The sequence below is a fragment of the Theobroma cacao genome, chromosome 4 (genome assembly GCF_000208745.1).
Source record: "Theobroma cacao cultivar B97-61/B2 chromosome 4, Criollo_cocoa_genome_V2, whole genome shotgun sequence".
NCBI lineage: Eukaryota > Viridiplantae > Streptophyta > Magnoliopsida > Malvales > Malvaceae > Theobroma > Theobroma cacao.
In genome coordinates, this window is record NC_030853.1 from 25,206,975 (window position 1) to 25,266,794 (window position 59,820).

The window sequence follows — 59,820 nt, forward strand, 5'->3', positions numbered from 1 at the left end:
ATAGCCATCGCTCCATAATTCATTTTTGAAACAAAACTATTGCTTGAATAGCCATCATGTTCCTTGAGTTGATTTGCACTTGATCCTTTAGAAGAAGCAAGTTGTATGGAAGAAATTTCTTCAGAACTCGAGGAAAAAGCATCATATAAAGGGTTTTGGTTGAGGACTGGGAAAGTCTGCTCATACAATTTAGTAAGAGCTTCTGTTTTTTCTTCGAATACCATATGGATGTGTTAAAACATCCGTACTTGATGATGAGGTTGGAAAGACTACAGGATTTGCTCGAGCAGGCTTGACAATAGGTTTATTGACGAGATTCTTGTTAAAAGCCATTTCAATTTGGAAATATTTGGAGATTTCTTTGAAGAAAGAAGATGAGAGGCAAAGATTGTCCCACCGGGCGTGCTAGAAATTTGTACATGCAAATTTCTGGTAAAAATTTTTGACTTGAAAAATTATGACACAAATACAAATATTTGATGTGAGTTATAATCTCCGAAAATTTCTCTGATTAATTTTTTCACTTCATCTTCAAAAGTTACGAACTCGGACTTAGTCTTGATCACGAACTTTACTTAATCTTCGCTTCAAGAGTCTTCACAACTTGATCTTGATCACGAACTTTGCTTGATGACTTGATCACAAACTTCGCTTAAGGACTTGATCACGAACTTCGCTTCATACCTTGGTCACGAACTTCTCTGTCACTTGACATCTTGATCACGAACTTCCTTGCTACTTGATATCTTCACTTCAGAAATCTTCTACTCTTCTCAATCTCCAAAATGCTCTCAACCTTTGAATGCCCCTAAATGAATGATAATGGCTTGAGACGCCCTTATTTATAATGTTAGATGAGAGGCTTTGATGCAAATGTAGTCTCTTTAAATTATCTCTAAATCATTTTAATTCAATTAAAGATAAATTTTGATAACTCACTTAAAGCTTTTGATTGGTCGAACTTTGAATCCTTGAATTTTGATTAGTCGAAGTTAGGCATTATCTCTAAATTATCTTAATTTATTTAGAAATAAATTACATAATCAAATTTGATTTTTATCTCTAAATTATCATAATTATTAAAGATAAATTAAATGACCAATAATTAAATTTTGATTGGTCAAAAATATGAATATTATCTCTAAATTACCTTGATTTATTTAGAGAGAAATTGGATGACCAATAACTAAATTTTGATTGGAATATATAAAATATAGGCGAATTGGTTCCACTATGTATTTTTTAAATAAATCCAACTAATAAATTAATTACATGGTTATGACATCATCAAGTCTACATGGAGACACGTAATTGGATCAAATTTTTCCCTTCTACATATATATATATATATATATATATATATATATATATATATATAATTCTTCAATTGTAAAGAGGATCTAAAGAGAAAACAGAAGATGTACAATTTCAAGTATTTAACAACGGCATTAATTGTGTAAAGACATTTTCAAATTTTAAAGGACCTCAATTTCACCATGATTCGATGTCATCTTTCAAGAAGAGAAGAAAAAGTAAATAAGAAACAAGGCATTATTAAAGATGGAGACTAATATGTGGCAATATTATAAAAGACAGATACAAGCGTTCAAATCAAAATAATTTATAATATTAAAAAGAGAGTTTCACTATGATCAAAATATAACTATTTCGGTCAAGTAACTCGCACACAGTAATTTTTCTCACAATTCTTTTAAAACATTTTTAATATGGTCCCCACCACTTCTCTATACCATATAATGTTTTTATTTAAATTTTCTTTGTACATATAATATTAAGTGAAAAGTTACCTTCATGTAAATTTTGTATCATCTGTTTTAAAATGAAATCTCAAAACTTTCAAATTAAAATATCAACTTACCGATTGTGCCGCTTCCTCTTAGAGACTTGAATATAATCTTTTGACTAAAGCCGTATGATTAATTACATATTATAATAGCAAAAAAAAAAAAAGTGTAACTTACCTCTTGTAGTTGATAAAAGGCTATGAATGCAATGTGATAAGGCTATTGGTCGACCACTCAAGTTAAAAGGCAGTAAAATAATGGAACCCCATTCTGCTTTCTCTTTCCACCAAGCAAATGCGAGGACACTCTTTATTACCTACTACAAGGCTTTTCCAAAGGCAGAGTTACAACCAAAAGAAACGAAAGTGAAAGAATTTTTGTTTAAAACAAAAAAAGCACTGGCGTGCTTTGTATAGGAAATTAAAAAGTATATATATATATATATATATCTACCTATCTATATCTATATAGATTGGAAGAAAAATATTTCTCTCCTTTCTTTTAATTAAAATAGAAAAGAATAAATTACACCAATTACTACTCACAATCGTAAATTTTTTTTTTTTACTTTTTTATGCCTCTTTTCATGTCCTATGTATAAATTTTTGGTAATTGTCTACTTGATGTTTGTAGTGTAAAATATATTATTTTGTATCTAAATAAACAGTAAAATTAAACACTATCGATGAAAAATAAAGTAAAATAATTTCATCCCATCATTTATCTTATCATTTTTTCCTCTTTTAATCACTTATATTTTCACGATATTTCTCTCATCTTAAAATTTAAATGCCGGACTAAGCAGTGTTTTATNTTTCTTCCTTGAACTTTGGGTTTTAGCTATAAATCTTTTTTTCCCCTAATTTTTGTATGGACGGCTGCATTTTGATTGAAGGAGGGAAGAATGAATAGACAGGGGCGGAGGGTAATGTATCTTTGGGGGTCATTTTTATTTATTATATATATATTTTAAATGATTTCTTTAAAATAATTTTCTTATTTAATAATTAATACAAATAAAAATAATAATAACTTGACCTTACAAACCTTACTCAATTTTATTTTAATTCTTAAATTTCTCCTCACCTCTTTCTCTCTCTTTCTTTTTTTTTTTCTATTCTCTTTTGTTTTTTTATTTTTATTTTATTCTCTTATTTGTAACTCAATACTAAAACACACTTTATTCTTCAAAAGAGATTTATGAGCTTGTAAACTTGGATAAAGAAAAACTGAACCACTCATCACCATTATATGAAATTAAAAGGAAATAAAGTTTTTCTTCATCTTTTTCTTTCTATTTTTATATTTTTTAACTATTTATATATATTTAATCATTGTATGAAATCATGTATATTTAACTTTTTAAAATTTTATATATTATAATTTTATATTTAATATTTTAAATTTAAATAAAAATAAAATAAAAAATTAAATATTGACTGCATTCATTTTTTTTAAGTTTAGTTAAAGAATGAGTACTTAAAAACAATTGATAAATTTTTTAAAATAAAAAGATGTAAGTCGTCCAAATAATTTTCTTACACTTAAGCCATTAAGCCATCTAAACTCAATTTTAAAAAAATTATTGATTAAGTTCAACACTTTAATTTTAAAAATTTTTAACTTTTATTCCTCTTCTTCTTTAACCCTCTTAATAAAAATTGACTAATTTCGTGTTTGGGGACAGTAGAAAAGAACAATGATGGGAGAGGATTGGGATTTTGCATTCCCTGAGACTGTTGCCGTCTGCAAATGCTTACATGTGTTTTCGACTTGCTGCCAGACGAGGTTCTAGGAATGTACAGGGGAGTTTTGACACTTTGATTCATTGTGCTGTGTTTTTCTAGAGTTTTTGTCAATGTTTTTTTGTGTTTGTAATTTAATACGACGTGTCGTTTAAGTTTTAATTGAGTTAGAAAACGTTACCTGCTACTGTTAAATCTTTATCGACAGTTTTTCATAAAAAAAATAACAACATTATATTTAAATAAATTTTTAAATTATGTAAAAAATTTAAATAAATTTTTATCTTTTATTACGTTTAATTAAATCTCTATACTTTTGTTTTGGTAACTAAACCTTTACGATTAATAATTAATTAATTAATATTAATTAAAATATCACTTATCATTTTAACTATAACTTTTGCAACAATTCAAACACAAATCCATTAACATATAATGATTGCTAATTCCAACTAGAGATATACTTTTAATAAAAAGTTGAAATTAAGATGATGGATTTTTTTATTGTTGTTGTTAAGGTAACATAAGTCATGAATTTATTTGACAAGTGATATTTTAACTAATAATAATTAATTAATTAATTAATGAAAATTGATCAATTATTAATTGTAAAGATTTATTTTATTCAAAATAAAAGTTTAGAAATTTAATTAAACATCATAAAAGGAAAGAGATTTAATTAAGTTTTTTATATAATTCAGGAACTTATTTAGATATTTAATTAAAGTAAAGTAAAATTGAAGCAAAGAAAAATGAAAAACTTACATGAAGGCTAAGGAAATGGAAAATGCCTACTTAAAAAGGAAGAAATAGTAAATCGGAAAAGGACTGTACCCAAAAAGAAAAATAACAAGAGATTGAAAAGGACGGTAAAAAGCTATGAGAGACATTAAAAGTAAAATCTAATATTGTTACTTTAACTTATTCGGTTACTCTATCATGCTTCATCTAATTAAAAGTTATAAGATACATGGTATAATAATATAAACATGACAGGAAAGGGGCACAGGATGGGGCATATGATTTTCATTCAGACCCCAAATTAGTTAAATGCCCAATATGTGGTTCTTCAAATTATATTAATTACTAATCACATGCATTACATGAGATAAAGAAACATTAAACCATTGAAGTTTGGGGTTTAAATAAAACCCCTTAGCAAACCTACTGCTTCATTTTATAACATCCTAAGGAGTAATAAATATTCGCAGGATTAAAGGAAAGAGGGGGTCAATGCCAATTTTCCCAGCTGGACCACAGGTCTGGAAATGGAAATTGAGCTTCCCTGGGCTCAGCCGATTGGTTGTGCGGTTGGGATGCGATGTGGCTTGGTGTAGCCAACAGCGGAATCCAACTGGGATCAAATGAGGTGATTGGCTGCGCCATTCCCTGCTGCTGCTCGCCACTGGATATATGAAATCTCGTGTTTGAGTTTGACCCAAAATAATTTTCATAATCATTGTTAATTAGGGGTAAAGGCGGCAGCGATGGTTGCGGCTGCAGCTGCTGCTCCTCAAAAGCAAACTGATCCAACTGCATGGGATTTATGGAACTACTACAGCCTCCTGCAGCCTCTAAACTCATTGGACAAGATCTGTTTCTGATATTTTCCATGTCTTCTTCAAGCCGTTCTTTTCCTTTGTACTTAATCTTACAGAGTCTCCAGTCCTACATAAAAAAAGAACAAGAAAAGAAGAAGAAAGTCAAGGTAGAATCATACGAATTACTATTCTAAAATGCTAAACAGTGCAAAGTGAGATGCAAAACCATAATGATACGGCACTGACAATTTCCAAACACCAAATCTTTTGTACCCTATAAATCTTGTACACGTGCAACTAAAGCAAGGCAAGAGTATCATCTCATTCCTCGACAAATGCTAACCGTATCTCATACCTTGTCTTGTCTCGTTATTTCCACACAGTGCATATTCATTGAATTTTCCTACCTCACTGCACTTATCTTTGGAGAGTAAAAAGGGTAAGTAATCAAATAGAAAACACATATGTAGTCAACAACAGTTCCCTCTCGTTAATCAGAGCTTCTGTTATTTGTTTTTTTTTTTCTTACAAAAATAAGAAAAATACAAACTGCATTTAGATAGAAAAACAAACAAATTTTACATACCAGCTTTTTTTCTTTTTTTTTTTTGAAAGATATACATACCAGCCTTTAATAGAGGAAAACAAACCAATAGTTACAACAATAAGTTAAGTTTTAGTAGCCCTATATAATTAAAAAAAAAACCAACATTAAATTGAAGCAAACTTATACATGGATTAAATTTGAATTTTTGACCTAAAATGGTTTGAGTATCTCATTTTTATTGTTAAAGTTAAATCTTAGTTGACAGCTAATTAGTTTTTGGTTAAATATTTAGTATATGTATTCTTTACTTAAAGAATTGGATATGAATTCTCTTTTTCTTAGAAAAAAAATATGAAATCCTCATTGGCCAAGGTCACTGTAGTTCATACAACAAAAAGAATACTGCCTATGCCTAAAATAATGGAGCTACAGTCAGCCATCAAAAATAACGAAAATGTACATCTTGTTCACTCCCTAACTGATCCCTTGCTTACAGCTACAACCCTGTTCATACAGGCAATAGACACAGGACTTAACTACCAATCTTCTCCTTATATTTTTTATGGTTAAAATTATGGGAGTGAGAGCTGATAGTGAAAATTTTAGCACAAACGAGTATAGTACTGTTATTCTAAACTATATATGGTATATGGTTTGACTAGAAATTATCATAATATTGAAGAACATTAAAACTGAGAGTAATTATATATGATAGTATAAGTTATTGGAGAGATGAAAAGGATTAAACTTATGAACTACTTGCTAGCTAGTTACTATATATGCTGTAGAGATATTATTGAGCTGATAATCTAACTATATTTAGAAGTTCAGGACCCCAATTATTTACGTGCCATTTGGCTCCCCACAGCCTAACGTCGCTTTGCTATATAAAGGTAGTAACCTCGTATAGCTATAAGCTCGCATGTGTAGACTAGACAATCCTTAGAGTAGCATCAGAAGAAAAGAGGGAAGTCTATGGATTTCTAAAGAAGTCGGATTTTGGACAATGGTATCTCAGGAAATTAAATCAAAAGCCTAGATTACAAATGTTTCCTCTTTTCTCCCCAGGCTGTAAAAAGGCAGATTTGCTCTTGCTGTCACCATATTATAAAGAACAAGTTTGTTTAATAATTTGTGTAGCGTCATACTCTCACAAATGCTTGGGGGGAAAATACGCAGCAATTAATTAATTAGCTGATATGAAAAAGGACAGTGGGTGCATGTATGGTTTCAAGGTATGCTTTGTGCATCAAACTTTTGGAAGGAGGACACAAACCGTTGGAATAGAGTCTAGGGCATATTCATGCATGATCCAGTCAGTCTTGATCGCATCTTTGCGCTTTCTTTCGTGATCCCTAAACCTGTGAAATGATAAGGGCCTTTTGTAACCCACCACCAGTCCATTTGCAGAAATTGTCTTGACATGACTGGTGGCCTTCCACCATCCTCGACCCGACACCTCTCTGGATTCTGTCTCCCTCTTACAGTAGTAATACCTTTCGTTATTGTTTAAGGCCGCATTTTGAATCCCTGCACAAAGTATAATTAAAGAAAGGATGACTAGGCATATATAATATTAGTTTCCATTTACTGGTTTTTACTGTAGCAACGTTATATATAGTACAGATTGTGGGATTTTGGGAGCCATGACAAGGGAAGGGAGTCAGTTCAGTACAGGCTACAGACGATGAGATGAGATAATTAAGTTGATGGATGAAACATGGGAAGCATGATTGTTGTTGTGATCTAATAGATGAAATGTTCCATGAAACACGCGATTCTGTTCCTTTGCACGCTCAGACATGAATCCTAGGACACCAAAATTCATAGCTTTACGCATTAATATTTCATTTTTTTATGCTAATAAGTCTCGACGTGCAGCTAAACAAGAAACATATATAGAGAAACCAGACAAAAAAAGATTTATGGTTTGCATTTGATGTTATGAGAAAATTAATATATGAGTAAAGGAGAAGAAAAGAATGCAGACATTGAAGATCTTGCGGCTCTAATTCATAAATATTTCTTTCCACAATGAAATCAAAAAGCATCGTTTTATTTCCAGATACTTTTTGTATCAGGATTTCGATAAGCTCTTCATCCGTGGGACAGAATCTAAATCCAGCTTGAAACATCTTCTCTTCTTCAAAGTAAAAATTGAAACCTGCAATTTAATTTATCACTGTTTTCTGTCTAAGAAAAAAAACTTTTATCATTAACTCAAAACAAACCAGAGATATCTCATTTCTCTGAGATGGTGCTCTTTATAAAGAGAGAAGGAAGTGGAGAATTAAGAAAATGCAAAGAAGACAAAAAAACTCAAGTTTAGAGAAGACTAACATATATTTTTGGTTCATTTTGGAGGAAATTACCATTAGGATATATTTGTTAATATTAATTAAATTGACTCAAGTCATCTAGATGCATGGAAACTACAAATATTGAGCTCAGATATGCGTAGTCATTCAGACGCCAATGATGTGTCACAAGTTAGGAACGTGGGAGTGATGATGATGCTAAGAATACATTGCATTTGTCAAGCTGTATGCGCATTGCTTTTGTCAAGTTGTCAAAATTTCTTTATTAACATATGCTCCTTCCCCTCACATGTACGACTAGGAAAGATGGCCTCTATGGAACGGTCTGGTTAAAGAGGTTACCGGGATGAATTTTCAGTCACGGAAATGAGTCTTATGAACTGAAGTTTAAAGATTAAAGGAGAAGGAAGTCACTTGATTTGAGAGCCTTTGGATTACAAGATTTTTGTCAGGGTAAATATCCAGTCACTTGGAACGGTAAGGGAGGAGCTTCACGAATTTAAACTTCATCAAAAGGGACTTGGATGATCTTGTTTTTTAGCATTTTGTGGGTTGGGTTGCATTACTTTTGTCAAGCATGTACCAATCCAGGTTGTATGCAAATGCTTTAGCCACCTCTAAAGCTTTCAACGTTGTGGTTTGCTGTGACAAGTCTTTGATGTACAGGAACAAAGCCTTATGGCAGCAAGTTGTAACCATCTTAATGAAATATATACATATTAAGCCTTTCAAAAAAAATGTTATTACTTATTGTAGTACTGATATGAATGGGATAGTCTTTGGTTTTGAACAGGGAGCGCTCTTCCTTTTGGATGGATTTGTGCTTGTATGCCGCAACTTGTGAGTGTTGTTCCATAAATTCACCTCTTTTATAAAGCTCTTGGTGAAATTTTCACCAAAAGAAATGAATTCCAGTTATGACCTTTCAAAAAAAAAAAAAAACATGAATCGGATAGTAATAAAATTATTGCAATGTTTGTTTTTATTTACTTATTTTGCTTCTAAAGTTACTAAAAATGATAAATTGATAATAGAAATTCTGATAATAAAATCCATTTGCAGAAATAAGTTACTTAGAAGGAGAACTCATAATTAGCTTGGGAAAGCTGGGAAATAACTCTTGATGACAAAGTGGTTATTATATACAGTAAGCTGATGATCAAACGGGGACTGAGTTGAAAGCCAAATCACTGGATCGATGAACCAGCTGATGAGTAACCGAGAACAAAGTGGAATTAATGTCAACAGGGTAGTTCAAAACAAAGGAAAGCTCTCATCAACTTATTGAATTCTCAAGGCTCGAAGTTGATTTTTGTGGCCTGCATGATTCTGTCTTGTGTTGATTCGTTTAGGCCTACTTACGACTTTCAGTATTTTTCTGTTTGCATATGTGCATTAGGAAATTAACTCAAGCTTTTGTGTACAGTACAGGTCTTAGTTGAGAGTAGGTGCCAACTTCTTATTGAGCATCTGAAATCTTTTGTAACTGTAGAGAGTTTTTCTTATCACAAAGCTAGATTTCATATGCCACTAGAAGTCTTCCATCATGGTTCAAGACTTGTGATGGTACACTAGCTGGAGGGGCCTTAATAAAATTTCACTTTTCAAAGAAAAAGTTGATGTGCTTAGAGTAGAAGAATTAGATCGATCAGACAACTATGGGCAGCTCACATCATGGAGCACGCCTGTACGACTGATTATGGGTCATGGCTTGTGTCCAAGCGAAACATTTGTCGTTGCGCTTAATTACAAATCCACAATTGATTATGAATCAAGCTTTATCAAGTCTCAAATGGATAAGCAGCCTTTGTTCATGATGAAGTCGTGGCTCTCAAACTTTCTTAATAGGATGACTAAATTTTCTTAATAAGACTTAAAGAGTACAACAAAAGGAAATATTAACTAAAAGTTGCAGAGACTTAAGCATCAAAAAGATTTGGAATCGCCTTTTTGGTAAGAAGTAGTAAGGAGACAAATCACTTTTTGTTTTTTTCCATTGTTACTGAATCCGATAATCAATCTTTTGATTAGAGTGGAGAATCTGGGAATATCCTGTCTGGATTTTTGCTGCATATTTAACCGACAGCACGCGCTTGCAACTGGCCATGAATCCTTAAATGTCTCCTTATCTACGCAACTGTTTAGTTCTATTGCCTAACAGCTACCAACCTGTTCTTCTCTTTGGATTCTTCCAATTTCAATCTTTTTTTTTTCCATTTTCAGCATTCAATTTTTTTTTTTACCCTTATTTGAAGTCTACCTCTAATATTTAGTTACCAAAAAAAAAGGCTATATTAAAAATATTTAATAATATTATTAAATTTTTTTAAGATCTCCATTATTTTTTAATACATATTTAATCATCATTCACATCACATGTATTATTTTCACAATTAATTAGTTGATGTTGTAGGCCTGAATGGTGACGATCCCGATGAATTCTTTTACTATTATTTTTCTTTTGAGATCTTTTTAGAAGCTGCAGGTGGCTGTAGCAGTTCCCTAAATCCCATGCAGTTGGATCAGTTTGCCTTTAAGGAGCAGCAGCAGCAGCAGCCATTGCTGCCGCCATTAAACCTTATTAACAATGATTATGAAAATTATTTTGGGTCAAACTCAAACACGAGATTTGAAATATCGATTGGTGAGCAGCAGCAGGGAATGGCGCAGCCGATCTCCTCATTTGGTCAAGTTGGATGCCTCTGATGGTTACACCAAGCCACCACTCTGCTTTCCGACAACACAACCAATCGGCTGAGCCCACGGAAGCACAATTTCCATTTCCAGAGCTGTGGTCCAGCCGGGAGAATTGGCATGGACCCCCTCTTTCTTTTGAGATGTTATAGGAATGAAGCAGCTGGTTTAGCTCAGGGGTCTTATTCAAACCCCAAACTTAAATGGTTTAGTGTTCATTTCCCTCATGTGAGAAGTAATTAATATAATTTGAAGATCCACATATTGGGCATTTAACTAATATGGGGTCCAAAATAATTATGCGATCAAAAGACACCTTCATTTATGCAATCAATTTTCAAAATTATAAAAAATCTAGATTGTTTGGAAAATGGTAAGGTACTGTTGGAACATTTTCAACAATAATAATGGAGGAATGAAAGGAAGAAATTCCTTTGAATAACTATGATTGTTCAAGAGTTATCTTTGTTCAAATAATTATGTTAAAAAAATAATTATATTTGTTGGAAAATAGACAATTGTGTCTATTGGAAACAAACAATTGTGTCTATCAAGAAAAGGAACCTTTGCCTATAAATAGCACTTTCTAGTTTCTTGAAAATGAATGGAAAAAGGTAAGAGAGAAATAATTTCTATCATTCTCTTTTGTTTTTAAATTCTTTTTAGATTGCTGTTATAGTGTTTTGCTATAGCCAGACTCTAATAGGAGTTTAATAATCTTGTCATAGCCGAATGAGTGCTCCGTGGATTAATTTCTTTAATGCAAAACACAGTCAATCACTGCGCTTCACTATTTTTTCAAAGTTTATATACTGGTAACTCTTTTGTATACTATAAGTAGGAGTGAATAAAACCTTAAATAAAGTGACATTGTTACACATCTTAAAGTCATTTCTTGATTTTCTAATTTTGTGTTCTAACACATATATCTACCTTTTGCATGTGTAGTAACACAAAGAGACAAAAAGAAAATTAAAATGCTAATTAAAAATAATAATACATGTAATTATCAACAGATCAAATCAATGCATGTATCTAAATGAATTCTGAGTTAGGTAAGTGCTTAACTCTACTTGAGTCATTTGCATCTCCTATGTGTTGCAAAGTGAAGGAGTTCTAGAATATGGAAGATTGTTAAATATCTTTCACTATCTCGCTATTCAAAATCAACCGAAGATGGTGGATCTGCAAGTCATCAAGATAATAATTGTATATATATGTATATATATATATATAAAATATATATATATAATTCCTCAGTTGTAGGGAGGATCTAAAGAGAAAGCAGAAGATGTATCAACTTCAAGTATTCAACGACAAGAATGTCCATGTCCTTTCAAGTTTAATTGTGTAGACACATTCTATCTCCAAACTCCAAAGGACCCACAATTTAACTGTAATTCGATGTCATCTTTCAAGAAGAGAATCAAAAGCAAATGATAGCATACGACATTATTAAGAATGGAAAGTAATATGCGATGATATTATTAAAAAAATATATACATTCAAATCAAAATAAATCGCAACATCAAAAGGAGAGTTTCATTATGATTGAAATGTAGCTCATTTACAATCATCTTCCTCGAAATTCTCTTAAAACATTTTTAATCTGACCCCACCACTTGTTGAGACTATATAATTTTTTAATTTATCTTTTTCTTTATGCATATAATGTTACGTGTTGAAAGTTATTTTTTGGTGAATTGTGAACCATTTATTTCAAAATGAAATCTAGAAACTTTTAAATTAAAATACTAATTTAAAAATCATCCCACTTTCTTTTAAAGACTTAAATATAATCTTTTGATTAAAGTTGTATGGTTAATTACATATAATAATAGTAAAAAACGTGTAACTTATCTCTTGTAGTTGATAAGTTTATGGATCAACCACTCAAAGTGAAAGGGCAGTAAAAATGTAGTGGAAACCCATGCCCCTTTCTCTTTCCACCAAGCAATTGGAATGCGAGGGCACTCATTATTTTACCTCTACTAGTAGGCTTTTCCAAAAAGATTTGAAAATGAAAGGATTTTTGTTAAAATATAAAAATATAAAGCACAAGGATGCTTTGTACAGTAAACTAAAACTTATATATCTATAGATAGATATATAAAGAAATTGTTTCTCTCATTTCTTTTAAGTAGACTAGAAAAAATAAATTACATCAATTGTTACTCATAATCATAAAACCTTTTACTTTGGTCACTCGGATTTTGAAAAGTACATTTGCTAACTACTATTTCTTCTCCTGAGAATGTTAATGATCAAAATGTAATTTTTACAACAAAAAGTGCTCAAATAATTTTTTTATAAATTTTAAATTTATTATTATTAGGGTTTAGGGTATTAACCAACTACTTCACATCTATACATAATATGAAATTTCATTGAAGGTAAGAGGGAGGTGAGGTGGGATTAGGGTTGAGTTTCAAAGGAAAACCCAATAAGCTGACTCATGAACATTTCTACTTAGATGTAAACCAAAAATATTGCTACAAGAAGAGATAATTAGAGAAATGAATCCCTCAATAATATTAGCTAGTGAATCTTAAACTTAATCTCAACTTGTGAGTGATGATGATGATGCTGTTGCAGAAATGTAATTAGAAGGTGCAGGCTTGCAATGGTGATGTGTAGATAATTGTAAGTACCAAAACTGATAAAAAGCAAATCCAATATAAAATTGTATTACTATAATGACTAAAAATAGTATATTAGACATAAAGCTAAATCATTCACATGTATGATTTTCACAATTAATGTGTTGATCTTACATGCATGAACGGGGATGACGACGACGAGTTCTTTTTCCTTTGAGATGTTTTTAGAAGCTGCAGGCGGCCTTAGTAGTTCCATAAATCCCATGCAGTTGGATCAGTTTGCTTTTAAGGAGCAGCAGCTGCAACCGCAGCCACAGCCACAGCCATTGCTGCCGCCATTAAGCCTTATTGTCAAACTCAAACACGAGATTTGAAATATCGATTGGTGAGCAGCGGCAGGGAATGGCGCAGCCAATCTCCTCATTTGATCCAAGTTGGATGCCGCTGATGGCTACACCAAGCCACATTGCATCCCAACAACACAACCAATAGGCTAAGCCCAGGGAAGCTCAGTCTCCATTTCCAGACCTGTGGTCCAGCTGGGAGAATTGGCGTTGACGCCCTCTTTCCTCCAAATATTCATTGCTCAAGCAGCTGGTTTGCGAAGGGCAAACTTAAATGGTTTAATGTTTCTTTTCCTCATGTAATGCATGTGACTAGTACTTAATATAGTTTGAAGACCCCATAGATTGGGCATTTCACTAATTTGGGGCTCTAAATAATTATGACTCTATATCTGCAACAAAGCTTTTCTTCTCTTTCTCTAATTGCAAATATCTATCTATCCTCTGCATGTGTAGTAACATAGAGAGAAAATAGAAAATTAAAATGCAAATTAAAAATAAAAATACATGTAATTATCAACAGATCAATGCATATATCCGAATGAGTTCGAGTTGGGGAGGTGCTTGACTCCACCTGAGTCATTTGCATCCCCTATTTGCTTCAGAGTGAAAGAGTTCTGGTAGATGGAAGATCGTTACATATCTTTCACTATCATGCTAATCAAAATCAAGTGGATATCTGCAGGTCACCAAGATACATACATAATTCCTCAGTTGTACAGAGGATCTAAAGAGAAAACAAAAGATGCATCAACTTCAAGTATTCAATGATAAAAATATTCTCATGTCCTTTCAAGTTTATTTGTGTATATACTTTTTGTTTCTAAATTTCAAAAGATCCATGATTTCATCGTAATTCGATACCGTATTGAGAAGAGAAGTAAAAACAAAAGCAAAAGCAAAATCAAATGAGAAACGAGACATTATTTTAGATGAAAAGTAATATACAATGATATTATTTATAAAAGATACACGTATAAATCAAAATAATTCGTAATATCAAAAAGAGAGTTTTATTATGATCGAAATATAATTATTTCAATCAAATGACTTGTTTATTGATTTTTCACACAAATTAGTCTCACCACTACTCGATATTATATAATTTTTTAATTTAATATTTTCTTTATACATATAATGTTTAACGTGTAAAGTTATCTTTTCGTGAATTTTGTACCGTATATTTCAAAATGAAATCTCTAAACTTTTAAATTAAAACATTAATTTAAAAATAATCTCACTTTCCCGTGAAGACTTGAACATCTTTTAATTAAAGTCGTATGATTAATTACATATAATAATAGTAAAAAAACCTGTAACTTATCTCTTGTAGTCCATGAATTTATGGATCGACCACTCAAAGTGAAAAGGCAGTAAAAATATAGTGGAACCCCATTCCCCTTTCTCTTTCCACGAAGCAAATGAAATGCGAGGGCACTCATTATTTTGCCTCTACTAGAAGGCTTTTCCAAAAAGATACGAGAGTGAAAGAGTTTTTGTTAAAGATAAAAAAGGCACAAGGATGCTTTGTATAGTAAAACTAAAAATTATAAATCTGTATATAGATATATAAAGAAATTGTTTCTCTCTTTTCTTTTAAGTAGAATAGAAACGAATAAATTACATCAATTGTTACTCACAATCACAAAACCTTTTACTTTGGTCACTAAGATTTTGAAAAGTACATTTACTAACCAATATATTTCTCCTCCTGAGAAGGTTAAATTTACTATGTTAATGATCAAAATGTAATTTTTACAACAAAAAATGTTCAAATAATTTTTTTATAGATTATAAATTTATTATTATTATTATTAGGGTTTAGGGTATTAGCCAACTACTTCACATCTATACATAACATAAACGTTAATTAAAGGTAAGAAGGAGGTGAGGAGGGATTAGGCCCAGTAAGCTGACTCATGAACGTTTCTACTTTGATGTGAACCAAAAATATTGCTATTGGAAGAGTTAATTAGAAAAATGAATCCCTCAATAATATTAGCTAGTGAATCTTAATCTCAACTTGTGAGTGATGATGATGATGCACTTGTAGAAATGTAATTAGAAGGTGCAGGCTTGCAATGGTGATATGCAGATAAGTGTAAGTACCAAAACTGACAAAAAGCAAACCCACTATAAAGTTTCATTACTATAATGACTAAAAATAGTATATTAGACATAAAGCTAAACGAGCCTTCAAGGAATTGTTACATATATCTTTCCTATTACGTAATGTCAGCTCCTTGTTCCACGTCATAAGCCACAAATGGCATTCACCCTTTCACATGAGAATAAAGGAATATTCATCTGTTTCTTCCCAATTCAAGTAATCCTAGATTAAAGAAAGAGATAAGTATTGGGACCATTTCTAAGAGTCAAGAAAAAGCAGCATCAAGCATAAGAAAGTAAGCATTTTACTAACTCTGCACCCTGCAGCATACTAGAGTATAACCACCAAGTGGTTGAATAACCATTTTAGGGTTTCCTTGTTTTTTTCAACATATGGAAGAGATCAACTCACAAAGCTATCATTGGAACAAAAACTGTACACAGCAGACGACAAAATCTGCAATCTAACTGCTGCATTTGAATTTGAGGTCATCAAAGTCCTCATAATGAAGTATAGATGCTGTATACAATCTCTCTGCATTTCATCTAATTTTCCCTTTACTATCTGGGTCTGAATCAATTTCCAAAATTGTCACTGCTAAGTCTTTGCTTGTTGCAGTTCATAGAACATATAATCTTGACTGCTTTACAGTACACTTGAATCAGGCTCAATAGTTGATCGTAATCCCCCACGAACCATCATTTGTGAATAAAATTCAGCATGCTCCTGTCAGTTAAGGTAAATCAAAGATCATTATTCATCCCTATATAAACTGGCATCCAAGTCAACTCACTACAATTCAAACACTTGAAAAGCAACATATAGTGTTGGTAAGCACACTATTGAAGTCATTGCAGTTTATACATCTTGTACGTTCAAGCATGTCAAATCTCACCCTACAAATCACAGTCTAATGGAAGAAAAGGTTCTAAATATGTTAATCCCTGTATGGAAAATTAGGACTTAACTACAATAGACAAAATTTAAGATCTCAGCATTGATTTAAAAAACTTATATAACTGTATATTTTCAATATTGTTTTTTGGCCTTCTTAACTGTGTTTTATCTGTATCCAACTGTATGATGGACAAAACCAGATTATGCTATGCTTAAGTTATTGACCATATATATATACCAAAAAACAACATAGTCATCATGCTGCCAAGCAAACTAAGAAATCTAAGTCATCACAGCTCCTCAACATACCTACTACCATTTAAGCCTTCAGAAAACTGTTCCATAAATCAGTTTACTCATTTTAACAGCATGATGACTTGCAGGAAGAGAGCTCACATGGAAATTAATTATATTTACAACATAATAATGATTCATATGTTGAACAAGGACGTTATTGATTCTTACACATTGCAATTAGCTTTCATAGGTATGTCAATCAGAAAGCTCAGTCAAAGTACTGATACAGATGCATCAACCAGTAAATAATTATTCATAAATTTTCAAAACCACCTCTGACGGCCTTCTGCAAACATAAATAGAGGACTTTATCATGTTACAAGAATCTTAGTTATAGAGAATATCACTTTCATTTCAATAACACTAGACATCCAACAAAATGGTTATTGATTAAATGATCGATGTGTCACAGTGGCGCACATAAATGCAACTTAGGAAACCTCTAGCTAGTGGATCACTTAGATCCCTGAGATTGCATATTTCTCTAAGACCATAGTGGTTTCATTGAGCCTTTCACTATTAGCATAACAAACGGAGGGACAAGCAATTTTTAAACTTGATAATAACAAGACAGCCACTTCATTATGAAAATCATATATGCAACAACAAAAAGTCACATAAGAGACAAGACCAAATAAGTAACTACCAAAATCAACTTCAAATGGTCATTGAATATCCATGTCACATTCATGTTTAAAGCGCATAAAGAACATTTGTACTTAAAATGTTCATTGAACATCCATGTCATATTCATGTTCAAAGAACATAAAGAACATTTGTACAAGGAAATATAAGGGTAAGGGCATATGTCTTTTTGTGTGAAGATGCATATGAGCATATGGAAGATTACTAGCTTAGTGCATTTTTTAATTGAATATTTATGGTAAAATCTCCTTAAAGTAAAGAACTGGCATATCCTTATGAGAGTGATCAACTTTATATGACTATATTCCACAATGGTGCTTCTAAAAGCAGAATTTAAACACATCTAAAATAAACAAAATGATTTAGTATAGGGGGGCAACATAGCTGCCCTAAGACTAGCAAAATATATCAGGACTTTAAGGCAACAGTAAGCTAGATACTTGCATCCTTAACGCTTAATCAAAAGCTTGATATGTTCATTCAAATAACGGAGCAAATGCAAAAACAAAACATACAAGTCTATGAACGTAGACCTAGACAAAGTAAACTTAAACATACAAGTAGTAGGCTTAAATGAATATCAATTATTATTGACAAAAAGAAAATAAAATAAACCAAGAAAAAGGAAAGAATGAATATAAATAATGCACAGAACAATATAAAAAACAAGCCAAAAATCCACATCATAGAAATAAAGTTCATAACACCAAAGAAAAAACATACCTTAACTGTGACGATTACAACTGCCACTCCATTCTCTCGCGATACATGAAACAGTTTTCTTGCACCATCAGGTGTAACAGATGGAACAATTTGGGGCAAAACCTTTGCAACTGGAAGAGAATCACAAGAATAAGACAAATTATCACAAGTCTTGCCCCATTTGTTAAAAATGCAAAAGCAAACACAAACTGATGGCAATGTCATGATCAATTTTCAAATAAGACCAATCTTTTAACTGCTTAGTTTGTTTGATAGAGAGGTGAAACATGTGGTTTGTATAAAAGCTGCTTAACAATGAAACTTTAGATATTAACTTCTAGACTACATCAACTAATTTCATTTTTACACATGCTTAAAATTAAACAAATAAAATTACCCAAGTTTTCCGAATGGCGAGTATCATCAATCAGCAGAACTCTATAACTGTCTCCTCTCCCAGTGCCTTTCTGATCCCTCAGGCGCCCAATATCACCACCTGCGATCATAAGAAATAAAATTACTAAGCAAATGAATTATCCATCGAGGGACTGAAATGAAGACATCCCTTGCACTATGGACTGAAATGAAGGCATCCCTGACATGCGAAAGCAATGAAACAAAATATGCCATTCACTCTAAAACATGAGTTTCCTACCCGGGATCAACACAAATGATACAACTGGCTAATATTTTGTCGAAAGATAGAAACAAGGGACTAATTGGATAAGTCTTTGGTTGTTTCTTGTTTGTCTAAATAATAGCTACATCCTTTGAGGAAAAAAAAAAGTACTTTTACATACGAACAAAGCCATCCTTTATTAATATAAAAACCAGAAAAAGATTAAACTTTCATGCTTTGTATTAAAAAAATGATGAAAAACATAAGCGAGCAACAAAAATGGAACCGCGTCATCGTAAAGGGAAACATCACAGACTCGTTCATTTCATTTGCTCCAAATGAGAAGATTCTAAAAGTTGAACTCCACAATTTTCCATTTCTTTCCGATCTTGTCAATCGTCTGTTTCTTACTAGCAATTGTGTTGAAGGTTAGTACTTAAATTAGAGTAAAACCATTGTTTTTTATTCAAAAGAAACGAACATTTACATTAATAATTCTTACAATTAATTAAAATGAAAAAAAAAAGTAGAGAAAACAAAATCCCAAATTAAGATTTCCTATGTCCATCTTCTTTTAACCAGAAGAAACGAAACCGTTGACAGGAAAATCAAAAGCAAGAAAAAAAAATCGAATCTTACCTTCAAGAACTTGAGTAGAAGGGTCGAACTGGGACTGGTCCAAGCTGGGTCGTTCCAATACACCAGCACCACCACTCTTGAAAGAGCCAAACTTCGCTTTCACACCCAAAAATTTCGAACCTAATTTTCCTCCTGGGTTTTGCTTCCCAACCCCGGATTTCCTCCAAGTAGGAGCTGACGGAAGATGCTGAAGCTTCACCAGAGTGAACGACGACGTGGTTGCTGTCACTGCAACAACCGCCATAACGGGAATTTGCCTGCTTCTTTTGTAACTTCCTTTCTCTTTTGCTAAAACGGCTCTTAACAAATTGCAGTTATTACTTCGGTGAAGCAAATGGAATAGGAAATCGGAAATTCTGTGCTTTAACTGCTCATAACTCTCTCCTATTTCCCTTTTTTTTTTTCTCCTTATTTATTTTAATTTACTTTTATTAATGTTGGGTCCCACCAGATCGCGGCGTGATTGGAAACGAGCGGATGGGATTCGCTGATGCAAAATTTTTTGTTTCTGGAAGTTTCTGGGGTCTCTGGTTTAGCGTGATAATTTTTTTTTCTCTTTTTCTTATTTTTTGTATTTGTGGTGAAAAATTTATAAAGAAGAGAAGATAAAAATAAAAAAGCATGGCAAACAGTCGGACACTTGTGACATAGATTTATGTTTCGTGGCCTTAGTTAGTGTAAGCGTCGCGGATCGTCGAAAATAGATTAACATGTCTATCGGGTTGAAGCTTCGGAATTGTGCTTTAAGTGTTATTAAATTTTAAAATATAACTAAATGTTCAGTAGAGTGAGACACTTGCAAAAGATTTTAAGATTAAGATAACTTCAATATATATTGTGTCATAAAATTTATATTAGTAAAAAATATATAAATTTTAGATTTAAAAAAAAATAATATTTATTAAATATATTTTTTGAATTAAAAATATAAATCTATAATAAGTGGTATCAGGCTCAATATTTTATTCTATTTCACACCAAACATCACCAAGACAGAGTAAATAAATCACTTCAAAAAATAAATAAACAAGATGCTTTCAAATATCATAAATCAAGCGTATCAGGTTTTCAGATGCTTTACAAGCAATGACATTGCACCATCAAGTTAGCTTTTTATGAAAAGGATATTAGCTCGATGACGGTATCATAACAAATTCAAATCTTTATTAATGTAGGATTCTCATGAGTGATACAAATGTACCTTTTCAATTGTCAAACATATATATATTATTAGAGTACACATTATTAAAGAAATGTCATGAATTTTATATTGAAAATATAATTTGAAACCTTGTCCATAGATATGGACCCATAAAATTAGGTTGAAAATACAAATACAGAGTCTTTTACATGATGACTTAGATAATTTTCAATTCAAAAATATTCTCATAGGATATGATAGTTTAATTAAATGAATAAGATATTAATTAAAAATGAAATTAATCTTCTTAAAATATCAATATAAATGTGTAAAAATAATAAAAATCATAATATATAATGTAAAATAGTTAAAACCATAATATATGATGTAAAATAGTTGAAAATCGATATTATTGTCTTAAAACTTCAACTATATGACAATTGTGAATGTAAAAAAAGAACAATAATAAGGGTAACATGATGTTATTACACATTAAAAATATTTCAATATCAATTTGTTTCCTTTAAATTCCTTTTTTTGAAAATCATTAATTGTAAAAGGTCGTTAAAAAGTTTTAATCTAGACAAGGAAGAATAGGTAAAATAACATTCTATTTTATATAAAATAGGTAAAATGTGGCAGAATTATGCTAAAATTTTTTATTTTGAAAATTTTATTTGTAAAAATAGGTAAAAAACGTATAAAATATATTGTATATTATTGTATTAATAAAAATAAATCAGATTAAATGTAAAGTGAAAGTTCTAATAAATATAAGTATTAGTAAGATAATATATTATTTTTTACTTTACATTGAAATTAAGTGGCTAATTGAAAAATATACTTAAATTTAAAAAGATGAGGATTTCTTTTGATTGGTTAGATACATGAATATGTTATTTTTTATATTTAAATTTGACAAATATTATTATTAAATTAGGAAAATCCAAGAGGCGTTGGCGCCCTTTTCGCGTGAACATGAAAGGATCAAAGAAACGACGTCGCATTGCATCACAATAAATTAGTAAATGGCCTTCCGTTACTTATAAAGGCAAACGCTTTCTTTGCTTTCCCCGGACTCTAAAAAAGGACAACAGTGGTAAGTGAGAGAGCTCACTCACTACATTAACTCTCAATTTCAACCAAAAAAACAAAGAAAATCAAAAGCCCCAAAATCTGTTTTCATCTCTCTCCCTCCCTCTCTCTTTTATTTTTTAAAGAAAAAAATTGGTACATTCTCTATTTTCTCTATTTTTAATCATTATTTTCCATTTTTACTGGTGATTTCTTGCTTATTAAGAGCATTTTTTTGGGGTAAAAACAAACAAACATCTAAATTGTTAGGAAGTTTTGGGTTTTGTGAAAAAGAATTGTAAATTTTTCTTGGATTGCTTTAATGTGTTTTTTTTTTTCTTTTGCTTAAAGTTTTCCTTGGGGGTTAAATATTTTATATATTTGGAAAAGGGAAATTATTCTAGACATAAAAGATTTGATATTTGTTGCCATGATTAGTTTTTCAAGTTCAGAGGTAACATTCAAAATTTGGGTTTTCTTTTTTTTTTAAAAAAAAAAAAGAATTTATGATTTTTCTTGGACATTTTTTGTTGCTTTAATTTGTTTCACACATGCACTTATTGGTTTTCAATTTGTACTGTTGGATAAGCCTTAGGGAAGGAATCAGGGGTCTTAATTTTGTTATGTGATTTTTCTTGTTGATGTTTGAGCATGTTAGTGACTTAGAAATCTTCAGAATACCTTAAGAATTGAACCTTATTTGTAAATAATATGCGTTTTAGCATAGTGTTTGCTTACTTGGACTGCTATTAAATGTGTAATTCAATAGGTTTCTTTTGATGAATAAACCCTAAAGAGACTAACGTGTTGATTTCCAGAAATTTTCTTTGCTGGTGTATAGATATAATTATTCGAGGAGAGTAGTGCTTAGGCAGGCTAGAGAGCATGGACACCTCAAATGTGTGTCCAACCGAGGATGCTATTCAAGCATTTTTGGACTACTTGGTTGAGCCTATGCTACCTAGTAAATATTCTTTATGGGAAACTCCAACACTAGATAAACAGCAGGCAGTCGCAAAACAGGTGCCTTTCCTTCGCATCCAAATACTATATTTTTGTTTTGTTATGCACATCCATAATCTATTACATACTCTGCATGGCAGGGGATTCATGTTTTTTGATAAGATAAATTGCTTTAGCTAATCAGTGATGGAGAATTTTTATGCTTCTCCTCTATTACGTCCTTTTCGCATTAGTGAATTCTGGACACAGATTAAGTGAAGAAGAATGAGGAGAATGCAATTCAGTTGGTGCAAAATTTGGGGTTCTAATACTATTAGATTGAAATGGGAGTATGACTTAGTAGACTATGTGTGTTTTTCTTAATATATGCACTTTTAATGCTTTGTTTACGTTCAATGTGCATTCATCTTAAATTTTACAAGGAGAGGAGGTGTGAAAAGGTTCAAGAATTGCCTGGTGGTGATTTGTTAAAAATGAGCTTGTACCATGCAGGAATGACTAGAAGTAGTTATTTAAAAAGGTTTAGTCAGGAGCTGATGTCTATGCTAGAGGGTTGTAGAAATGCACAAGCACCCCCTTTCAAGAATAGATGCATATATGTGTGGTCAGTATAATCCAACTCTTATATTTGTTCTTTTTCTTTTGTAATTCTCCTTTAGGTGCGTGCTGTTGTGTTGCTTTACAATTATTATCACCGGAAAAGACATCTGCACTTGGAGTATCTTGGTTTTGAGCCATTTTGTAAGTTGGCTTTAGTCGCGAAACCAAATCTGAAGTCATATATGAATCTCATGCTAAGGTCTGATGATACTGAATTGAGTGACCTTGGGAAGCAGATTTCCTTGACAGAGAAAGCCATCAAGGATGCATGTGATATATCTACAAGTTTAGATGCATCAAGGGAGGTTCCAAGCACAAAGGGATGGCCAGTTTCAAAAGTTGCTATATTTTTAATTGACCTGAGGAAAGAGAATTGTGCCTTGCAGAATGGTAGCATTGCTGAGGGTGTATGGTCAGTGATTGAAAAAGATGTGCCTGTGTTCTGTTGCAGTTCAGATGGTTCTACTGAGGCAAAACATATGAATAAAAACCCAACAGAAAAAAAGCATATGAACAAAAGAAAAAGAACCCCTAATAAACCTTTGCAAGATGAATTGGGTGCTGATGAAAGTTGCTTCCAGCAAGTTGCTTTCTCAGCTGTCAAGGAAGCAACAAATAATGGTAAACTACCAACACTTTACACGTTAATTGTTGAATAATTTGTTAAATATGGATTCCAGGCAGTTAGTAGTAAAGAATCTCATTGTTATCCTTTTAGTGTAGCAAATATTAAAAGCTTAAAATATTGAATTTAAAGCAGTTGCTTCAATTAAAGTCTTGAAGAATTAGCATTTAGCAGTATCAACTTTGAGTTGACTATTGTCTTGTTTGCATCTTGTTTGACAGAATAATCATGTTCCTTGTTGGAAAAGATCAATGGTTGCCAAAATTTTTTTTCAATTTGAAGAATCCTTGTTTTCTCCTAACAAACCAAGTTAGATGTTGGCTTATACACATTTGACATGATATGTTTAAATTATTTAGCAATACAATTACAATCATAAAAGTATTATTAGGAAAAATGATATAACCATTAAATCAGCAGCTTGGATTTTAAGGTAAAAGATGTTGCTTGAAAACCTCAAAGGATTAGGATTAGGCTGTATTAAACTGAATTAATTTCATTTATGCTGTTTATATCGAGGAATGTAGTGAAGGACTGATTCAAGAAACTAACAGTTAGGTCTATACTGGCCTAGGGTTGGAAAAGCAGGTTTTAGGTTTGTTAGTATAGAGAATGGAGTTCAGCGTTAATATTTAATTGCTGTTTAAACTGGAAGAATTTAATAACAAAAAATTGGATGGGATTGAATGAAGTTGTTTGTCGGAAATTGGGAGTAGTGGCAAGATTACAATACAGCAGGTTCATTGGTGCTATTCCCTTTTTGTCAGCAAGAACTACCCAGATACTGTAATAATGGAAAGTTGAAAGAAGAAAAAGTATGCAGGGAGAAAACAATGTGTCTATATATATTATATGTATGTATGTATATGCTAATTCTAAATTGGAGCTGCTTTCCTGAAATCATCTGATAAAGGAATAAAGCCCTATTTATTTAAATTAAAGAGTTAAAATAATCCTAATAACTAACTACACCCAGGATAAGACCTAGTGGACCAAAAGCAAACGTTATCAAAGTAACACTAGATTTGAAAGTTGATAAGCTGAAAAATAATTGCACTAGTGACCTAGCAAATTCCAATTATGCTTCCTAGGATCAGAAAGGCTTCTTTGTTCTTGAAGAATTTATGATTTTGGCTAAATTTGTGTATCACTAGTAGCCTGATGCCTCGACTATGATGTCCTTTTAATGTACACTTACACTAGCCAAAGAACCCACAAACCAATACAAACACATGCATACATCTTCACACACATAGACCATGTATTTTATGATCAGCTGCATCATTGAGTTCGTTGGACTGGGAAATAGCTGTTACATAAATTATTATCCTTTTTTTTTCTAATATGGTTTTAATTGTTGGACGATTTGCGGATAAGTTGGTAATTAACAACTTATGCATGGAACAGGCATCAGTCAAAGTGACCTCACCATCATAGAGAGCCATATTGTATATTCTTTGAGTAAAGAGAAGACAGCCACTCGCTTTTACATAATGCAGTGCGTTCATGCAGAAAAAGACTGTTCTCTTTGGATACCAATTAAGGATGTTATTAACAGGTTTGATTTTAGTGAATGCCATTTATTTTTATCTTTATTTGCTTGTCATGTGATCTCTGTTTTCTGGTATTTCCTCTCTGGGTGGTGTCAAAGGGATGTTTTGAAGATATTAATTGGGTTAGTGTTATTCTCTTTCCAAATGATATGTGTTTGGTTTGGTATTGTACATGAGCATATTGTAGAGTTCACCTATCTGTTTTTAATTTCTAGAGTCCAGACTGGTTAGTGAATGCTTATTTAGGTAACAAGATTTCATGCTTGAGAGTGATATTAATTACATCAATAGAGTGATGCACTTATTATAGAGATGAAGATGGTAGGCTGAATGCACTTTATTGTCACATGCTTTCACTGCAATTGTCTTCCAGTCGTAAGTTACATCATTGTGAAAGTTTTCAATATCATGAGGTATCATTGTAGGAACTGGGATAATGCACATTTGCACGGTTGTGATAGGAACTGATACCAGTTGGACATTTGTATGATTGTGGCAGGACTTGATACCATGGACCATTTTATGTATCAAGTCTTTTCTTTTGAATGATGATTAAGTAAGGCTTCACTTGGTCATTGCTTTTACAACTTGTTTTTGCTCCCAAAAGCAATAAGTAAAGTGCGTTTGCATCTGTAAGCAAAAAAAAAAAAAACTTTTTGGAAGATTAAAAACCTATCATTTGACTTTCACGTGTAAAGAATGTGTACTTTTACTTCTATGTAGAACTATATGTTCAAATTAGTTTGGTCACTTACTCATCTTTATCAAATATAATTTTGCCTTTTACTACTATTTGCTTTTGCTTTATGATAACTTTTTTGAACACAAAACGTAAGTAATATCAACTAAAATGGATCCTAAGTGTATGCCAACAGAATTTTTAGAAATAATACAAAATGTTAAAAACTGATAAATCAAGTAATAGAAATGGTTAGATAATGTAGGAGAGTGACAGTTTGTAAGTACCTACTTGCAGAGGAGGGAAAAATTGGGGTACCACTTAATTTAGTAAAATAACAGATCAAGCTGGTAAGAGACTAACTCTGTAAAGTAGAGTTGTATAAATAATGTAAAATAGAGCTGATAGAACATGGATGAATTGGCTACCATTTTATTTCTTTGTTTCATATTTACCTTTTTGAATAAAAAATTAACACTGTAAATTTGCTGATTAAGCTTCTTGCATTATTAGCTTGCAGGGTCCTTTAGTCAAAAAGAATTCCTCCCACTGGATGCACTCTTCTGCTGTTGAATACTTCCACCTGCTTCCTTTTGTACGGATCATTTCTCAATGGTTCTTGAGGTTTGTGATATTTATTTAATGTAGGCTAAATTACATCCCCTTGCATAGTGGGAAAAGGCTTAGATTGTTGTTTTTGTATGATAAGTTGAATTCTCATACAGGTTGCTCCGAAATTGTGGAGACAACTACTATATACATCCATTAAATGTCATCTGGGAGTTGTTATTAAATGATAAATTTGCTCTATATTGTAGGTTAGTGCTTCTGTCTGTTAGAGGACAGATAAAATCATATTTGTAAATGTGGAAAAACCAATATCTGTTTCAATCTAGGAAAATGCAAATGTTTGTCTACTTAGAAATATTACGTATGATGCCAAGTGTGTCATGCACAATTTGCTATGCGATACAAAGTTCATTGAACTGTTAGATTGGGGGATGCTTGATGTTTGGATTTAATCATAAGGACAAACACAAAAAATAAGGATGGGAAACATTGTTTTTGAGATGTTTGGTTGATCTGTAATTAGAGGAAAAATATTGAAGATTAGTATATATGCTGTAATACACTATTATCTGCATGCTTTTAATTTAGAAGTTATGATTTCTCTGCATAAAGCTCTTGCAAGTTCGATTTGGATTTCGTGGAGTTCTCATCACTCACCTGAGCACTAGATCTTAATATTTGGGAGTATAGGATTTGTCATCATCTTGAACGTTTCACTTTACCACATGTACCATTATATTGATACTAGAGTTTAAATATTTGGCTAAGCTTTTCTGAAGAAATATTTATATCCCTATCAAACTCTGTTTTCCCTAACAGGAAAATAATTGTTTTAGAAGTATGCCCTCGGTTTGGCCCCCGATCAGGCTTACCCTCCTTAGGTGCTTCGCATTTGTTTTAGTATATGCTTGGAAGATTATTCGTTCACACTGTGATATGGGACACTGAGCTTGTTTGGCTTTTAAAGTTACTTGCAAGGTTCTTTGAGGTTTAAAAAGATAATAAAAAATGGTTAAAATGCATTCTGGAATCAAGGTCAAGGGAGAAATTGGGGGTCTAGCTAGTTGTTAGGTGCTGTCCAGGTTTTACAAACAGTGCCTGAACAGTGTTTGAATTTAGGGTTGAATTCTATAGGTGAATTATTGTAGGTAGGACTGGGGTCATGAGAAGTAGTATTTATGGTTTTACTGCAAAATCAACTTATTTCAGTTCTGAATTTTAGTTAAGACTCAACAAAATTGAATAGAAGGAGAAGAAGAAAGTTCCAAGCTGCACAAGTAGGTTTCCTTGGGCATTACACCTTTGGTTGACTGCTTCATGCATTCACAAAGGGTACTAATTCTGAAATCCTTGAAAATAGGTTTCTATTAGTGAAAGCATTACCTTGTTTGAGATCCAAAATAGAAACTAACAAAATTGACTTAAAACCATCTCCTAAGCTGCAAAGGAGAACCCAATAACATAAGAAATGCCTAAAATAAGACCCTTGGACTCAAAATCTTGTGTTTATAGCAACTCTGAAGTTACCAGAGTAGTCCCTAACACTTGAAACTGAAGAAAAAGGACCTATGAGATCAAACCTGCAATGTTTAACTTGAAGAAATATAAATTACATGACAATTTTAACTAATAAAGCCTCCTTGAGCTCCCAACCTTAGCCTACCTTCGGTGGCTGCTATCACTGGACTTGAGTTCACTTACCACCCAAGTTTCCTATTTAAATGGATATTTGTATGGATTACTTCTGCCATATCTCACTAATGTTATTTATGTTTGTGTGCCTGTGTATGTATGCATGTGTCTTCCTTTTTTACTTTTTCTGATTATCCCTTTACAATTTCTGTTGCGGGGATGTTCTTCCAAACAGTTCACAGGATCAGGAGTCAGTACTGGAAGTGGTAAATGAATATGGCCCTGAAATGACAGAAAAACCTTGTGAGCCAGAAGCTGTTAATAACAGAAATAGAAATATGATTAGTGGTGGAGTAGTAGAGGCTCTCAGTAACAGCACCAATGCTGAATCAGAAAATCAGAATGAGAAGAATGAGCTTTGTACAGATGGCATCTTGGATGCTATTGATGGGCCTTGGAATATGGATGTCAACGACAATTTTGTGGTTTACTCTGAACAAACATTAACATGCAAAAATCTTGCTGAGAAAGTCCAACATGATGCTCAGCTAAAGATGAATTCTTTTGCAGAGAGCGATTCCGATGGTGCAACTAATGTTGCTAAGGTGTGGGCTAATAACTGCTTTTGATTTGTCAACAATTGAAAAATGCTAATTAGATTAGAGAATTTTTGTTCGATAACAAAGGAACTAGATACTGTATTTCTTTGCAGTCAACATGATTCACTATGAATATTTTATATAATATCAACTTCTGGAATTTTTTTCAGCCCTTAGTACCGGAAATTTTTTCAGCACTTAGTACTGGAAATTTTTTCAGCACATGGTACATAACAATGTTGAGTTAACAATTGAAAAATGTTCATTAGGTTTGAGAATTTTTATTATTAACAAGGTACACTAAGGATGTTTTTTATTTCAGCACTCATCACTTAACCATGCTGAGTGGATCTACTGATGCATGCCAAAATAACTATATAAATTAAAAAGAGTATTAGTTTGTCAGTTTTTGAAGGGGGTTTGTTGGGCATACACATGGAGACCAGACCAGTATCTCTGTACCACATTGGCAGAAATCTCACCCCCTATTTGGTTCCTTGTAAGCCCCTTTGTAAAACAACTTTTTAGTTTAAGAAGAAGCCTATGCTATGGGTCAAACAGTCCAAGGAAGCTAGGCTTTTGTTTATCATTCAGTTATTTGTTGGTGCTTTGTTTAACCTTTTAAGCTTCACTATTCTTTTCTTGTCTACTTTTTAGTTATTGTATCAAATGTAATCCTGAAATTTGGGTGCAGTTTGAGGTGGTTGATTCGATATTTCAAAGCATTTGTCATTCTAGAAAAGCAGCATGCAAATATATGCCTTCTTGTCAGGATGGGATGCCTACAGGCAATCATGCTCCAGTTATTCATGAGTCCAACTCCGAATATTCTGCCAAACTACAAAATATTGTAGCCTCAAAGGAACACATCTTGTCAGAAACTGCTTGGAGAGTTCTACATAGAAAAAGGGATAAACTGGTATGATTTTTTTTTTATTATTTTTTTCATTTGTCAAATGGTGCTTAAAATGCATGCCTTCTTTGACTAATCAATCACACAAAGACAGTTGAACTTGTAGTAGTATGCTGACCACATTTATTCTGTAGATGATATTGGTAATATCTAGTCAGATAACCTGTGTATAGGCAGCAGTCTTTAAACATCTGAATACAATCACCTATAATTTATCCTTGAAAGTCCCATTTTGAAGTGATTCATTCTCCTTTATCTCATATTTGTTTCATCCTTAGGTTCGTCAGCTACGCAATATTGGAGATGAGATTGCTCAGTGTGATAAACAGATCCAAACTATTTTGAGTGGTATTTTTTTCCATTGCTCTTGTTTTATGCTTCATCTTCTTTAATCGATGATATGCTCTGTTCTTTCCTATTTTTCTTTTATAGTTCTGTATTTTTGATTAACGGTTAGTGTGCCACTGTGCTATAACACACTAAAATGGATCCAATTTTTGTGTAGTCACAATCAACCAGAGTCATCTGCTTGTGTATATATATTTTTTTTGAAGGGCATGAACATTTCACTGAAAGAGCTGGCAAGGGGGTTGCCAGAAAAAAGCAGAGAGGGTAGAGAAAAATCCCTTCAGCTGCTAATCCCCTGTTACAAAGAGACCTTATGGGCCACACAATTCAGCCACAAAAAAGCAACAAGTCCCCATTACAAGGGTCCTAAATGGCAACACAGTTCAGCCACAGAACACAAGAAAAAAAAATGCAAAGGGGCAGAAAATATTCATGCCAACCTGTACATGCAGAAATACCCCAAAATCAGAGAAAGACGGGTAGTTTTTGCTTTTGGTTTTGCCCTTTTTTTTTTCTTTTGAGAAGGGTGTGAATGTTGGGTGAACTGAGTGGGTGGGTGGCCTTGAGAATGACAGTCTGAATTATGCGTATTGAGTCAAAGTAGTAGCCACATGGATTTTCTGGTGACCAGGAATTCAGTTCGCTTTTCCAATGTGAAGTTCCGGTCATTTTCATTGAAATACAACAAATGGTAATCACATTTTGGATTCTTATTTTAGATTTTTACCTTTCCTAATCCTAATATGCTGTTTTAGCTATTGCTAAATGCGCAGCAACTAAATGGGTGATTATATATACAAGGCTTACTGTGCCGATAGACTGTTTAACTCTCTTTACTATGCTACGAGTTAAAGTCAAGCATTATGTACTTTCTGAGATGTAAATTACATTTGCTAGAGGGGCTTCTGAAATTTAGTTGATGATTGTTTTCTCCAGGACTCACCTTCTTTTGCTTGTCTCCTTTTTTTTTTTTAATTTCTTTCTTTTCTTCTTGTCTTTATTTTATTGCCATTCTGGACTCACCTTATTTAAGTTCCATTACTTTCTCTTGTCGGTAGACCATTACTTTCTAAGTCATAAACAGCATAATTAAAGTTAATAAACAAAGTTTCAGACAATTACTTACTTGGAATGTGTTAAATACAATCTATACGGAGATTCCATTACTCTTATGAGGTTCATTTAGCTTTTAGGGTTTACCTGAAGTCACAAATCCTGTTCAGCAAAGTATGTTAAAAATAGCATGAGCTTTAATGCATTATGGAGTTCTAATTGCTTTAGGAGATAAATTCCAGTTCAATCACTTAACTTAATAAGTCAGTTGTGCAGAGCAAGTCATTGAGTGCAAGTTCTTTTATTTAAACCAGAAGAGGTGCACATGCTTACTAATTTCATAGTCTTTATTGATTGATCCTTTGCTATCTCAATGGAACTGTTAAGGCAAGATCAAAGGTTACAGGTTAGAAAGTTGCAGGTCCCTTTACTCTATGACTTGGGTTAAACAACTCAGGGTTTGGAGTAAATTTAAATAGCTCAAAGCTGATTTGTTAATATTTCTTTCCAACTTTGTATAGGTGGAGAAGATGATTTGGAATTAAAGATAGACTTGATCATAGAAGGTTGTAATGATGTTTGTCTAAGGAGTGCTAGCCAAGGGAGGACATCCCATGATTATGAGGACCAATGTTCAACTCATTACATTAAAAGAAACAGATTGTCAGAGGAAGCTCTCAGCACCCAAAATCCATGTCAGGCAAGCTTAGCCAAAAGACTTCTTCTTTTCTTTCCATTTGTAGTTCAAATATCATTTTACGGTCCATTTGGTAAGTGGAAAAAAACTTCGTTGGGGAAAATTTATTTGTGTAAAATATTTTATAGGAAAATTTAATGTTTTCTGTTATATGGATAAACTGTCTAAAACATTTTTTGTCTTTTGGATCATCTTGTAAAAAATATTTTCCACCATGACTCTAATTTTAAAAATTTTATACAAAGGGTACCTTCTAAGAAACCATGGATTGTTAGACCTAAATCATTATTAGGATTTTTAAATCTAAATAATTCTCAACGTTCTTTAGATCTAAACCTTTTTTTAGTTCTCCGGAGATGTGGTCAACGGGGGTTTTTCCCGTTGAACCGTAGACTGTTTTACATCTGGAATAAGTTTCAGTTTTCCAAACAAGTATAAGTCCTGAAAACTCTTTTTGGAAAATATTTTACGTCAAAACAAACGAAGCCTTATTCTAGAAAGTGATTGCTTTAACACAAAATGTCTGAATACCAGTAAATATAGGCACCCGTTCACCTGGAGATCTATTGTGTGCTTTATTACAGAAGTTATAATACCTCTTTCCATAATCATTGTCTCCATAAAAAATGACACAAGCTTCAAAATAAACTTAGAAGTTAAAGTTGTCTTCCAAAAACTCTCCTTTAGCAAGCAGAGTATAAGAATGCGCAAATCTCAATGTGATCTTTTGAAAGGTAAATTGGAAAGTAAAATACCTAAAAGTATAGCTCTTGATAAGTGGTAAGACATTGATTATGGGAATCCAAAAATTAAAGAAGTGGTAATTCCTTAGGGGATGGGGTAGTATCTTAGTATTGACCATTTTTATATTTTTGAAGCCCTTAAAGTAGTAGCTTAAGCCGTAATTCCAAATTGGAATTTTTATGCTTTTCCCTTGTTTAGCATATAATGATTAAAATTTTTCTCATCCAGCAGGAGTTGGATGGTATATGCAACAAGAACAATTGGATGTTACCAACTTATCATGTATTTCCATCAGATGGTAAGATCTTTCACTTCAAGGTACATTCAGAAATATGTTATACAATTTAATACGGTATAAATGCTATAGCTGCTCCTGTCTCTCGATCTGTAAATGATGAGATTTTTGAGGAACGATTGTTCTGTGATAGGCTTTTGATTGCTTCCTTCATGTTCGAGTCATGTTTCTCTAACTGTGAGATGTCTTTAACAAATTACCTTATTATCTAGTGTATGGCCATTAATTGCTTTGGAATGAAGTGTTAATAAAACAAGAAAAATGCAAGAACTAATGAGTCTATTTTGAATTTTGAAGGTGGATATCAAGCCAAAGTAACTGTAAAAGGGGTGAATATTGAGTCTTCAAGTGTGGGCGATGCTTGTCCTAAACCCTCAGAAGCAAGAGGATCAGCTGCAGCAGAGATGTTGGCCAAGCTGAATAGCATGCTAACTCCAGCCCCTTAGTTCTAGGCTGAAGGTAGATGGGGCAAGGACTGATGATGGTTTTTGTTTGTTCCCATCTAATTAACTGTTTAGAGGACATCTACAGTCCACCTAGGGTTAATCGAATTAAACTGCTTATATAGTCTAGTATTTTCAGTTCTATAGTTGGTGTGCCTTGAGTGGAGCACTTACCGGGTAAATCGTTGGCTAATGCAGATTGGTATTGGCTCAACCTCTTAGTAAACGATGCAGCTCTTATTTTTGCTTGAGTCGAACATCTTACTTTAGTTTCATTCTGCGGGAGAATAGAGAAAAATATAAATATCTATTTTTAGTACGAAAAAATATCTGATACACGTCATCAAATCTTAACACTTTATTTATAAATGATCATTTTTTTTAAAAAAAACTAAAAAGTTAATATTAAAATTTATATTTTATTAATTTTTTATTTCTTTTAAAATAATACTTCATTGACGATGAAACGTGAATTTAATAACATGACAGTGTATAAAAACTATGACAGCACATTTCTGAAATTGCTTATCTATCAAGAGTTGCATGTACGAGTATCCCACTGCCTGGAAATTTGAGCTCTGGATAGACATCGAAAAGTGGGAGAGAGCCTCCTACGACGTGCATATTTACCCCTATGAAAGAATATGCTTCATCTCAGCCTTATATCGTGGAGGGGCTGGACTATAAAAGACCTAAATAATATTGGGGGGTATGCTGTATTTCTTAACATGGTACTACTACGTAACCTGAATTTGGAGCCTTCCAAAATGAAGATGGAAATTGAATCATGGCTTGTATTCCTAACAAGCATGTCTGCTTGAGCGCACACCATATACCACACGCACCCAAAGAGACACACACAGATTGCCTTCACTCAATAATATGAATTGAAAAAGAAAAGAAAATCCCGACTTTACAGCTACCTAAAGGGTTTCCTTTTTGTTTCCTTCTCTTCCTTTTTTTTTNTTCTTCTTCCTTTTTTTTTTTTGGTTTTTTTTGTTTTGTTTTTCTTTCTCTGTGAGGAGAGGCATTTGAGATCAGAAATTGGCCTCATCCTCAGCAAATTTCAATAAGAACTTCAAAATTGAAGGCTTGGGATCATCTTCAACTCCTTTGTCCCTGGTTTCAAAAATCCCTTTCATAATACGAGTGTACAGCCTTTCCAGCTGAGGAATACTGTAGCTTTTGGTTCGCTCCACAAACAGTTGCTTGGCAGATTCCACTTGGTTTGAAATCTCGTCATCTGCCATTCTAATGTCCTCGGATCCACTCCCATTTATCAGATCAGAAGCTTCTGTACAACTTTCTTGCTGGTTGCCATCACCACAAGTAGATTCAGGCCTCTCACAGTTTATCTCGTTTGCCTCCAGGGCTTCAGATGACTTGGTTTGTACTGAATCTATGATCCTTGATTTTTCCTCTACTGCAGCACAAATGAACAGATAATTTGATAAGTCATGACCATTGTAACACTTCTAACTAAATTATGAAAGAATAATCATCAGTAAGATAATTGTTATAGAAAGTGCAGAAACTATAGGGTGATCAAAGAAACTACAAAACAATGATAATTTGCTTCTTTTCTTTATTCTGGTAAGGATACTGTGGTTTTGAACCCGCATAAAATATCAAAATGCGGTATGGTGGGCTGGAGGTAGACAGAGGGATTCATTCCATAATTGATTCCCATCTCATACTAGTAATCAATATTAAGCCTGATACAAACTCCTGTTTTAAATTCAAAGGCATGAAGAACATTTTTAAACCATCTGCAGCTCTGGTACTTTGAAGGAGGCCATCTCCAAGCATGACTGGCTACTGCATATACCTTTGTAAGTAAACACAATGATTTTCACAATATACTCTACCCTGTTTCTTAACTCATTGGCTCCCACCCTTTGGTGGGTGATAAATCACATATTCTACACTTCTTAGGATTAGGATTTGGAACATAATCAAAACCATGATTTGCAATGAGATTTCTAAAATAAATATGACGGAAACTTATTGCTTACAATGAATGACCAAAATCAGAAAAGCGAAAACCTTCTACTTTTAAGATACTCCACGTTATGGGGCAAATATTAGCACTAGAAAGAAACCACCAACCAAAATCTAAGTACCAGATTCTTTTACCCTAGAAATGGTATTATATATGGATACTAATTATTAATCAAAAAACACTGACACAGCTGCTTTAAGAGCCTGCCAACTGTTACCTTCTGGTTCTTAAGTGATTCCAAGATATGATTTAAATGAATGAGTGATAACGTTGAATGCTTAGAACTTTTGAAAGGGAAAAGCCCCTTCATAATATAAATGTAACCATATGCCTATCCTGGTATTGGATGCCAATTGAGAAAACTAAATCCAAATCTTAGTAACAAAATATGTGAACTTATCCTAAACCCACCTGATCATGCACCTAGTGAGAGTCAGCTAAATCTATGTATACACACATAAGAGACATCCAAATACCTGCAAGGACAGTATCAACATTCTTCTTTGGCCTTTTCAAAGCCTCATAACTTTGAAGATTGACCTCTGGCTGGACATTCCGAAGTCGGGCACTTGCTCGAGTGACAGTTCCAAGCTGCACAACAGGTAGCAAGGGGAGAGTAGACACCCCTATATCATCTGGCATATGTGCTGGACCCCCTTGGACAGCTATTTTGTCACAATAAGCAACCAGTGCAGGGTCCATCTGTGACAGCATCCCATGTACCTGATAGAAAAGAAATTAAGATTATGAAAAGAAAAAAAAGTAAGCCCCAGAGTAATGAGAAGAATATTTGGAGCAAAAGAACGAGTAAACGTACTGCATCCCGTAGTTCATAAGCTCTACTAACAATCCTAGCACCATTATAATCATCTCCGTTATAAGCCTGAAATTCAAGAAAGCAAAGCAAATCAGGCACAGGAAACCTTATGGGAACAGAGCAAGACAAAAAGGAAGATAATGCAGATAATATTTATTACTAAGTCTTTCAATATGTTTCCAGAACTTGGCACAAAGAACTGAAACATATAATACATGACAAGTGTACAATGGAAAAAGACAAAAGCATCCACAGGGCTAAAAAATCCAAAGCATGCAATACAAAGACATGCCCTGTGCATGAATTTTGTCAGTAAGTCACCTTCCACTAATTTGTCACATCCCCACCTAGTGGAAAAATATATCAATGAAGTACACATTAGTTCATGTTATACACAGGATATCAGGAGAAGATTGGAATATTTGTTATAAAATTCCAGTCTCAACAACAAGAGAAGATTTGTCTACTGTGTATAGTATGTAATAAAACCAAACTTCCAAGTGATCCTTTACCTGACATAAGAAATAATATCTGCATTTAACTTAATGTCAAAGAAGATTACAACAATAGACTGACAGTAAAGATAAATAAACTAGCAAATTATTCAGATTCTACTCTCATGTACATAGCATGCGACTGTTGGTTTTTTTGTAATGCATGTGCAGTTTAGATGCATTCATGTGTACCTGTCTATAAAATGCATCTGGTGAAGAACCTAATTCCTTTCCCTGTTATGTAATTTCAATTTTAGCAATTAGGATTTTCATATTTTTGGATTCTGGGTATTTTTGTAAATGGTCAGAACTGTAACTGTTGCAATTCCTCTACCCTTTGCTTAGTTATGTTACTTTGACGAGTTTAGATTATTATAGCATTTTGCAGTGGTTCAGGTTTATTTTCTTGGTGCCTAACTTGGTTGTTTACATGTTTAGTGGTTACTATCCTATTATGAATCTTCTTTTTTTTTTTTGAAAGACCTATTATGAATATTTTGAATATTTTGGTTTCTTGAGGCATGGATAACGAGGAATATCTCGTGCCCCCTTCTTCCTCCTTGATTCTCTACATGCATAGACCGGTGAAACTACTGTTCATAGTGTTGCTGCAAAGCTTCCTTATTTATTCTCTTCTCCCTTCCTTTTCCTGTTCTTTATTTTTTTACTTTTTTTATTGTTAGGGGAGGGGATTTAAACTTAGGACCTCTATTTCCATGGTGAGGTGTGGGTACCACTGAGGCAATACCTCGCTTTTTCACTTTTCATTTCTATTCAATCCTAGATCCAACCCATTCTATAGACTACTTCAGAGGCCCTAAACCCACAATTTTTCTATCCTTCTCCCACTTAAATAGCTCATTGTAAAATCAGTTTCAAAACCACAATTTTGCTGCTGCAACAAAATTCCTTGGAATCTCTTTCTGCTGCCAGCCACTCTTTTGCCCTTAAGTTCCAATGAATTTGAGCCCCTGAATATAACAATAAACCTAAAATCCCAAAATTTTCAGCCCTAGGTATCTACCCTACCATAGATCCTAAGCAAACAGATTTCCCCCACTCTGTCCTACATGCATTCATACACGTTAAAATGTTAATCCCCCAAATAATCCACAGTAAACCATCATCCATTAGTGGCAAGGTACATGTTCAACCAAGTTAAATTAATAAAAATGGAAATCAGAATAGATCACATATAGAAATCATAACAAACCCACACCTTTGCATTGGTTACAATCAGATCAACATCTTGCAGAAAAGCTGCACAGGTAAGATATTGCCCAGAGTCAACCCGCTGCAATAGAGTAGCCACATCCATAGGGTTCTGGATTATTGAGCGGTAGTTTGGTGCGTCCTCATCAGTGACTGGGTAATGAAAGACACTAAATCTTTTATCGTAAAATATCCTGCAACATGATCAACCATCGTCTAAACAGCTTAGTAACTGTTTAATAAAACCCTTTTCAGCCATAAATCAAGGCCTATATATCTTATTTTGTAAGCTCATATAAAGATAACAACAATCAACAATAAATTAAAACCTTCAAGCCCATTCTAGAAGCAATCTTCTTCGAAATTTGAGGTTTTCCCAGCTATATTAACTTTGGAGATAAAGCAGGAGTAAATAAGGGTAACAAATGTAAGTTGATAAATAGAATTACATGCAAAGGAGATCTTACACCCAAAACAAATTCATGGACCATTAGGAAACATCCAACGATAATTATTTAATGAGCCAAAAACCACACTGCAATTGGGAGAGATATACAAGAGCCAGCTTCATGTCTACAGGTAGATTTTCTCTTTCTTTTTCTTTCTTTTCTTCTTTAGTCATAGTTTCAAAATTTTTTTCACTAGTTTTTTTCATTTTCTTAGCTAATAAATTTCTCTCAAGGTCACCGAACTAAGCAGTTCTACAAGAATACACCTAATATGCCTTGGGCAATACTTTGAAAAACTTTAGATCTTCTTCCAATCTTAGTTATAGTTTTTTCATTTGCAAAATTCCAACTCAGCACTGAAACCTGAGTTCCAGTTCCCTCGTCTATTTGTCCTAAATTTCACCTGAATCGATTGAAATATGCTTCACAGAGATTATAACGCCAAGATAAAGATAGAAAGGCAGGATGAAGGGGGCAGAGGGAACAACAAAAGAAAAGGATGCCTAAGTTAAAGGGTATACTATAAAATGCGTTTCTGATAGGACCATGGTAACTTACCGGTTGCAAACATCTCTAAGGCACATCCGTAACCGGCGAAGAGCATGTTGCTCAGCTTCTACTTTGGCCTTCAATTCTGAGACCTTTGGTCCACTTGCCACTTTTGGCACCTTGGGAAGTTCAGGAAGAGATTCTGATTCCCGGGACTTTTTGGTCACAGCCTCCAACAAGACTGACAAAGCAGCTTCAATTAAACGGTCAAAAAACAAAGATCTGTCTTCAGTTGATGGTTTGTCCACTTGATAGCTGACAATAAAAATTAAATACATGACTGTCAAACTAAGTTTTAATCAATAAAAAGATAAGTAAATAAATACCTAGGACGATTTGGAAAAAGTAAAATTCCTGCTCATCAATATCAACAAAACAGAAGCAACACCACAAAATAGAAAAAGGGAATACAGAATGCAGTTGGACTGAATCTGAGATGTTCATCGATATTATTCTATTCATACATTGAATTTATAAAACAAAAAAGAGTGAATCTGTGATGTTCCAACAAGATCTATTACTTGCAAGATCTATAACTTGCAAGAAAGGCCAAGAAGGGTTTATTTATTCAAAACCAAATGTCATGGCGACAACAATAACCAGCCCAGATTATGAATAATAACTGCCAATGGTCAAAATGATACCAGAATAATCACAAAAAAGAAATGGTAGAAATGCATAAAAGGTTACTTTAAGGGTTAGTTAGACATACACACTACGCTGAGGAAATACTGAATATGGATTCCCGTCAAATTCAGCTAGTAAAATTGAGGATGTTCCAAGTAACAATATAGGTAAGTCCGAAGGCAACTCTTCTAAAAGAGTAAGCAGTACGGCCCTTAGCTGTTCATGTGCCTGCAATACCATATTCATCAAACTCAGAAAATAAAGAAAGGACAGAAATGGACTAATAAACTGGACCTGAAGCACCCAAAAAATCATCAACTTTTAATTGAGTGCACTCAATTGAACTAATACTTAATCAGAATCAGATATGAAAAATTACTCAATGAAAGGAAGCACTCACGTTATCCCACCATAGATTAAACTGGGGTATATAGAGTATAGATGGTGTTGTTCTTCTTGCTTCGCCAAATATATGAACCAGTGCTTCCTCTGGTGTCTTTGCACTAGGATCCGAAAGAAGTGATGGAAGACCAAGAGAATGTACAGGAAATTTCTCTAGCTCATGTAAAATTGCAGGTCCAAGATGATCCTGTAGAACTAGATCAGTAAGTATATTCAGTTTTTGGTTCCAACATTTGCAGTTATTAAAAATCAAGAAGATGCAAAATATTTACCAAGCCAGAACCATCACCACCACACAACAGAAGCCGAGGCCTATAAACAAGAGGAATTGCAGATCCATATGAGAGCATAGAAAGCTTAGTCAACTCAGATGACACTGTTAGGGGAGGAAATATGTCAGATATATAGTTCATGGCTTTCTGGAGATGTCTTTGCAGGCACGGTGCAACTACCAAAGACAATGGCCTAGAGTGAACAATGGAACCTCTGTGAGCAGCGGGAGTAATTGTTGACATGGCCTCTACAAAGTGATACTTTTCAACCTTCACCGAGTCAACATCTATCAAAAATTTATCATCACTAGTGTACACTTGAGGATATTTTTCACGAAATGCACGAATGGCAGCTTCAGTGCATAGGGCCTTCAAATCTGCACCGCAATATCCCACACAACTAGCTGCAAGTTCCATTTTAAGTTCCTTAGAAGGAGGTTGCCTCCACTTCCGAGTGTGAATATCTAATATTTCAGCACGTGCTTCACAGCCAGGCAAAGGAAAATTGAATTCACGATCAAATCGCCCAGGGCGCCTTAAGGCTCCATCAATAGCATCAATCCTGTTGGTTGCTCCAATCAAAACAACTTGTCCACGAGAATCAAGACCATCCATGAGGGCAAGCAAAGTGGAGACGATTGAATTGTGAATCTGCTCTTGTTTGCTAGACCTCACAGGAGCAAGACCATCTATCTCATCAAAGAAAATGATGGAAGGCTGATTCCTTTGTGCCTCCTCAAAAAGAAGTTTCAATTGTCTTTCAGCCTCACCAACCCACTTGCTAAGCACATCAGCACCCTTTCGCATGTAAAAACTGACTTTCTGACCTGCCTTTGAAGCAGCACATGCTAATGCTCTGGCAATCAATGTCTTACCTGTGCCAGGAGGACCACACAACAAGACACCCCTAGGTGGGGTGATGTGATAACTTGCAAAGAAATCTGGATACAACAAGGGAAAGAAAACCATTTCCTTTAAAGCATCAATATATTCAGAAAGCCCGCCTATTTCATCAAAGCTTACACTCTCATCAACCTGTAAGGGTTGAATATCTGCCCCTCCTTTAGAACTTGGTCCAGCAGTCTGAATCCCAGAAGTCAATGTAGCAAAAGCATCACTTTGATGGCCCCAACCAGATGCAGCAACATTTAATCCCCATGGTGTTGTCCCATGCATGTCTAGTCCCCCAAACAGCCAAGGTGGTCCAGATCTGCTCCCACCTCGACCCCAGGGAATAGCAGGCCCCTGATCCAGCTCATCCACAAGAAGAGAATCATCAGAATCCTCGGCTCTTGCTAGACGATGACGCTTATGAACTCGTGATCCACCCTTCCTAACATCCCTGCTGACCTTAGTCCCCATTCCTTGATGCAAAACCCTCCGAGGAGATCTAGCTCTTTGCTTGCTCTCATCCATAGAAAGCCTGCGTACATCAGCACGATTTCGAAGATCATATCGCCTCCTTCCTTCCTGCTCTTCTTCACCCTCCTCGTCATCACCATCATCTTCTCCTTCATCTTCACCCTCAGCCTCTCCATCACCCTCATCTTCAGCATCACCCTCTTCCTCATTTTGGCCATCATCTGCAGCATCGTCATCTAAATCATTCCCATTTTCAGTTTCATCCTCGCCAACTTTCTCCTCTGAAGTGTCCTGCTCATCACCAAAATCCAAATTCATTCGTTTAATTGCAGCTGCTTTTGACCGACGAGGGCGCAGTCCTTCACGCCGAGGAGTTTCTTTAGTCTCCATAGTCTTTTTACGCTTGGGAGAAGGAAACTCATCTTGACTTACACTGTTATCAACCTGGTTCCTCAAAGGTCGATATGAAGGTCTCTGAAAAAAAAAATAGTAAGATGTTGAAATAGAATACACTTTCTGTGATGCGTTAATATTGATATCTCACCAAATCCGAGAAAAGAAATTGATTTTCAAAATTCTGTTACCATCATGTCTTCATCCTCTGAACCGGAACTGTCAGTATAACCAGTAAGATTCACAGAAACTCTCCTCTTTCTTGACGAACGTCGAAGATTGGGTGTGCCTGACTGCAACAAAAGGATGACTAAAATTAATCAAATTCAGAATACATGACATCATTTACAAAATGAATCATTTTGATGTAATTGGCTTCAAGAGAAGGGGCGGTGATATGAAAAGCATGCAAAGATGCAACTTATTAAAGAAAACCTATATGGCACATGGCCTCCTATAAGAATGCCTGACATAAAAGAGAAATAGGAATCTATATTTTAATCTAGAAAGCAGCAGAACAAGGAACTAGTATCTGAAAATGCAATATGATACAGCTGCAACACAAAATTAATGTCACCATAAATGTTATGATATCAAGTGTCAACAAATAATTAATGCTTACAGTCATACTAAAATCATAAACAAAATCTATGCCAGGTTAGGAATGGTTTTAGCACGAGTAAACAGTTTGCAATGCCGTCCGAGTTCATCTCAACACTGCATGGACCATCCTAGGTTCAAGAGATGTAGACACAGCAAAAGCAGTCAAAAGGTTGTAGGCATAACAAGAGAAAGAAATAGGTTATACATATGGCGCAAAGTTGAAATAAATCCTTTCCATTTAAAATAGTCTTTAAAGTAATCTATGTTGTAATTCCTAAGCATTTCAAATAGGTGGTTGGTGATGGTTTCTTGCATATCTGTTAGGAAACAAATGAACCATTTTCAAGTGCAAAATAATAGCATCAGCTAATACGTTTCTTTTCTTTTATAATGGCAGCAGAAACTCCTTAAACTCCTTTTGGCTGTTGCTGTTTGCTTCCAGAAGCAAAAAGCAAAAGAGCGTGCTTGGATATAAAGTCAAACAAAATCTTCAAAGAATTATAATAAAATATTTAATTTCTTTAGATAACAAAATGCATGATTCTACTTGATATAAACTGATTATGTTATATTGGCGTTATATTTATATATGTCCAATTTTTAACCAATTATGATTCTGCATTTTAACTTTTTCTTCTACTTTATAGCAGCTTTTCAAGAAGCAAATGGCAAAATTAAAGTAGCAAAAGCAACAACAAAACAGAGGCTTAATGTATGCAATATAATTATAAAACTACTATAATCATGTAAGAGAAGAAGATTTATATTACCTAATCCCTTTATAATTTTATGATATCTACAGTCTAGACAAACTTCACATTGAAACTGGACGAGCTAAAACTTTTCTCTAAACTGCTTAAAGACTATCAGCATGATATATACATTTGGATAAGAATGCATAACTTACATTGTTGTTGGAAGTCCGCACTGGCCGATCCCCTGAGCGCAACATTTTGGCAATGCGAGATGCTGCCGTCCTTGTCTTTGTCTTGCTTTTCCTAGTTCGAATGATGGTTGGAGTGTAATACAAATATGGGCGGCCATACACTTTTGGCCTTCTTCTAAGCCTATCACTTGTGCGCACAGGCCTAGAAACTGGCCCATCTCCTTGACCAGATCCTTTTGAATACATAGGCAAACACTAGCTTTGATGATTGTATTCTTCCATAAACTTCCAAGTGTAACAACACCTTGAAGAGGAAAGTACAAAATAATAATAAGCAGAGAAATTGCTTTGCCTAAACATTCTTGCATGTATAACTTTTCAATTATGCCATTGTTAATGGCACATGATTCTGGACAATTATCAACAGTTATACTTTTCAAAGAATAATCTCAATTAAACACGGGCAATTATGAAGTCATTAACTACATAGAAACAAGAACCTCTATCAAACGGTAGAGTAAGAGAACAAAACATTGTAACAAGTAAACCTATTATATCCTCTTTTAAGCTAAATGCAAGCAAGAACAATCTTTATGAACCAAATTATCTTTCCATTACTAGATAAAATTCTAAGTTCTCAATGGCATGTGTATTAAGCATGCATATTGATGATACCTGATAGCTGCTGCAGATTAAGAAAGACCCTTCAGATGCTATAAAACCGCAGTAACTAAAACATTCAAGGACATTACCAGAAAATATCTTTGTTTTACCATGTTAAGAAAGAACATCAAAAGGTATGATGAAAGATATCACAGAAAGGTAAAAATGTCTTCTTGAGAGGCCGTATTACTCCCTGTTAGGAGCTACACATTTCCTCTGAAGTATGTGGAGTTTGAGGACCAAGGATGCATACTGGTTACAAAGGAACTTCTTCAACAAGGAGCTCAGACTAGTTAGAAGGATCAGTTTGCAGATTGTGCTCAGAACCACGCTTTAATAAGAGATTGGTTAATAAAAAAGAGGTAAATGGGCAGGGGAAGGGCACAAGATGGGCTCAAAAGACTGATAGAGAACTATACATGCCTAGTTGTCACTTTCTAATCATATATGCCAAGAGCATTTAATAACTCTCTCCTTTCCAAAAACATTCCAAGTACAAACATAGAAAACAGATTTAAGGCAACTCTTTCTCCATACCAAGATGAGCTGCGGCTCAATTTCAGAAAACAGACAAGTGTCTCCATCCTTCAAGATCTTATTTTTGAAATTATTCCCGCTCTGTTTGTTTTCAGAAACTTCAACAACATCATTCTTCAGTTAACGTACTAACATCCAATTTTCATAGCAGCAACATTTTCATCAAAAGCTAAGGTATATTAAATCATGAACTGTTCAATGCTTATTCCACATTCAATTAAATTAAAGACTTCGTCCTAAGTAAAATCTTCAGTGTTTACTTAGAGGAGAAAACGTCAAAACCTACACCTAAAAAAAAAATCCTTTGATTATTGCAAAGTGAAATTAACTATTAGCACAACAAAAAAAAAAGATCAAATCAAACGAAGCAAATATTCGAGGTAATTCCAAACTGTTCGTGCTCCTCCTTCAAAAATAATCCCATTGGAGTGCTAAATCTAGCATATTAATCAAAAACGAGCAAAGCAACAGCACATGCACATGCACATATAAAGAAAAAAAAAGAAACAGAGTTGCTGAAAACAGAGAGAAAAAAGCATGTAAATGCAAAATGAAAAAACAAAAAATAAAATTTAACCAAATCAAATAACGTATAACAAAAAAATCCTTCAAATTTAGTAATAAAAACAAAATACTTTGACATTTCTTCTTTGAAATGAAACATAACAATACTTTAGTTCGGAACAACGGAGAGAAATGTAAATTAAAGGCCGAGATTTTGTGGTTTATACCTAATCAGAGATCTAGCTGAGATGAGCTTCCACCAGAGAAGAGAAAACGCGAGAAAGTGCGAGAAAGTGCAAGGAAAGAAAGGGGTTAAAACCTCGAGGAGCTTGTAAGAGAGCTCAAAGTATATAAACAAAAACCTAGAAAGAGAGAGCTAAAGGAAAACGAGTTCCCTGAGTTATTCGACTCAGTGAGCGTCCGGCTCGAGTCACTATCTTTTATTTTCTCTTTTTCCCAAAAGGGACCCATTAAAAAGCGGGTCCACGCTGACACTTAGATAAATATGTTTGGAAACTGTAATGATATTAAGCAAACGGCCAGTCAATATTAGCCACGTAAGCTAAATGTGCTTTGTTTCGACATTTAGAAAACGGAGGTTGCATTTGCTGAGTTGGCTGATAATCATTGGTTTTGTAATTTGGGAACGGTTAGATACAACCACACCTAATTAAGATTCCTTTCTTTCACGGTTTGTTTGTGTCCACAGTGGCAGAACCATAAATTTTATAAAGAAATTGAGCTTAGCCAAAATGTTTAATGTTGGGATTTAAACTTTTCCATAAAAGAAAATTTTTGGGATTTGAGATAGAATTTTCATTAATTAAGAAAGCTTATCTCTTCAATTTGGTTCAATTTTATAACCCACTTGTATTTAATACACAAGTTAACATCACCAAAACCCTACTTTCAAAAAAAAAAAACATTACCAAAACCTAAAAATGAAATACTTATCATTAAACACATCCTCTTAGGTAAAGATAGAATTATAGTTTGTTGTTGGTTGCTTGGGCTTTCAATTAGAGTTTGAACTAATTGCATCCTAATTAACAGAAAGCTTGAAAATAGTTTGTAAACGCCTTCATTAGCATTAATTACTGATCCATCCATGGTGTTTGACTATACATCCGCTATGCATTGCCATCCGACTGGACAGGCACCACCTGCTTCCCTGGAGAAGCAATCTAACTAAGCCGTTTCATTTCTTGCAAGCTCCGATCCATTTTGTGAAATCTTATTTTCATGGAATTCACCACCTTCTTCCTTAACTTCTTCCAATGGCTTGTAAGTATAAAGCCAGGCACAAATAATGTAGTAAACAAGATTCACAACTTGGATGCCACTAACAAGCCAATAGTAGTACTCTAGTCTTCCCCTGTTGAGATTCCTGTCAGGCAACCAATTGTTCTTCTCTCCGGTGTACTCATGAACAAGTGATACCAGCAATGTTCCTATGTAGTTCCCCACCGATGTTGCTATCCAATACAGTGCTGCAGCTGTGCTTCTCATGCTTTCTGGTGACTGGTCGTAAAGAAATTCCAGGTGCCCGACTGACATGAAAACTTCTGCTATCCCATGAAGGCAAAATTGAGGAACTAACCAAAACACACGGATGGGAATTATGGCATTTGGGTCATCCAACAAGTGGTGATTGGCTGCAACTGCTTTCCTTTTCATCTCGACAAATGATGCAACAATTGTGGCTAGAATGTTGACCGTGAAACCAATGCCCATTCTTTGTAAGCATGTTACTCCTGAGGGGTTTCCGGTGAACCGTTTAGCAAATGGAACGAAGAGGCGTTCGTATAGAACAAGTCCAGAGAGCATGGTTAGGATGCCAAAGATGGACAAACTGGCTGGTGGGATTTCGAAGGAGTGGGATAGGTGACGGTCCATAGTTCGAGCTTGTTGGATGGTGAAGCTGTGCTGGTGTGAGGAAGAGGTGACAAGTAAAATTCCAGCTGCCCAAATTGGCAACATTCGGATGATGGTTTTTAGTTCTTCCACTCTATGGACTGTGGCTAGCCTCCACAGACTTGGTGGGTTGGAATTTGTAGCCTCACTTTCTGTTACTATTGCAGCTCTGTCAAACCATCTGTGGATAGAGATTAAAGAAGCGATTTTAATCATTCAAATATATTAAATGTCGGATATTATTAGCTTCTTGTTACTGTTACAAATATTTTTTTAATGAAAAACCATAGCTTACTTGTACTGATCACTATGTACAAGTCTTCCATGAACAGAAATAGCTGCATCAAGCTCTTTGTTCTGATACAAGAGCTTGGGGTCTTCAGGTGCAATTTCTTTTCTTTTCTTCACAGCCGCAACAATCACTTGAGCCAATCTAATCAACGGACTTCCACCTGGTTTCAATTTCCTATAAAGCGTTGAACCTATGAGGAAGGCTATGATAGATATAGCCATGGCTATGGTTGGGATCCCAAGACCCCAACCCCAGCCCACATTGTCTTGGACGTAAACCACCACAGTCAAGGCAGTCAACGTGGCTATTCCCATGCTAAAATAGTACCAATTGAAGAAATTCCACTTTCCTGATCGAGCAGCACTTGATTTGTCCATGTCAAACTGGTCAGCAGCAAATGTAACAACACAAGGCCTAATGCCACCGGTGCCAAGAGATGTGAGGAGAAGAGAAATGTACAATATCCAGAGTTGAAACGTTGAGGCTGCCTGGCAGTTCTCTTGAGTTGGGCACGGCGGGGGACGGAGCGATGGTAGCACTGCCGATATGGTGATGCTAACCAAGCCCTGCAACAAGATACAGGGCAATGGGTGATCAATTGAATGAATTCATAACTAATGGCACAGTCCTCGAGTAAATAGCAAACTAAAAAGAGTGAGAGGGAGACCAATTCATAAATAACGGAACCAACAATGATGGTCCAAAAGCGACCAGCAAAGGAGTCAGCAATCAAAGCACCAATTAGGGGAGTAAAGCTGGCTGTTCCACCAAAATTGGTGAGGATGTTGGAGGCTTGAACCAGAGGCATGTTTAATTCCCGAGTTAAGTATGTTATCATGTTGCTGTGGAACCCGCTGGCAGCAAATCTATCACATATTTCATTTGCTGTCAAAAATATTGAAAGAAACCAAGTTAAATTGTCTGGCTAACAATTCGTTTGATCGTCAAAAATTTTTGCTATTGGAAATGCTGGAGTTCAAAAAGTTAAACTTACCAAGAATGAATGGCATTGTTCTAATGCCTCCAAGCTTCTTGCTCTTGCTCTTCTCCTCTTCTTTCCCATCTTCCTCAGCCTTCTTCTGGCTAGCCAAATCCATCCCAGTTTTCATGTTGTCCATGGTAGCACCTAGCAAGATCTGCAAAGGGCCATATATAAAAGCTGCTGCCTAGTGATTGAAAATAGTGGTGTAACTGACAGGATAGTGAGGTAGGACCGCTTAATTGACTTCATTATCATCTGACGTCTGATCTTAGGTCATTATTTTTTAGCTCTACTGCAAATGCAAATTGTCTTTATTGCAATAAGTATTTATAATTCTTGTTACATTACCTTTCTTTTTTTAGATTTTCAACATTAATTTCCTTCTTTATTTTTTTTTATTTATGGAAAGTTATCTGGTATAAACTTTCCAATATATGTGTACTGTACATCATGTGTCATATAACATTACATATATAATAATAATAATAATGAAAAAAGAGACAAAAAGAGAGATAAATAAAATCAAAAGAATCTTTGAAAAAACACAAAAGAAAAACGACAATTCGTATATGATTATTGCTAATGGCATTGGCATCCACGGGTTGATAATAGGTGTCATGTGCTTCAGTAGTTTGTATGATCCGTGAATGTGTGGGAATAACCATTTCTGGAGACCAAACTGCTTACTTACGTCTCTTATTGTCACTCTCTGCCATTATAGAGGGCAATCATGTTTCCTTTTTCATTCCCAAACGGGAAAATATAGGGAGTAATTAACCCTGAATCTGAAATCTAAAGATTTTTAGACCTCTTTATCGCCATAGAAAGGTCTTGTTAGCTCGAAGAATGAGTGACCAGGGAAAGACAACCATATATAACTTAACTGCTCAACACTATAAAGAAGTCAGGTGCCTCCTTTGTCGGTGCAGGTTGGATATCTAAGCATTAAAAGCTTGCTTCGCCAGCTTGTGCGCAGGGTATACCAGTCCTGCCTGCAAAGTCTACAGAGGCCATGTTAAGATAGATACACATATTCATCCTTTTTTTTTTCCTTCTAAAAGTTGTTATGACCACCATTAAAGGTATCTCCTTCAAGATATATAGACATGTCTTGTAAATTAGGTATAGACCCACATCTTTGACAAAACACTTACAAGGTTCACAAAGCTGCAGCACATATCATGCTTCCATCAATGGTATGAAAGCCAACCTTTTCTCTTGGCGATATTTAGGGCAAATGGGCAATATGGCTCGTCTTTCATAGTCTCTCTGGTAGCCACCCCAATGCCTATATGTCATTCTAACGTTGTATCAACCACTGCATTGTAAAATTTGGTATTTGGTTTTGCACTTGTCTTTGGGTACTCCTCTTTCTTTCTTTCTTCCTCCTTTTGTATCAATGACAAAGAGTTGGCTTTTGTTGAACTCTTCCATATCCTTCCCCCACCGACATAATTACAAACTCCTTTGTTTCTTTTGCTTGGCCTGCCCCACGTCACCTCTTCCCCATTACTCATTCCATACTCGCTCAAGTAACCATAAAACCTAAGCTCCACTCAAATCTCATTTTTCTGCTTGCTTCATGAATCCACAGCCCTGTGGTTTCAAAAAATACTTTAACTTCACTCTCTGGGTTTAAAAAAGAAGAAGTTAAATGTTAATATTTTAAGTAGTATATATATTTTCAAAACATATAGTTTGCGTTATGAAAACCATTAAGTTTGTGTTTTAAACAATTAGTAATATGAAAAATAGCAACTAAGCAAAGTGTTATTTAAAGGTTAAGTTGCATTTTGGGTAATTACACTTTTGGTCTTAAAATTTCCCACCATTTTGCAATTGAATCCTAAACCTCTTTAACAATATCTAATGAGTTCTAACATTTTTAGAGCATGTTTGATCTGGGGAGCCTTTCCCTCTCTATTTTTAATCTTTCTTTAATATTTTATTTCATTGAAAGAAATGATCATTCACAATAACAATTACTTTCTTATTTTATTTTCATAAATCAAATTATATAATAATTATTTATTATTTATTTTAATTTTACAAAATAATTATCCTATTCTCACTATATTTTTTTTTTCCGATCCAAACACAGGTTTTTGTAAAGTTTATCTCAAGAAAACCATGCATATTCGACTTACTTTAGGAAACAGGTTGGACTCAAAGCCCAAGTTTTACCCAAACAGGATCACCGCCAATAGGCCTACAACCATATATCCGAATCCGACCTAAAAAAGAAGCGGAAAAAAAAAAACATACTAAAAAGCAGAAAGCAAACCAAAACCTAGGGCTACTCTTCTCTCCTCACGGTCGTTTAACTAACAGAGCTTTTCTTCGAAGACACTGCCAAAATTCAACAATGGCAAACTCAATGGCTAGGTCGTTCCTTCAGGTTGCAGCGACGGAGGAGGTTGCTTCTCCTCTCCGAGTTGTCCAGATCGAAGGACTGGTATTCCTCCTTTCCTCTTCTAATCTTTTTTCCTATTTTTCTATCAATTTCTATTTTCTTATCAATAATTTTTATAAAATTTGAAAAATTAGGTGATATTAAAAATAATCAAACACTGCAAGGAGTTTTCACCGGCTCTGGTTACAGGCCAGCTTCTTGGGTTGGATGTTGGCAGTGTCCTTGAAGTTACCAACTGTTTCCCTTTCCCGGTAACTTGGCAAATCTCTTTTAATTTTTAATTTTTATTGTTTTATATATATATTGTTTTCCTTTTTAAATTTGGGTGTATCGTGTTTCAATGGTTGGGGCAGATCCGTGAGGAAGACGAGGAAATTGAAGCTGATGGAGCTAATTATCAGCTTGAGATGATGAGATGTCTAAGAGAGGTTAACGTTGATAACAACACTGTTGGATGGTATGTCTGTCTTTTTTGTATTGCCAAGGACATGCTTTATTATTATTATTTTTTTGGTTTTGTTGGATTGTTACTTTTTTTCATTGCTAACAGTCAGTTCAGTTCATAACCAATTGTGATTCCATTATTGTAGCGTGGACAGTATCTTATTAGTTATAGTTATTCAAATAATTTGAACTTTAATTTATGGTTAAATTATGCACTCATCTACCTTTTATTTTGTGAAGTGAACTTTGCCTTGCATATTTTCAGGTACCAATCTACAATTTTGGGTTCATATCAGACAGTTGAATTAATTGAGACCTTCATGAATTATCAGGTACTGGATTTAAAAGTGCCGCTTCACCTTTGTTACATTTCCTTGCAATATGGTAATTTCTGTAAATCTCTGCATCAATTTTATGTGTCTCCCCCTTCGTGCTTCTGTGGACCCAGCATGAGCGTCGCAGCTAGAATAAAATCTGATTTTAGTGATGTAGACATGCCAGTGCCTGTAAAAAGAACATATGTCTTGCTTTAACTTGAATAGGAGTACAGGAAAATCCTTGTCATTGTTCAGTGGCAGTTTTTTGTGAATCTCCTGAATTGTGTGTAAATGTGTTTGTGGTGATGAACATGATGTTTCTCTTTAAACTATGGATACAAAAGGAAAAAAGAAAAAGAAATAGAAAAGCTCAATGGCCTTTTTTTTTTCAACTTACAACTTTTGTGTTGCTTTCTAAATGGTTTAGATATTGTAACTTGTTATAATACTTGCTTTTTGGTTTTTAAGAAAAAGTATAGAATCAGAATGAGACTTCATGGTTGCCATTAAACATAACTTCAATGCTGAATGAACCTAAAAGTGAGTCAATAATTGAATCTTATGGTTCAGTCCTCAGCATTTTAGCACCTGCCACCCCCCCCTTTTTTTCCTTTTAGATTCGCTTGCAAAGTATAGCTCATGATTTTATTTTTTTTATTGAATTATTTATTTCTATGTTTAATTGTTAATCATTGCAGGAGAATATTAGGAGGTGTGTATGCATTATCTATGATCCTTCGAGGTCCAATCAAGGTGTCTTGGCTCTCAAGGCTTTGAAGCTATCTGATTCTTTCATGGAACTTTACCGAGCTAATAGTTTTACCGGAGAGAAGTATGGTTTCTTTGTGCTGTCAAAATTTCATAAAAGTGAATTTAATGTGATCTCATATCAATGTTTTCTTTTGCTGTTATAGGTTGAGGGAGAAAAACTTGTCATGGGTGGATATTTTTGAGGAAATTCCTGTAAGCTTCTAAGGCTTCTGACTCTTACTGATTTGATGAACTATTGTAATCTATCATAGAGGTTGCATTATCCTTCACTATCATCTTGTGTGAAATAACCACTAGTCTAGTGCTACCTGTGACCATGCTGCTGCAAGTTCAAATAAGTTAACGATCCTCATATCATGAGCAAAGTCACAATGATGTGTGACCGTGTTCTTTCAGTGATGTTGGAATGTGCTGTAATGATATAGAAAGTAACCAAAAAAACCCAGTTTGCTGAAATCCTTTAGGATTTATCATATTTTATCTTACATTATTTGAATTGTCACTGATTTGTCAAATGAATGGATGCTCTTGAAGATTGGGCTGGCCTTATGTTCTCCAAAATCTGTGTTCTTGCACTTCTATCTTCAGAATTTATTAAGTTTTTCACATGTTTCTTGATAGTGGGGTAGTGATTGTTTGGGATTGACTGTTGATTTTTATTTAATTCTGGTTTTTTCTCGAATGAAACAAATGTGGTTCCTGCTTTCATGTTAATGGTAGTGCTGCTATTCTGTGGCAGATCAAAGTTGCAAATTCTGCCCTTATCAGTGCCTTTATGACTGAACTGGAATCTGATACTCCAGTCACACAGGTGAAATATAAAATGTTGATGGCATACTTTTCAGTAGTACTTTGGTAAAAGACTGGGACATTTGCCTTCTTCTAACTGTAGTTTTCTGTTTTAGTGTGATTATGACCGTCTTCAATTGTCAACTACTCCATATATGGAGAGGAATATGGAATTTTTGATTGAATGTATGGATGATTTGTCAATGGAACAACAGAAGGTTTGTGTTCCCCTTTCTCTGATATTTCACTGCCTTCATTAGCTGTTAATTTATGTTTGTAATGTAAATTGCCTTTTTGCAGTTTCAATTTTACTACAGGAGCCTGTCACGTCAACAAGCCCAGCAACAGGCATGGCTTCAGAAAAGAAGGTAGTATACTTAAGCTAACCATGTTATTTAAATAAACTCCATATGCTACGTCATTAGTGAGTTCGCTGGGAAGAGATGTTAAAGGAAAAACCCTTTTGTTTATAATAAAATTAAAAATGTTTTTAAGTGTGTGGTGACCTTGAAATTTCTGAGGCACAAAGTTTTCAAGTGTCGTAGGTTGAAAAGTTAAGTTGATGGCATTATTTGATTGTAGAAGCTTTGCAATATAGCCTGTGGGTTTACTGCCTAAGCATTAAGTGTACTAAGTTTATTGAAATTCCCCTCTCTTCTCCTTTTGGTGGAGTGGTTTTTGTTTTATGAAAAGGCTTTATATTGTGCTTTTGTTTTCTTAATTCACGTAATTATTGTATTTATATGGTTATGCATGTTTGTTCTGTCTTGTATCTGTAGGTCAGAGAACATGGCACGGAAAGCTGTTGGGGAGGAGCCTTTGCCTGAGGAGGACCCCTCAAACCCCATCTTCAAGCCAATTCCTGAGCCATCACGGTTGGAGAGCTTTCTCATAACAAATCAAATTGCTAATTATTGCAACCAAATCAATGGGTATGTTGTCTGTTTTTGATCTTACCTATTATCTTTCCGGATAGCCTGACATCTTAAAATCTTCTGCAAATTGACATTTTGAAATCTATGCAGTCCTAGTTGTACCTTTCAGCCTGTTTTTGTGTTTCACATATAGTGTCTTTCTTTTAGACTTGCATCAATGCTTAGTGTAAGATAATTGAAAAGCTTGCTCCTCTTTGCCTTGACTTCCCCTAATCTATCTCTTTGTAAGGCTTTAGTAATTTGATTGCATTCAATTTGGGCATTGTAACCGATACAATTTTTCCTTGGTTTGTCTTCTGCAACTATCTGGCCTGTTATAAACTTGTAGTTGTATTTACTGGTGATTGCTACTTTAACATGTACTGGTAAAATTTTTATAGACCTGAAAGGAAAACAACAACAACATGTCCTATATGTAATCTAATTCCTTTTGGAGCAAAATATTAAGTATTATTATTAGATTTTTGTTTTGCTAAAAAAGGAAGAGAGAGAGAAGAGGGAAGATATTACAGGTTCTCTGTGGGTATCTACAAGCAGTTAAAAATGTTCAGTTATTTTAATGTCTAAAACAATCAATGGCGTGACATTCTGAAAATTTATCATTGTTGAATAAATTTGCAGGGTTGCCGGGCAGAGCTTCAACAGATTGTATTTAATGAAGTCCTTGCATGATAAATGAAGCAAATCTAGTGATAATTGTTGTATGCATTTTGCTGGTATAGGTGCATTATCTGGACTACAATTACAAGAGAAATTCAATCTTGTGAGGCATATTGGAAGCTGAAATTTTTGCAATGTCTGAGTAGAATGATAATTTATGGGTAGCCTGTAACTTCTTTTCGAAGATGAACAATTAAGACGCTTGGCCTTTTTTTGAGTTTTTTCTCAGTTTAGGAAATTATTTATTTACTTCACCTTTTGCCATGAAAGGATCTATTATGTACTATTATTCGAACCACAAGGAACATGTAGAGCGCCCTTGTCTGCTCATAGGCAGGCAAAGCATCATTACTATAAAATGTCGAATCAATCATGTTAAGAAGTAAGCCTGATAAAGTCATTCATGTTTCAATCAAAGCTTAAGAATCTTTGGTCAAATCATTTACTGCACAAAAGGTGAAATTTGACCAGAAGGAAAACAATTCAGTAATGTTTTAAGTAGAAATGATTGGGTATAATGTTTTAAAAAAATATATGAATTTTATTTAAAAATAATTATTTATTTTATTTTATTACCTTTAATTAAGTTTTTGTCTTAAGTATTATTGTGTCCCAGAATTTTCGAGATAATTGTAACAGATTTCATTGAATATGGAAGAAAAATAAAAACTAGACCTCTGTATAAGATATTTTTCAAATTTATGAATAAAAAATTGATGCAGCAGAAAAAAGGGTAACTGCATTCCCTCATAGACTTAAGGAAATCTAATCAAAGGACGATGTATATATATAGATATAGATAGATAGATAGATAGATAGATAAAGAAAAGGCAGAATTCCAACAACTGATAGCAGAAATCTTGCTAAATAGTAGGAAAGAGCAAGAATTAAGAAATAGTTTTGGACAAGTGTGGAAATAAGTTGGTGGTAAAAGCTAAGAAAAATCATGGGACAAGTTTAGTTCTCAGAATATTTCCATTCTGTGTGGAACTGGGGTCTTGATAACTTGCAGTATTTGCACCACTTCCGCCATGGAAGGCCTACTGGACGGTATCTGAGAGGTGCATACCAGCGCCAATTTGAGCACCGGCAACACTTCATCCTCCGGATAATCACCCATACTCACGTCGACACACTCTAACACATTCCCTTGCTCAAGCAAAACTCTTACGTGGTCGCTTAGTATCACCACATTATCCTCTCCATATTCAACTGGCCTCCTTCCTGTCACAAGCTCCAAGATTAACACCCCAAAACCATATACATCGCATTTCTCATTAACCCTTAAGCTCTGACATGCCAGCTCTGGTGCCACATATCCTAGCGCACTCTGAAACCTGTTGCTGATCACATGCCTTTCGAGCTTCATCAGAAGCCTTGCCAGTCCAAAATCTGAAATCTTTGGATTGCTGTTCTCATCTAGCAGGATGTTACTTGGTTTTATGTTGTAGTGAATTATTGGTGGCCTGAAGGAATGATGCAAGTGAGCAAGTCCCTTAGCTGTCCCAAGAATAATTTTGAACCTGTTGGACCAAGAAAGTGGTGGGGCCGAACCTATTCTTTCATGGAGCTTTGTTTGCAAGTTTCCATTAGGTGCATACTCCGTCACCAGAAGCTGAGACTGAGGAGTCCAGTAGTACCCTTCTAGTGATATCAAATTTGGATGCCTTGCTTTTCCCAACACGCGAACTTCTCGATCAAAGTCGTCTGGATATTGGATTATGTTTGATGTCACAAGCTTTTTGATTGCCACAATTCTTCCTTGAGCACCCAATGGGACCTTGTAAACGGTTCCAAAGACTCCTTCACCGATCTCAGCAGCTTTGTTAAGTAGGACTTCAGGATTGCCAATCCTATCAGGTGATAACTTTGAATCAAACAGAATGAGCTTGCCTGTGGGCAGACTTCCTGATCTCGTAGAGCTTGAGCACATGCTTTCCAGTGCAGTCTCCACAAATGCAAGTCTCCTTCGAGCAGAAACATTTAAGAGGCTTATAATTATCACCCCAGATACAATCAGAATAGCTGCTGAAATTGCAACAATTGCAGAAACACTGAGGAACATGTGACGATGGAATTTTGTCGGAATTGAGGATTCATTTATTTGCCTATGACCACCCATTTGGCTGTTGTAGGCATCTGGATCAAGAACTAAAGGTTTTGGCACGTTCATCTTACATGGTCCCCTCAACAAAGGTGAACAAATTCCCAAATTTCCCTGCAAAGCACTTTGGTCCAAGCTTGGAAATATACCTCCTACAGGAAGCCTGCCTGTGAGTTGGTTGTATGATATATTTACAGCAAGAAGGTTTTGCAACAGTCCAATCTCTTGTGGTATTTCTCCACTTAGCTCATTGAACTCCAGTTTAAGAATCTTAAGCTTGCTTAAATTCGAAATTGTTTTGGGGATGGAACCACTTAGATTGTTGTGAGACAAGCTCCTACAAATAAGATATTACAAACGATATTAGTCCAACAAGGCATGACTTGGATATAATATAGGTGAGAAATCAAAGAAGATGAAAGCAAAAAATCAATGAATATAACTTACAGCATGTAGAGAGATGAACAGTTCCCAATCTCTTCTGGAATTGGCCCAGTCAATGAATTTCCATCCATTTGAAGAATAGCCAAACTTCCAGATTCACATATGTCCCCTGGAACAGCACCGTATAAGGTATTGTTTCGAAGATCCAACACGGTTAGGTTCTGAAATAACCCAAGCTCTGGTGGTATCCTTGACTGAAGATTGTTCCATGATAAATTCAAGTACCTCATGTTGGCAAAAAGACCCATTTCTGCAGGGATACTTCCTTGGAGACTGTTTCTAGAGAGATCTAATTCTTGGAGAGACTCAAATAGTCTACTTGAACCACGTGGAATTGAACCTGTTAACGCATTATTGGAAAAATCTATCTCTTCCAATCCCAGGTCAAACAAACCAGCCGGTAAGCTACCATTGAATCCATTATCCCTTAAGTGGATAGTTGATAACTGGAAGCAGTAACCTAGTGATGTTGGTATATTTCCAGTAAGCCTATTATTTGACAACCTCAAATAATTTAGTGCTTTCAGGTTACCCATTGATGATGGCAGGCTTCCTGTTAAACTGTTGCTGGAGAAGTCCAGGTATGCCAAGTTGCTCATGTTACCAATCCCTTGAGGAAAATCACCAGTGAACATATTGTTTGATAAACTGAAGAAAGACAAGAAATTTAGCCTCTGGAGAGAGTCTGGGAGTGGTCCAGTGAAAAGATTATAGCTCAAATCCAATGTATTTAGATGTGGGCACAATCCAATATCTAGAGGCATTGGTCCTGAGAAGCGGTTATCCTGTAACAGGAGCTCTTTTAAGTTATGCAGGGCGAAGACCCCTTCTGGCACTGTCCCAGAAAATTCATTATGGGATAGATCCAAAGTTCGAAGCCGCTGCATATTATAAATCCCAGAAGCAAAATCTATGTTACCAGAAAAATGGTTTTTAGAGAGATCAAGGGTGTTCAAAGAGAAGCATCTAGCTAGTGTACTAGGAAGTTGCCCTTCAAGTGAATTCTCAGCTAAAGAGAGATATCGAAGTGATGAGCAGGTTTGAAAGAGATCATCAGGGACTGAACCTGAGAGAGAATTCCCGGAAAGATCGAGAAACCTGATTGAATTCATATTGACAAAAGAGCTTGGAATACGTCCTGAGAGACTATTATGACTAAGGTTAAGCCTTTCAAGACTGCCAATAAGACCAATCTCTGGACTAATGCTACCACTAAAATTGTTATGAGAAAGTGATAATACCTTCAAATATTGCAACTTTTGAAGGCCTTTACCAATCTTTCCTGATAAACCCAAGCCATTAAGAGAGACCTCGGAAACTCGACCATTGACAGGATTGCATTGTATGAATCTCCATGAACACGGCGAGTTATCGTCTTCATTCCACGAGTCAAGATAAGAAGAAGGGTCTTTAATGTCTGATTTGAAGACTATCAGGCCAAGAACGTCATCATTAAGTTGAATAGAAGCATCATCATTTCCCATGCAGCCATGAAGCACAGCCATGGACAGAAGCAAGAAAACCACCAGCTGGCGAAATCCCATCACCACCATCTTTCTCATCTCTATCTTGACCCAGGAAGCTATCAATGGCAAGACCACGAAAGCATCATAGTTTCACTAAAGAAATGCAGGGCTGTCAGTGATATAACTGCACTCACGAGAGTTTTTTTTGAGATAAAAGGGTCAGTCTGGTCTGGTATACCAGTCCTTGGTAGAAAGCTAATTAAGCCAGGATGGGGAAAACGAGAAAACGGTGAATCGAAGGGGAACTGAAAAAGTGAAAACAGGAGCATCAACGAGGACCAAGGTGAGAATGTTTAGTGGGACTGTGAAGTGATGAGACAAACAAAACAATTGGTCCAACATTGGCATCTCTGACATATTCCCAACGCATACCAAGGCCCTTTTTTTCTCTTGTCTGGAAGCTTAATCCCGCTCATCGTCTTCGCTGTGACCCAATCTGTCGCTTCTTCCTTGCCCCTCGTGCCTCACCTTTCCATATCTGAATTGTCAATGATTATTTTTACTATGTGTGTTACTATTTTCCACACCAAACGTAATAGCAACCACTAACATAATGGGTAACGCACAAGTCTGTTGTATACGGAAGAACCTTTGGGGGAAAATGACTTGCTTTGGGGTCCCCTTCACATTTTTGGCATAGAATAACTTTACACTGAGTTTCAAATTTAAAATTTTAATTTAATTTTTGTTATTATATATAAGTCGAGATAAATAAATTGTTCGACCCTTCCAGGTCACGGAAAATGCGAAGAATTCCCATTAAATCTTTGAAATTGACAACCAAGATTGTCGAAATCTACGGATTTAACTAATTTATTATTAGTCATTCAAAAATTTTTATCTTACCTTACTATTTGAGTAAATTCAATTGATTTTTATCACCTCGTATGGAATATTTACAACTTGGGCAAAGTTAACCAAAACCATGTCGTATTTGGGAGAATATATATATATATATATATATATATATATATAAGGCTTTGACTTACCATTTTCCTCCACTCATACTTAAAACAAAATAGGCT

General features: G+C 34.6%; 7 protein-coding genes across 15 annotated transcripts; 2 read left to right on the top strand and 5 right to left on the bottom strand.

Moving 5' to 3' along the window:
- LOC18602554 (transcription factor JUNGBRUNNEN 1) lies at positions 4,781–7,773 on the bottom strand. The gene is made up of 3 exons (XM_018119085.1): positions 7,629–7,773; positions 6,915–7,168; positions 4,781–5,218 (listed from the first exon to the last, which is right to left on the bottom strand). The coding sequence occupies exons 1-3, from the start codon at positions 7,771–7,773 to the stop codon at positions 4,781–4,783; spliced, it is 837 nt and encodes a 278-aa protein (XP_017974574.1).
- On the bottom strand, positions 15,716–19,882 carry LOC18602555 (ATP-dependent Clp protease adapter protein CLPS1, chloroplastic). The gene is made up of 4 exons (XM_007034016.2): positions 19,504–19,882; positions 18,643–18,741; positions 18,267–18,376; positions 15,716–16,430 (listed from the first exon to the last, which is right to left on the bottom strand). Exons 1-4 carry the CDS (start codon positions 19,745–19,747, stop codon positions 16,350–16,352), a joined length of 534 nt encoding a protein of 177 aa, XP_007034078.2. The 5' UTR covers positions 19,748–19,882; the 3' UTR covers positions 15,716–16,349.
- On the top strand, positions 21,764–33,707 carry LOC18602556. Of its 7 annotated transcripts, none has more exons than XM_018120150.1 (11): positions 21,764–21,874; positions 22,560–22,741; positions 23,341–23,902; positions 25,314–25,464; positions 26,652–26,762; positions 28,576–28,945; positions 29,634–29,858; positions 30,131–30,200; positions 31,775–31,953; positions 32,926–32,992; positions 33,287–33,707. In XM_018120150.1, the coding sequence occupies exons 2-11, from the start codon at positions 22,604–22,606 to the stop codon at positions 33,433–33,435; spliced, it is 2,022 nt and encodes a 673-aa protein (XP_017975639.1). In that variant the 5' UTR covers positions 21,764–21,874; positions 22,560–22,603; the 3' UTR covers positions 33,436–33,707. The 7 variants fall into 7 exon arrangements, 5 of the variants coding, with proteins under 5 accessions (XP_017975639.1, XP_017975638.1, XP_017975640.1 ...); XM_018120149.1 differs by having other exon boundaries at positions 21,772–21,874; positions 22,537–22,741; XM_018120151.1 differs by lacking the exon at positions 21,764–21,874 and having other exon boundaries at positions 22,084–22,741; positions 32,926–33,012.
- Positions 34,201–45,615, bottom strand: LOC18602557 (ATPase family AAA domain-containing protein At1g05910). Of its 3 annotated transcripts, none has more exons than XM_007034022.2 (11): positions 45,432–45,615; positions 43,522–43,804; positions 42,203–42,304; positions 40,257–42,092; positions 39,983–40,171; positions 39,668–39,810; positions 38,965–39,210; positions 37,965–38,151; positions 36,252–36,317; positions 35,911–36,157; positions 34,201–34,852 (listed from the first exon to the last, which is right to left on the bottom strand). In XM_007034022.2, the coding sequence occupies exons 2-11, from the start codon at positions 43,744–43,746 to the stop codon at positions 34,470–34,472; spliced, it is 3,624 nt and encodes a 1,207-aa protein (XP_007034084.2). In that variant the 5' UTR covers positions 43,747–43,804; positions 45,432–45,615; the 3' UTR covers positions 34,201–34,469. The 3 variants fall into 3 exon arrangements, with proteins under 3 accessions (XP_007034084.2, XP_017975324.1, XP_007034083.2); XM_007034021.2 differs by having other exon boundaries at positions 34,470–34,855; XM_018119835.1 differs by lacking the exon at positions 45,432–45,615 and having other exon boundaries at positions 34,201–34,855; positions 43,522–43,746.
- Positions 46,263–48,608, bottom strand: LOC18602558 (protein NRT1/ PTR FAMILY 3.1). Its single transcript, XM_007034024.2, has 4 exons — positions 48,405–48,608; positions 48,078–48,295; positions 47,414–47,976; positions 46,263–47,299 (listed from the first exon to the last, which is right to left on the bottom strand). The coding sequence occupies exons 1-4, from the start codon at positions 48,526–48,528 to the stop codon at positions 46,393–46,395; spliced, it is 1,812 nt and encodes a 603-aa protein (XP_007034086.1). The 5' UTR covers positions 48,529–48,608; the 3' UTR covers positions 46,263–46,392.
- Positions 50,625–55,100, top strand: LOC18602559 (eukaryotic translation initiation factor 3 subunit H). Its single transcript, XM_007034026.2, has 11 exons — positions 50,625–50,847; positions 50,940–51,056; positions 51,159–51,262; positions 51,515–51,581; positions 52,265–52,398; positions 52,481–52,529; positions 53,077–53,148; positions 53,243–53,344; positions 53,427–53,494; positions 53,906–54,058; positions 54,683–55,100. Exons 1-11 carry the CDS (start codon positions 50,758–50,760, stop codon positions 54,738–54,740), a joined length of 1,014 nt encoding a protein of 337 aa, XP_007034088.1. The 5' UTR covers positions 50,625–50,757; the 3' UTR covers positions 54,741–55,100.
- LOC18602560 (probably inactive leucine-rich repeat receptor-like protein kinase At3g28040) lies at positions 55,542–59,266 on the bottom strand. Its single transcript, XM_018119238.1, has 2 exons — positions 57,273–59,266; positions 55,542–57,162 (listed from the first exon to the last, which is right to left on the bottom strand). The coding sequence occupies exons 1-2, from the start codon at positions 58,829–58,831 to the stop codon at positions 55,686–55,688; spliced, it is 3,036 nt and encodes a 1,011-aa protein (XP_017974727.1). The 5' UTR covers positions 58,832–59,266; the 3' UTR covers positions 55,542–55,685.

Coding starts and splice junctions, on each gene's coding strand:
- LOC18602554 (XM_018119085.1), bottom strand. CDS start 7,773: ATGTTTCAAGCTGGATTTAGATTCTGTCCCACGGATGAAGAGCTTATC. Junction 7,169..7,628: donor AGAGCCGCAAGATCTTCAAT/GTCTGCATTCTT, acceptor TACTTTGTGCAG/GGATTCAAAATGCGGCCTTA. Junction 5,219..6,914: donor CCCTAGACTCTATTCCAACG/GTTTGTGTCCTC, acceptor TTTTTTATGTAG/GACTGGAGACTCTGTAAGAT.
- LOC18602555 (XM_007034016.2), bottom strand. CDS start 19,747: ATGGCGGTTGTTGCAGTGACAGCAACCACGTCGTCGTTCACTCTGGTG. Junction 18,742..19,503: donor TTCTACTCAAGTTCTTGAAG/GTAAGATTCGAT, acceptor TTATGATCGCAG/GTGGTGATATTGGGCGCCTG. Junction 16,431..18,266: donor TTGTAATCGTCACAGTTAAG/GTATGTTTTTTC, acceptor CTTAACTGACAG/GAGCATGCTGAATTTTATTC.
- LOC18602556 (XM_018120150.1), top strand. CDS start 22,604: ATGGACACCTCAAATGTGTGTCCAACCGAGGATGCTATTCAAGCATTT. Junction 22,742..23,340: donor AGCAGGCAGTCGCAAAACAG/GTGCCTTTCCTT, acceptor ATTCTCCTTTAG/GTGCGTGCTGTTGTGTTGCT. Junction 26,763..28,575: donor ATTTCTCAATGGTTCTTGAG/GTTTGTGATATT, acceptor TCTTCCAAACAG/TTCACAGGATCAGGAGTCAG.
- LOC18602557 (XM_018119835.1), bottom strand. CDS start 43,746: ATGTATTCAAAAGGATCTGGTCAAGGAGATGGGCCAGTTTCTAGGCCT. Junction 36,318..37,964: donor TGATTGTAACCAATGCAAAG/GTGTGGGTTTGT, acceptor CTTGAATTTCAG/GCTTATAACGGAGATGATTA. Junction 36,158..36,251: donor CTTATGAACTACGGGATGCA/GTACGTTTACTC, acceptor CTTTTCTATCAG/GTACATGGGATGCTGTCACA.
- LOC18602558 (XM_007034024.2), bottom strand. CDS start 48,528: ATGGACAACATGAAAACTGGGATGGATTTGGCTAGCCAGAAGAAGGCT. Junction 47,977..48,077: donor GTTCCGTTATTTATGAATTG/GTCTCCCTCTCA, acceptor ATCTTGTTGCAG/GGCTTGGTTAGCATCACCAT. Junction 47,300..47,413: donor GTACATAGTGATCAGTACAA/GTAAGCTATGGT, acceptor CTCTATCCACAG/ATGGTTTGACAGAGCTGCAA.
- LOC18602559 (XM_007034026.2), top strand. CDS start 50,758: ATGGCAAACTCAATGGCTAGGTCGTTCCTTCAGGTTGCAGCGACGGAG. Junction 53,149..53,242: donor CTGATACTCCAGTCACACAG/GTGAAATATAAA, acceptor TTTCTGTTTTAG/TGTGATTATGACCGTCTTCA. Junction 53,495..53,905: donor GCATGGCTTCAGAAAAGAAG/GTAGTATACTTA, acceptor TTGTATCTGTAG/GTCAGAGAACATGGCACGGA.
- LOC18602560 (XM_018119238.1), bottom strand. CDS start 58,831: ATGAGAAAGATGGTGGTGATGGGATTTCGCCAGCTGGTGGTTTTCTTG. Junction 57,163..57,272: donor TGTTCATCTCTCTACATGCT/GTAAGTTATATT, acceptor TCTTATTTGTAG/GAGCTTGTCTCACAACAATC.